Below are 62,467 nucleotides of genomic sequence, written 5' to 3' on the forward strand. Positions count from 1 at the left end.
CATTAGTCCAACGGCACTCATGATGGACGAATTATATTATGCAAGTCAATGGGCCTTTTGCAAATTTTGTATGATTCAATTTCCCATGATTTGTCAGTGGCTGGGCCCTTTAAGGTTTGCTTGATCATGGCCTGGTGAGACAGCTTTGAAGCTTGTATTTCACTGATTCAGACTTCCAATGCTTATCCAATCCATCCTCGGAGCTGTGGACATCGGGTACATCGCTGACTCAACCAGATTTTGAATCAGGTTTAGGCCTCAACTACAGGGGTGGCCGATTCACCTCGCACTCACAGAGATCACCCTCACCCCTCTTTCACTTTACTCTGTTCGGTGCGGTTTATTTCCAATTGGTCTAATGCCAGTAAATCTAATTACCAGCTTGTCTTCTATCATTTGGTCTATCATCAATTCTTTCACTATCTACATGGTCTAATTGCCATATCGTCCACTCACCATTTCGTCCAATAACCAGTTGGTCCTATAGCCATTTAGTCCTTAAACCATTTGGTCTAATTGGTGTTAATTGGGCGAAATAAATGAAAAGAAAATGGGTGTTACACCAACTGGTTATTACACGAAATGGTCTTAGATGAACTGTTTATTCAATGAAGTGATTATTGGACCAAATGGTTATTAGACCAAATGATTGTTAGATGAAATGTTGACGGGACGGGATGGCATTAAAAAATAAAATGAAGGTAGACCATGTGATGATTGGACGAGTTGGCAATAGACGAATCGGCAGTTTACCGTTCAGTGCATCCTCCCCCCTCAACCCAGCCCCCCTACTTTCCTCCGCTACTTACGTCTTTCATGCCTTCTCCAGTTGTCCCCCTCCTCTCTGACATGCCACCTCGAACCCAAGCGGCCTACTCAAAATGTGATCAATATCCCTGCTCAACATATGTCCATACCAAAATACTCGGTTCCACCTTCTCCTCCAACATCTGCATCATGGTGATTTCTTATGTTTTTCAGTGACTGACCTTGTGATATATGGTTCATAATACTTTACAGCAACTGCTGTGCAGCTGAACATTCGAGAAGGTATCCTAAGAAAGTTCTTATAGGAGACACTACATCTGTGAGTTATGCTAACTCACACCATTGAAAGTTTGAAAATAATTTGAAACCGACCAATGGAATGTCATTCTAAATAACATATAGAATTGGTTGGTATGGAGTAGGTTTCAATATGTGACCGTTTAATTCATTCTTTAGCAGACATATTGGCCCAAATTCACAATAGTCATTTTGAAAACAGTCAGTTGAACCCATGGTTTATGCAGATTTCATGTTAAAATTACGCTTAATTTACCGCATATAACAAAAATTCCAATACTGGTGTGTGCTATTGTCACAGAGTGCCAAATTGACACGTAAAGCCATGGTTAAGTACCCTGTTTTATTCATTGGTGCACTGTTTTGAACAGAGGACTCATTAATTGAAAACAGTGGAATTAAAAAATGAAATAGCATACACAAGCATGGCAACAGGCGTCAATTGGGCGCAAAGTGACAAAAGCGCCCATCAGTACTGGACATTTTTTATTAAAAAGTAAGGTAATTTTTCACATGAAATGCATAAACCATGGGTTCAAAACCACCTTGTGAATTCGGACCTTTGGATAATCTATGTATTAAATAGTTACATTTCTAATAGTTTAATGAAACGCACACCATAGGTATATACAACAAAATGTTATCAAGATTTTTTTAAATGTCTTTACTTCCCATTTGCAGTGTAGAAACTTGCTTTCTATCCCCTTTATTTTCTCACATTGTACAATACGATACATAAACATGACAATAAAAAAAAACACATGAAAAGGCATTTTACATGAATGTGCATAACCCTAATGATAATAGAGCGAACTGATTAACTTATTCATGATGATGTTAAAGATATACAGACAGCATTATAAAACACCTGTCTCATATATTTTGGTAGCCACATGGTCTAATATACATGTATATGCTTGTCAAATAAGGTCAGAATGATTGTACCATTTAGTATGTCGGCTAGGTTATATGATTGTAAGTCATATGGCACTATTGAATATGTCGAAGTCGACTCTCTTAAGAACTTCATAATTATACACTGCCACTCCAATTAAAAGCTTTTATTATTGTCAATGTGTTCAGAGAGTAAATTATTTATGTAATCTTATACCTTGCAAGACCATTCTTAATGACGGCTTCATAAGCCATTTGAATTGTGAATCTTTACCAGTACTATTTAAAAAAGAAGTAATTATATGCATATATTGTTTGAACAAAGATTTTACTGTATAATTGCAATTTATTGTGTATGTTTGTGTGTCACATTTGTATAATTCATCAGCTTACTGCGAGAAGGGACTTGGAGGTAATTTTTACAATTACTTCTTTATTATGTACTTTTTAATTTGCTGATATTTCGAGTTTTGATTAAAAATATTTTCATTTCATTGGATAGCTTATGATAGACTTTCAATTTTTGAAATATGAAGAATCATATAAACCACACTATGGGGGTGTTGCAAGAAAATATTTGCGATCGATTGCAAATAATCTCTCGCAATTTTACAACTGATAGATCGACGTTAGCTGTAGCAAATCAGATTGAACTTGTTTCAAGGAGCAGATTAGCAATCGATAACTAATTTGCAATTAACTGCAAGACATATGATTGATTTAGGGACCAAAAATTGACTTGCAACTGATCGCAAGTTTCTTGCAACACCCCATACATGTAGGTCCCTTGCGGAAAGCTGAAGAACTTGGAGGTGTAAAAAAATGGTACCTGGTAGGATGCAAAAGCCTGTGTGGTAGTATGACTAGCAATTAAATTTTGGAATCTATTATTGGAATGTTCCCCAGGGAATGGTGAGTGTGCAGGCAAGTCGGGATCCAATCTTGTGCTTGGTATCATTTTGATGTTACCATTATTACAATCCTCTGTATCGCAATAAGTTACAATGATAATACCCTTAAACATTGAATAGGAGGCAACAAGGTCTAATTTTTTTCAAACACTTGAAGTGTTTGAGATTTTATTAAACAAAATTTGAGAATTGAATAGGACAATGATCAAAGTGCCTAGTGCAACATGATAAATGTAAATCTGGCCCCACTTATATGCTTTTCACACTACTTTTTGTCCTAAATTGGTGGGGCTAAGGGGGGGTCTTAGCCCCACCAATTTCCCGGGGTTAAGCTTAGCCCACTTCGTTTTCACACTACGTTTTAGCAAAGTGGGCTAGCACGGTAAATAGTACGGTACTATCTGGCCCTGCAAAAAAGCAGGGTTAGCCGGCTTATTGTGGTGCTAGCACCACAATTGCGGTGCTAAGAGATGCAGTGTGAAAACAAAACAGGGCTAAGGAGAGTGGGGCTAAGCATTAACCAATCACAGAAGTCGAATTTGCACGTTAATCACGCTCTGTGTGGTAAAACCATCAGTATTCATGAGCTGAGGGATAGTCCGGGGTTAAGGCATTAACCACGGTTGAGCAGATAGTATGGGGTTAAGAAAGACAGTGTGAATCGAAAAAAAGATAGTATGGGGTTAAGGAAATGCAATGTGAAAAGCATATTAGTGATGAACGGTGATGACGATGACAATGAATGTGATAATGATAACAATGTTTAATGGTGATGATAGTGGTGGTGACGGTGAGATGATGGTGATGATGGTGATGGTGATGGTGGTGATGATGATGATGGTGGTGGTGGTGATGATGATGATGGTGGTGGTGATGATGATGATGATGGTGATGATGATGATGGTGGTGGTGATGATGATGGTGGTGGTGGTGATGATGATGGTGGTGATGACGATATTGGTGATGACGACGATATTGGTGATGATGATGATAGTGGTGATGATGATGGTGGTGATGATGATGGTGGTGATGATGATGATATTGGTGATGATGATGATAGTGGTGATGATGATGATGGTGATGATGATGGTGGTGATGATGATGATGATGGTGGTGGTGGTGATGATGATGATGGTGGTGGTGATGATGATGGTGGTGGTGGTGATGATGATGATGGTGGTGATGATGATGGTGGTGATGATGGTGGTGATGATGATGGTGATGATGGTGGTGGTGATGATGATGATGGTGGTGATGATGGTGGTGATGATGATGATGATGATGGTGAATAATGGTAAATGGTGATCGAGATGATGAAAATAAATTCATCATACATCAATGGCTCACTACTATGCATGATGTCCATGTTTATGCATATCACTCTTTTATTTCTTTTTAAATCAAAATCCTCACTTTTCTATTTTCCTCACTGATTTTAACAAAATTTTCACTACTATGTTAACTTAAATTATATCCTTCTGATTCACATATACTACTCATACATGCATATTTGACCTTTTAAAGGGCCACTTGACCTTGGGGATGTCAGCTATAATACAAAGAGTAGAATAAACATGGCAAGAATAGGGAAAGGATTAATACTGTTCCAGACAGATGGCCAATAAAGCTCCTCAGGTAAACCACAAACTGCTCTAACAAGTTGGGCTGATGGCTGCTTTTGCTCTTCGTGGTCTTTTTCTGGAAGAGAAAGAGAAAAAAAAATTAGCATGAAATGACGGTCTAAACCGATTCGCTACATAAACGTGGGAGATATTTTGCAGAACGTCAAAGACTTGAAAAAAAGCCAAACTGTTAGCATACATTTTGTCATGATGTGTAATGAAGCACGAATGATACCAATTGACCAAATTTTAGCAAAAGCTACACATTTTACACTTTACAGAGATTTTAAAATCCAGCTCATTCTGGCAGAATCTGGGAGATTCGAGAGGAAGAAGTTTATAGTTTGTTTCTTGTTCTAAGAATACTTACTAATTTGATGCCGTTTTTCTGAATGATGTCCATGAACTGCTGGTTTTTAAGGCTAACTGGCGGCAGATATTCATTGACCTCATCGCGTTTCCACCAATCAGATTCCTCCGTACTGAATGGAACGAAACAATATCAACATATTACGATTACCAAAAAAATGTAGAGTATATGAAAAATATTTATACTTAATATAATCAGTTGCATTTCTTAATGAGAAAAATCATTATAAAATGAGAAATTCTTGATATCAAAACAACAACAGTAGATTTTGATATAAAGTATGGTTTCTAAATTCAAGAAGATGAAAAGCAGGTCTAGATTTGTTAACTGCATTGATTCTACATTGACTCAACTGCACACATCCTATGTCTATTGCCTTCACCATTGCCAGATCTGGGCCCCGTCTTACAAAGAGTTACCATTGATCAGATCAACCACAACTATGGAAAGCAAGCAACATCAACATCTAAAACGTGTGTTTGTTCAAATTGTTTTTTTGATACGATGTATATTCATACATACATGTACATCATTCTCTTGAAGATTCAGTGTGATTCTCTTTGTTCACTAAGGAGATCGAGCCGATTTCCTGTAGAAAAAAATATAGTTTGGACGGATTTTCCATACAGTTGAGATTAATTGGACCAATCGTAACTCATTGTAAGATGGGGCCAGATTTCTTATAAAGAATGAAAAAAATACTTGATACTTGAACTAAATATGTAATATATTTTACTTACCCATATTGAGTAAAGTGATAGTGGAATAACGTTGCTCTGATGTACTTGGGAGGTCTATCAGGAAACGGACTGTCTTTGATCAGTGCAAGTACTATACAAAAAAAAGGGAAAACCACAAATGTTGAAAATAATGACAGAAATACATTACAGTACAGTACAGCAACAACTTAAAAAAAAGGATATGATTACTCTATCGCGCTATATAGAAACTCCCAAAACGATTGTTATTAATCAAATAAATGATATTTAATTATCACTTTAGTCTGTTGGGAAAAATCATCTTTGATCAAGTTTTGAGATACAAATAAAAAAATAAAAAATAAAGTAACATTGCAAGGAAAAATATGAAGACTATTGTGAGCAACAAAAAGTAAAAGGGAAGAAAGTGGAAGAAGGAAAAGGTCTGACGGAAAAGAAAGGTAAAGGGATGGGGCGGGCTGAAAATATTTATAGCTAGATAAAGAGTAAAATTCACAGAGCAAAATAGCAAAAATTTCATCAAAATCGGATAACAAATAACAAAGTTATTTAATTTTAAATTTTATCAATATTTTGCAGTTATATGCACATTGTCATGAATATTAATTAGGTGGGATGATGATGTCACATCCCCACTTTCTTTTTTCTTATGTTATTACATGAAATCATAAATGTTTTCTTTTTTTATACATGTAAAATGATGTGCCTCCATTATGATGAAATAAGTTGCGGCAATAAATAATGCACTTTATCAGTTGTTAATCCAATTGTTTTAGTTCTTGGTAAAAAAAAATAATTTTAAATAATAAAATACAAAAGAACGAGTGGGGATTTGACATCATCAGCCCACCTAATGAATATTCATGACGACATGCCTAGAACTGTTTCACCGGAATAATGCAAATCTTTAAAATTCAATAAAGTCCTTTGTTATTTTTTATGCGATTTTGATTGAATGTTCAGCATTTTGCACTGCTCTGTGAATTTTACTCTATTTATTGAGATGGAAATATCTCCAGCCTGGACCATCCCTTTAAGAAGAGCAAATACATGATGACAAAAAGAAGGAGAATATAATAAAGGGAAAGAAAATGAGGTAAAACATACCTTCTGGTTGATCTGTAAGTAATCTATAGACCATATTGAGGAACCATGGGTTGTGACGATATGAACCCAACGCTGCAAACCACATCTGCCAGTCTAATCTAGGCTGGTGAGGAGCTGAGAAACGAGATTGAGAAAGAAAAGGTGACTTTGACCTTTGAACTATCAAAAAAATGGTATGAACCAGGGATGGATCCAGGACTTTCTATAAGGTGGGGTACATTTTATGAAGGAAAAATGTAACATTAAAACAAAAATGACAAGCAAAAAAAGGGAAAAAAAGTCCTCACTTTCAAAAGGGGGCCCACTTTGCTTTAATGGCATTTTTACTATTACAAATTTCAATTTTGCTTCTCAAAATGTGCCCCCCCCCCTTGGAACCGCCCACCAGTGGTATGAACTATCAATTGTGCCAGATTTTTGAATCGTTGATAGGATTTTAATGTTGCAAACCACATCTGCCAGTCATAATCCTGTCTCATGAGGAGCTATTACGAAAAATTAAGAAAGAAATGTCATGACCCCCTCCCCACCTACCAAATAATGATATGAAATATCACTACAAACTACATGTATCTTCTGTCAGGATGGGGGGTGTTGATGAAAATTTTCTTATCAAGCAAAGATAAAAGTGATAGCATATCCACCCTTCCTCCAAGGCAGCATGAAACTGAAATCACTATCTCATGGGCATAAATTATGTTTCATGATATATCTAGCCATTAATTATCACTTGTAACTGTTATAATCTACTGAAATCCTTGATTTTCAACATCTGAGAACTAATTGAAAATGACAGATGAGAAACTTCATTGAATTTAACTAAACTTACCGACCCAAACTGGAGCTTCAGACACATTGCCAGGCTTGTAAAGAAACTCATAGGCCTAAAGTGAAAAAAAAGGAAAAGAAAAATATAGGAAATTGGGTAATAATGGTTGGACTGTTGGATGAGGTATAATGATGACTATACAAGGCAAGACAATTTTAAATTTTTTCCCCTCTTTCTTGAGCATTTGGCGGATCCAGGGAGAGGAGGGGCATTTCCGGCCAGCGCCCTCCCCCCCCCTTTGAGAGTCGTAATCAATATTTTTAATGTAAATTTGCCACACCAACAAATTTTATTTGGAATATACCATTATTTTATTGAAAATCTTTTTTTCATCTCCTTTGCTTGTCAAATTCAACGCGGGACAAAATAACATTCTTTTAGTGATAACCCTTTTTTGGGGGGGGAGCTTGTCAAATTGTCCTTGGGAAAATGTGCCCCACCCCCTCATCTTTGGGAAAATCCTGGACCCGCCCCTGTACATAGGAATAAGTTTTTTTTTTCAAAGAGCCAAATGATATAATACTTACAACATGAATTGCAACATATCAATAATTTTCTTGATTTCTCATACACAAAAATTGTTTATATCCATAATGATTCAAATACAGTATCACTTAAAAGATGACACAAATTCAGAGGAGTTTTTAGACGGGTTTTTTCCCTGACTGCTTGGAAGTTCCAAATGAGATTGCATAGTGACCCTGATCTGCAAACATTGTTTTCTCCTTATTTTTTGAGCTCTCAATTAGTTAATTGTGCATGCAAACGAGTATATGTGTGGGTTACTATTGATCCATTTTGTCAAGTTATAATATAATTTTGAAGCTCAGGATGTGTTTGCTCAAACTCGAAGTAAATCTCAAAATTCATTTTGGGCGACGTATTCTTGGTTTTCAGGGGTGCGAGTGGTCGCAAACAAAACAAATCTGAAAAAAAGCTGAAGAGTGTTGAAAAAGTCTGAAATAGAAAGAGCTCCCATACTTGTTGTACAGAGGAAAGCCAAAAATAAGCTGAAAATCAAAACAAAAAAATCTGAAATCAGCTAAAAATTTGATCTCTCACACCCCTGGGTTTTGGAGTGGCTGGTTACATATCATAAACGCAACTTGAGATGCATATTTCAACACAGTCATTAGAACAAAATTTTTACACTAAAATACTCAATTTTAAGTCAATCAAAGCAATGTAAGAACTCTCACCTTCCAGCCTCTCTCAATATTATTGCTGCCCTCTACGATGACCTCGGGTCGACCTCCGACCCCGGTCATTCTTCGGAAGAGACCATAAGAGTTCACAACCTGGAGGTGGTCTAAATTGGACTTCCATTTGTGGACGGTTGGAGAAAGACTGTCATAGGCCTGTCGATCCACTACAGAATGAGGTACCTGGAAGTGGGTAAGTCAATGAAAATAAATACACTATGATCCTCTTCAAAATGGGGTACACGAGATTGGGTAGGCAGGTGAAAATTAATATATAAATTAAATATGCGGTCAGACACATGCCTTTCAATCTGTTACATAATGTGGTACCTGGAAATGGGTGTCAATTAAAATAAATACACTATGATCCTCTTCAGAATGGGGTACACAAGACTGGGTAGGCCAGTGAAAAATTAATACAAATTAACCACATGTGGTCAGTAACGTGCCTTTCAATCTGCTACAGAATGTGGTACCTGGAAATGGGTAAGTCTATGAAAATGAATATGCTAATATATTCAGAGTCAGGGGCATAATTATCCCTACAGAATGGGGTACATTAGAGTGAGTAGGTCAGTGAAAATGAACATAAGTCTGCAGTCACATTCCTACTTCCGTGATCCCAGATGGAATGGAGGTATCTCGAAATGGGTAAGTCAGTGAAAATAAATACAACATGCCTTTGTAGTCAAGAGTCATAGGCATGATGATCAACCACAGAATTGAGTACTTGGAAGTGTGTGAGTCAGTGAAAAGAAAAATACTATATGCCAAGTATATGCTTCAAAACCAAGAAAAACTGTTGGCTCTAACAATTTGTTGGGACGATAAACGTGGAACACTCTCCTGGTGCCATTATAAAATCTTAATGTCAAATATGCCATGTGATCAATTTGATTTTTTTTTAATTGAACATTGTTTAGATTCAAGGCATGTACCATTCAATGTTGAATATCTATGCAATGTTTATTATGTTGTTGTTGTGTTGTTGTTATCTTGGGTTTCGAGGCGCGTTATCATTCAGATATGAATATTTACGCCTAAGAATCTTATGAGTAGTCTACTTACAAGGCTTATTGTGAACATGAATACAGCAATGATGGCAAAGATGCAGCACAGGGACACTGACCAACATTTATTAAACACGCCAGAGCTAAGAGTCACGGATCTATGGAATAATGAAAAAAATAAAAATATGACAAATCTTTGTACAATTCAGCAAACTTGGTAGTTTGAATAAATCTGGCAAAATACTATATTATAGTAAATCAATAGATGAATATGCTATAAAGCACCTGAAATTAATTTGTAAGTGTATGTGTATTAACTTTGCACTTTTGCCTGCCCATGCAAGGCCAACTTACCTTTGGCTCCTATTTTTCCCTCCTTTTTTCTCCTTTTTTCATAATAATCAAATCAAATATTTAAATCTAATTTTTTAAAAATCCTGCATTTTTCAGGAAAAAGAATTATTTCTCTTCACTTCACACACTCAGAGTAAACCGCTCCACACAATATAAAGTATGATCTGTTTGACTGGTATCATTTATTCACCCTTTCTTAGACTTATACATCCATGATGCTGTTTAATAGTATATACACCTCCTAGAGAAATGATACCAATCCACATTTATAAAGCATGATCTACTGGACTGGTATCAATATTGATAATCTTGTAACATAATGATATTAAAACAAGTTGACAATTACTTATAATTTTATTAATAGGGAAACTATGAATTACAAGCTCTGCTTTTTAAATAGTTTGCCCTTCATATTCTCATCTTATTGATATATCTGTCTCCAATCCAAACATTCAATTGTATAACATTTGTCTGTTTTTTATGAATTATGGTGATGTAGTGTATTGTATTATTTTATTTTCAATGATTTACTGTCTTTCCATGGACGTTACCTTGTACAATGTATTTGATATTTTATGAGATATGAAATAAACCAAAGTGAAACTGAAACTGATAATTTCTTAGATGTACCTCCACTGTGATGTAAGTGCACAGCTCTCAGAGAAATGATACCCATCCACATTTATGAAGCATGATCTTTTTGACTGGTATTAATATTGACCCTATCTTAGTCTTACCTCCACAATGCTGTCATTATCACAGCTCCCAGAGAAATGATACCCATCCACACAGTATAAGGCATGACATTTGTGAGTGCAGTGAAGAAATCATACTCACTGAAGGCTGAAAGATAGAGAGAGAAGAAAGGTGGATAATTTTTTTTTTCTCTTATCCTCTTAATCGAGGTATTTATTCACAATAACATGTACATTTATATACAAACAATAAAAAAACAATTCAATTCAATAATGCAATAATTTTTTGGATATCACATTTTTTCAAAATTCCGAACTTGTTTTTTTTTTACATAAATTTTCTAAATGAATAATCATAGTAAGTTTGAATTCAATCCATAAAGAATTCGCATTATATCTTTTTCCTTTGAATATGCTTTTTATGTAATTTCGATAAATAACAAATTGGGCAATAACACAAAATAGATTACACATAATATTGCTGGCATTTTGCAGATCATAACCTATAATTAATGTTTTTTCATCTATAGAAATAGTAATCTTGAAAATATAAAATACCAACCTTTCTATAACTTTCCAAAATAATCGAACATATTTACAATACAGTATGAAATGAAAAGTGGTATCAACTTCTCCACAAATGTTACATGTGTTGCTTTCTAATACATGCCACTTAAATAAATTGTCTCTTGATGGTAAAATCTTGTTTAAAAATTTAAAACTAAACTGTCTAACTCTGTTATCCACAATTAAATGGAACTTGAAATAAAATACATGGCTCCAATTAAAGGAAATTGGTAATGAGAACAGATTAGACCAAAAAGATACAATGCCTGGTTCTTCGGATACCTCTGAACACAATAAAGAATATATCTTTCTTGTTGGTAAAGAATCTAGAGTTATTTGTACTCCACTTTTTAATGAAATTAAAATTCGTTCACTTTTCTTTAATTCTAGTACACGATTTTCCTTAAACAACTTATTCAACCAATAAACAGGAAAAGACTTTTTTAACTTAACATATTCTAAATCAAATAAAAGCTGAGAAGAATAAACAAATTTATTCAAAATAATTGGTGATAACCACTGACGATTTCTAATAACATCTTTTACCCTAATTATACCTGCATGCTTCCATTTCTCAAATATCAACATACGTTTATTAAAAGTTATATTGCTGTTATTCCAAATAATTTCATTTTCAATGTCTTTTACTCCAAATATACCAATATATCTTAACTTAGACCAGCTACAAAAAAAATCATAATAAAAACTGGGCATATTTGCTTTTGTACAAAGAAAATGCATATCTTTTGTTGAAATATTGTATTCAAAACATAGAGGAATTTCACCAATCTTTGATAACCAATAATTAAAAAGAAATTTCCAACTACGTTCGCTTTGCTCTAACAGCTTGCTTATCCACGAAATCTTAAGTGATTCAATTTTCGATTCTAAGTGGACCATACCGAGACCACCTTCGTTTGTTTTATTTATACAAACATTTCTTTTAACCTTTTCTTTTGAAGAATTCCAAATAAAAGTATATAACATTTTATTTAGAGATTTGATTATTTGGGGGGGGAACTCTAATTACTTTTGCAGGATACACAATTTGCGAGACCAACAAAGTTTTGATGATAATAATTTTTCCGAAAAATGTTAGATTTCTTAGCTTCCATACGCTAATAATATTTTGTATCTTATCTAGTTCATTTTGCCAATTATAATCTTCAACAACTTTCTCATTTTTCCCAACATATATACCTAAATATTTTATCGGTTCTTCAGTGCATTCTATTTGTCCGGGGACAATATCAATATTAAACTTCAGCAGTTTTGTTTTTTGCAAATTAATCTTTGGCCCAGCATGTGAACCAAAAAGTCTTAGTTCTTCCATCAAAGTATAAAAAGAATTTTCATTTTTCATAAATATAGTTGTATCATCCGCAAATTGGGATATTTTTACATCTACTTGATCAACATACATCTGAGAAATCGGTAAACTGAGACCTTCAATTTTATGATTCTGTTTAATTTTAGTCGCCAAAACTTCTGCAACAATTATAAAAAGTAGTGATGAGAGGGGGCACCCCTGCCTTACACCCTTTTTAATTTGAAAAGGTTCAGAGATCCAGCCATGATTTAATACACGGCCTTTTGCGTTGTTATACATTGTTTGAATCCACTGAATGAATGAATTTCCAAAATTTAATCTTTTTAAAAGGTAAAATAGAAAATTATGACTTATATTGTCATATGCTTTTTCAAAATCCAAAAACATTATAATGCCCGGAGCTTTCATGCCCTGATAATAATCAATTATATCTTGCACCAGACGTATATTTTCGGCTGAAGACCTTTCCTTAATAAAACCATTTTGATCGGGTGATACTATGCTTGTTATTACATTTTGTAGTCGTCTGGCAAGAACTTGTGCAAGAATTTTGTAATCCACATTTAGGATTGATATCGGTCTCCAGTTATGAATAAGGTTTTTATTTCCTTTTTTAAACAATAACGCCAACATGGCCATGTTTTGACTTGGAGACAATTGCTGCTTTCTATGTCCTTCATTTAAACTGTTCATTAACATATCTTTTATCTTGCTCCAAAAGCATTTATAAAACTCGACTGTGAGGCCGTCGCTACCTGGTGATTTATTGTTCTGCATTCTAGACAGAGCCTCAGCACATTCCTTTTCGGTTATATCACCTTCACAACTCGATGCTTCATTTTCATTTAGGATTTGTATATTTGTATGTAATAAATATTTTTCGTAATCCAAATCACTTTTACAATTAAGGTTTTTATATAAATCATCATAATATTCACGTAATCTCTGTAATATTTTCACCTTATCATTGATGGTTTTACCCTTGTATTCTAGGCAATCAACTTCTTTCTTTTTTCCGTTTCTTTTTTCAAGGCCAAGAAAGTACTTTGTTGATTTTTCACCTTCCTCCATCCACTTCTCTCTCGATCTTATGTAAGCTCCTTTACATTTATAATTATACAAATCATCGATATCCTTCCTTATTTGATTGATTTCTTCGATATTTCTATCATTAGGACTACTGTCCATTTCTTTGTTTAATAAAAAATATTGTTTTTCCAATTGAACAAGTTTTTTTCTCTTTTTTCGTTGTACATCTATAGCATATTTAATTGTATATTCTTTTATTCCAACTTTACACATTTCCCACTTTGCTTGAGCATCAAGTTTTTCATATTTCAATTTACATTTAAATATTACATTTTCAATATTCAACCTATATCTATCATCTTTAAGTAGATCACTATTAAATTTCCAGTAACCCCTTCCTCGTACGTCGTTAAAAAGTTTTAATTTCAATGAAATAGCATTGTGGTCACAACTGAGACATGGTCTGATATCCGTAGAAAGAACATAGTGGCTAAGGTCTCTTGAAATTAGCCAATAATCCAAACGAGAAAATAAATTGAGGGAAATTTGTCTCCATGTAAACTGCTTACATGCTGGATATAACTTTCTCCAGATATCTAACAATAAGTATTGTTTTTTTAACTTTAGGATATAATCATCTGCACCATATGTATATAAAATTCCTTGTGTGTCTATTTTTTTGTTTTGAGCATAATTCCAATCTCCACCAAAAATCATTTTCTCATTTGGATTTACAAAGTTTTTAATCCAACTCATAAAATTTTTATAAAAGGAACCCTTTTCAGATCGTTTGGTGGGTGCATAAATGTTAATACAATTAAAAGATTCACCTTGACATGTGAAAGACAAATTTAGTATTCTACCATCTCCTTTAGCTTTACTACGTATGTTTTCAATATGAAGATTATTTTTAATCAGAACTGCAACCCCTTTTGAATGGTTCGTTCCATGATTAAAATAACATTGACCTTTCCATTCATTTCTAATTTTAGGTTCTAGATCACTTGTCCAGTACGTTTCTTGTAAAAACACGATATCACTTTTCTGTTGATTTAACCAAAGAAAAATCTTACTTCGCTTCAGATGATCCCGAAGCCCTCTCACATTCAAGGATATAAAGTGCACTAAAGCACCGGTCATTTAAAGTAGAGGATAAGATCAACTTTATCCAGGAACGTATTCAAAATTTATTTGATTTTATTTGATCCCTTTCGCCTTCTTTTTGCGGGTTTTTTACCTTTCGAAACAGCTTTTGGAACTTCAGATGAAGATGATGTTGAAGGTGAGTCAACTTCGCTTTCGCTGCTGCTTACTTGTGCTTCTAAGTCCTTATTCAACTGCCTTCTCTGTAGTCGCTGCTCTCGGTTGGTGGAGATCGCTCCGTCTGATGCGTACGATGTCTGACGATTTGCAGCATTACGAGGAAGTGAAGATGTACTCGCGCCACTACGATCGCTTTGCTGTGGTTTCGTCAGGAAATCTGCGAGGCTGGTTTGACGTTTCGCTTCTTGATGACTCGAAGAAGACTCTTTGTGTTGAGTTGCCGCTTCGGGGTCGGGAGCACACGCTGTATCCATGGTATCACTAGATGCCGCGATATTACGTAACTCATCTATACTTTCGTTGCCAGGGCAAGCACTTTTCATGTGCCCAAACTTGCTGCACCTTATGCACTTTACTTCACTAATACAGGTGGATGCATGGTGACCAACTTCTAAGCATCTTGAGCATTTCACTTGACCCCTGCTGAATTGCTGTGGTTGGCCATCATGGTAAACTCTACCGGTGAACAAGTTGCCGAAGCTCATCTTTCTTGGGAGTGGGTGGGTTGGTGGGGTGATGAAGATGATCCTATCCCCATTCAAACAATTGGTCAGCTGACCGTTGACCCGCAACCTCTGCCGATGAATATCTCCTTTTATTTCTTGCTTTCGTGCCAAGATCTCTCCTCTGATGACATCATCACTTAAAGAAAGGGGGATATCTTTCACTACAACCCTGGTAAGATGCTCATCCCTCGCCTTTGTAAAAGGATTGACGTCATGGATAGCAACAAAAGATCCACGTAGATCAAGGCCGTTTGAAATCAATGAAACCCTATCCTCGGATGAGATTAGGTAGATTCTCCATAGGTGACGAATTTCTTGAATACCTGAGATATTTTCAGGTTCAACGACCTTTAAGATACTCTTGTAAAGTTCCTCTCCCGAAAGTGGTTTCTTGTCTACGTTGCGGATGTCGGTTGAACGTAGAAATACGGATTTGGGATCTTGTGGAAGAAATGAAGGGAGTGGCGTAGCTTTCTCCGCAAACATCTCGGAAACGTAACAATAATCCAAATTATACTTACGATGTAAATGTCCTATGATATTCCTTTGTAAAAGTCCTTCAATACGACAGAAAAATGATAATAGCAAAAGTCGATTTCCAAAGATTTAAGTTCGAATTGAACGGAGGAGAGAAAAGAGGCGTCGTAACACCTCAAAGCGCCCTCTACTGCATTCTGGATAATTAATACATGGAATTGGAGATACAAGACATACATACGAGACCGAAAATGATGAGGGAGTGATGGAGAAGGGGAAAGAGAGAATAAATGGAGATAGATGGAAGAGAAATATAGGGATATACATGTACATGACAAAAAGAGGATAGAATGTAAGAATTTGAGAAATGGCTGAATTACCCACATATGTGTATATCACTTTAATAATATCACAAATTTATAATGAAATAATGATGCAATTATGACAGAAAACTGAAAAGGTTTCACAATGTTTTACTTGATGCCACAGATGATCTGTTAAAGGTTATGATGATTAGGAGCACCTTGAGCGCCTAACAAGGTGGATATGAGCGCAATATAAATACCCTATATTATTATTATGATTAGTGAAAATACATGATATTTGACATAAAACTGATTGTAAGCGCTCTCATGTTGAGTCAGAGTCTCAGTGAGACATTAGGGCCGACTTGTCATGTCACTCACATTTTAAAGAAGTAGAACGGTACAAATTAGCTTGTGTGAAAGCAAGCAGAAAAATCAAAGAATAAGATTAATGAAATTTGTGGACAATTGGGCGAACAATAAAAACCATTATGAGCATTTGAATGTTGAGATCACTAAATGCTATAGAGATCCTCACATTGGCAATGTGAATACATACTATACAAGTATTTTTGGTGATACATATGGACAATTCTCCACTTTGGACACTGAAATATATGTACATGTACAACCCCGTACCTTTTTACTTATTCTAATTTCTAATTACTCTTTTTACTCATTCTAATGAAAGGACAATTAATCCATGGTTTATTGTATTTTTGTGTACATGTCTCCTACTTAGAAAAGAACATCCTGGGGGGTGTTTCATCAATCTTTTCGTCCGACAAGTTGTCAGATCTGACAACTTTCCTGGATTCTGATTGGTTGAGAAGCACTGTTACTATAGTAACTGTCGGATAAAACAGGACTTGTAGGATAAACGTCCGACAAGTCCTTTCATGAAACGCTCCCCAGATCTTGCAATACAGTAGATAAAATAGAAAATTCAAGTGAAAATGTGAACCAGAGTAATGAAGAAGTCAGACATGTGTGAAATCACATTCAAAGATCTTGGCCACATTGCCGACAGGAAGATCTACATGGCATTAGTGATCCCAATATTCAAATGCTCACAAAATTTCTTAGCATTCATACCATTTTTCTCAAACTTTCATTGCAAAAATTTGTCAAAACAAAACAGTATTGTTTTTTTTTCATTTTTATTTTTCATATATCAACTGCTTTTGAGGGTCTTACCCTCTTTTGCATAAAAATAAATAAAATTTAAATAATAAACTCACTATAATGCCAACTCACCTATATTTGATGAAACACTCAAAGAATCAAAATCTATCTTCAGCTCAAAATAGTGGATAACACCATAGAAGAGGCCTGCGTAGACAGACACACAGATAGCACTCCGTAGAAATCGAGAGAAGGATGTGCCTATATGATAAAAAAACCAAAGAAAACACAGCCAAATGACAAAATAACGTCTAATGAGTTAAAGAATATTCTATTTGTTGCAATGATTTTATTATTTGTGATAAAGTGATATTGTCATAACTTCACATAAATATTAATTGAAAATTATTTCAAACTTCAAGACATAAGTAAAACTTGGCTGTATCAATCAAAACAAATACAGGAATTTGACTTTATATAAATGTACACATGCCATAATAAGTGCAATCGTTGGAGTAGATATATTTTAAGGTATTGATGTCGGCCGTTTTATTGCCAGAGAAATGAACGTAAAACGTACTCAAAAGTGTCAACTCTAACCAGAGTGCTTTAAAAGCCCTCTTTTACTACTATCATCATAAAGTTCATCATCATCATCATCACCACCATCATCATCCCTATCGCTTTCATCATCATCAACATCATCATCATAATCATCATCCTCCTCATCACCATCACCACCACCATCATGTTCATCATCATCCTCATTAAAAGCACATACCATGATACACATTTTTGTCTTTGCCCAGGTATCTGTCGTCTAGAAGCGAGATACAGAGTGCCATCGTCAGAAGATTAAAGAAGTTATAATTTCCTGTGAGGATAATCAGCTCTTGTAGCAGCATCTAGGCAGACAGGGAGTACAAAGAAAATAATATCATTTTATTTAATAGTGCACAAATAACATCATCCAGTGTCAACATTAACTAGAATATTCAATTTAATTCATTACTTTTTATTTTCATAGTTAAGATATCAATGAAAATTCCAAAACAGAATAAATATAATGATTACTTCAATAAGAACTAATAATGTGGGGTGATGGTCAGCGTATAATGCTTGGTTTGTTTAAAATCAAATAAATTACAGAATAAAAATTACTCTTACACATGGAAATGAAAATGAGGGGCTTATTATACCTAGCTATATAAAGCTAGCAGTTGTAAGCCCCGCTCAGACATAAATTTGAATACAGTCCGACCTCTGTTATCCGGCCTCCCTTTATCACGCACACTTGCGGAGATCTTTTTTTTAATTAAATTTAGTATGTGAGGAAATGAGATTTCAATCTAAACTCAATCCTATACCTAAACTCACTTTGATTACATATATTTTCCAATATAGTCAACCTACAACAATATTATTTTTCATAAAAATATCTCACCCAATCACCACAAGAGTTTAGGCAAGATAATTTCCAGTAAATCAGGGTGCAGCGCAAACATTTCATCACGTTTCTCTTTTTGCTTCGGGGGAAAAACAACATGTCTCACGAGCTAACATTAGGCCTCAATATGGACAGCGCCATCTATCATGTCTGAGCCTACAGTCACTGTAACACTCTGGTTGACATTGCGAAGCTGTGATATGCGCCGCGGTGAACTAAATTTAAAAATTTGTTTCAACGAGCCATTCTCTTTCATTCTAGGTAGCTCGATTTATACCTCGGTCATTTTAGCAGGTAAATTATCCAAAAGTTTTGGCCATCGATCGATTTCATTTCCGTAAAAACACTGCCTATAATTTGCACTGACAATGCAGGGAATACTGTCTGTACGCCCACTACAATAGTGTAGCTACTGCTGTTGGCCTGGGGAGGCAGCCGGCAGCACAGCTGCGTGTATTTAATATTGGGTAAGAGAGATCGGACTGTAATTCTTTTTAATTGCATTTTAAGATTTCTGGGGGGCACAGCCTGCCTGTGCCACCCCCCCCCCCCCTCCTGGATATGACATGACAACTTGTTTAATGTTGATGTAACACTAGATCAAGTTCCACAAAAATAAATCTTAGCACTAATATAGGCTGAGAATCAATTACAAAGAAAATTAACATTCCTTACCTGTCCATAAAAGGCAAATAATTTGAGTCTCCTGAAGGGCGCGAAGAATAGGAATGGGAGAGCTATCTCAATGAAGTAGGTCGCTACGACGCTCAGCTTCTGCAGCCATTCCGGGAGCTGATGGGCGTACCAAGCCAAAGGGGTAGCAATACACTAAAAATGAAGACAAGAAAAAAAATTAGTTTTTCAGTTCATTTTATTTTCACTTTCAAATTTAACATAACAAACATATCTAATATACAAAGCAGAATAAACGTCATAATAGATACTTCAGTTACAAATAATATACAAAAGTGATCGCTAAATAAATAAGACATACATGTAGTTTCATAACACATAATAATGAAATAATTGAAAACTACAGGTCATAATTAAAGTATGAAAATTAAAATGAGGGACTTATTAAAAAGCAGAGCGTGTATTGAAATTACTTTGATCTTAATAATGGGCCCGATTTTTACACATATAAATTAGCATTAATTCCTATCGTTCTTGTTATGCTTTATTTGGCAACAATGTAAACATTACAATCCTCCCAGTAGGTATTTTGGCTTACTCATAACTTAAATAAAGAGTTGTGAATCCAGAAAAAGCAAATTTCAAATCTTATCCGTATAAAATGCTTCCAATTTTTGAATGGAATACCAGCTCTCGAAATCAAGGGCCTACCTGAGATTCATAGTGGTAGTTGAGGGCCGTCAGTCCCCACCAGGTCGGGCAGCGACTGGTCAGCTTAACCACACCTGAGGCGAACATAAGGCGGAAGAGAAGCCAGCGGACCAACCAGAGGGTGATGGCATCGTGGTGGTGGGGGGTAGGGTCTCGCCCCTTGTAGAGGTGGAGGGGGGCGACAAGGATGGTGAGGAACCCAGTCTCGAGGAGAAGGATGTCCCACTGGAACCAGAGGAATGTCTGACCAACCTAAGAAAAGAGAAGAGCAAAGCTGAAATGCATCTGGGCGATTCCATACTAAAAAAAAATCAGCCATTTTGACAACATTTTTCATCCTGCTGTCTAAACAAATGAGAAACTCCAATATGTTTTGTGGTAATAATAAAGTACTATGGGGTATTTAACTATTAATGTAAAAATATGACAACCTACAAACATACGATGTCCATGGGTGAATTAGAGATGAAAATGTTACGTGTCTTACAGGAAATTTCTGAGTCCTGTACGACACACAACATTTTCACCTGTAATTCACCGATAATCAAACATTTTTTGTTGGTTATCAGTTTTTCACTACCCTCTATAACTTTATCACTGACAAAAAAAAATGATCACTAAAGCAATCAGCTAAGAGACTGGAAATTTTTGTTGAAATGTCCCGTACGACACGTATGGAATTCAAATTCAATTTATTCTTGATAATAATAAAAACATCATCAAACTGTACATTCGTATAAAGAAATATCATTGCAAGAATAGGAGAACAAAAAGTTTACACTTGAAAATAAGAAGCCTCCAAAGAATACAATAATCAATATAAATAAATAAATGAATAAAAAAATGTACACATCAGATGAAGAGGGGGGGGCGAAATATGCTCATTCACACACAGACACACACACCCACCGAGGAACATTGTCATCATAACACACAAAAGCACACCCGAAACATCCATTATCTTGGTTCATTAATTAACAAAAATAATACATTTATAAATGAAGTGAGCTTGAATTCAAATTAGGAATAGGTACTAATAATGATCTTTTTGAGCTTGCATTTAAACGAAGAAACACATATGGAATCGCCCATCTGGTGGCATAAAGTGTTGAGTACAAATGAGTCTTCTGGGACCTCAGAAATCGGTCTGACACAGACAAAATTGAAGATTGCATATTACTATCAGGAAAAAAAATGCATCAACTTGAGCAACTACTGGACTTGTGCAAGGTTGACTTTATAAGGAGAATCTACTGATGTAAATGTATACATGTACTGTACACGTATCATTTTAAAACTTCAATCAAGATAATAATTAAAATAATTATAATAGTCAGTTTTTATTTAGTGCATAATATATAATAAATATGTCTCTATGCAATTGGGAAAAGGAAAGAAAATGATGTTTGGTGACTTTACAATGTTAAGTTGAGGAACAATTTGAAGTAGCTTTAAAGGGCCATTTTGATTTTGTCAAATGAATCTATTGTTAAAGATATTAAAAATATTAAAGAAAATAAATCTCTCCCCCACAAAAACCCTTCCAAACTCATTCATTTGTATCAAAAAATGAGCGTAAAACATACCTGATACACAGAGAGATAGAGGAACCAGAGACACCCGTAAGAGATGCTGTCCCGCATCCTCCTCGAGACAAGGCAAACAATCGAGAGAAGACATCCTAGGATGCAGAGGAGTTCCATTGCATGTTCCGTGGAGAGACCAAGATCAGGAGCAAACCAAAGAAGGGTAGGCTTCTCCTGGAAGCAGGCCACGGGGTGTCGGCCGTTCCTTTTGAGTTGGGATTCGGCAGGTAGGATGCCGTTGGTGCCATAGAGACCTAGAACCAATGACAACAAAAGAGTAGGATTGAGGAAAACGTAGCCTTCATTCTTTTTTTGAAAACTTCTGGAAGCAAGTAATTAGGGTGTCAGGAATTTTTATGGAGTTGGGTTTTGGCCCATAATCCGTTACAAAAAAAGGGAAGGATTGGGAAAAGGTAGCCTAATTCTTTTGAAAACTTCTCCTGGAAACAAGAAATGGGATGCTGGCCTGTTGGCTTTCAATGGGCAGGATACCTTTGCTTAAATGGCGACATATAGGCCAGGTGCCGATTGCACGAAAGGGTCTTTTCAAGGACCATCTTTCGTGTCGCCCATCTTTTATGATGCGCTATATTAAAGAGGGATGTTTCTGAAATTTATGATAAAAAATAAAATTTGTTAGCTTGCTCTAAACTAAATCAAATTTTATACTAATGCTGTAACCGATTTTTATTCCAATTCCCGATCTGATCCTATTTTCCCCTTTTTCTACATTTTTCCGAACTCCAAAACCAAAACATAACAAGACAAAAAAAAAACATGTGGCGACATGTTTGCCGTCAAAATGCGCTGGTGATTTGTTTTGATCTCAGACAAAAGCGGTGGAAGGAAAAGAACATAAAGGGGAAGAAATTATGATTTGTTTTTATCTCCGATATTAGCGGAAAGGCAGGTGGAGAAGATTATGATTTGTTTTGATCTCCGACATAATCGGGGAAGAAAAAAACGATGATGATGATAATTGGTGATAATTTGTTTTGATCTCCGACAAAAATGGAGGAAGAAAAACAACGAAAAGACGATATGTTTTGATCTAAAGCGGAGGCAAATAAAATTTAGTTTAACACGCTGACATGCGCGGTAATATTTACGACTATCTGACTATACGTCCTCTAAGAGTTTACGATTACCTCTGCTATCACTACGATGTTGTAGAGAAGGTGATGGTAAACAACTCTTGATAATAATGCGTCTTTTTCGGGAGGTCAAGCGACCTTTATAAGATTACGATTACCTCCGCCATCACTACGATGTTGTAGAGAAGGTGATGGTAAACAACTCTTGATAATAATGCGTCTTTTTCGGGAGGTCAAGCGACCTTTAAGAGTTTACGATTACCTCCGCCATCACTACGATGTTGTAGAGAAGGTGAATATCAAGGTAAACAACTCTGGATAATAATGCGTCTTTTTCGGGAGGTCATGCGACCTTTATGAGATTACGATTACCTCCGCCATCACTACGATGTTGTAGAGAAGGTGAATATCATCGTAAACAACTTTGGATAATAGTGCGTCTTTTTCGGTAAGTAATGCGGCTATAACCCTAACCCTAATATTTACGACTATCTGACTATACGTCCTCTAAGAGTTTACGATTACCTCCGCTATCACTACGATGTTGTAGAGAAGGCGAATATCATGGTAAACAACTATAATGCGTCTTTTTCGGGAGGTCATGCGACCTTTATGAGTTTACGATTACCTCTGCTATCACTACGATGATGTAGAGAAGGTGAATATCATGGTAAACAACTCTGGATAATAATGCGTCCTTTTCGGGAGGTCAAGTGACCTTTAAGGGTTTACGATTACCTCCGCCATCACTACGATGATGTAGAGAAGGTGAATATCATGGTAAACAACTCTGGATAATAATGCGTCTTTTTCGGAAGGTCAAACGACCTTTAAGAGTTTACGATTACCTCCGCCATCACTACGATGTTGTAGAGAAGGTGAATATCATGGTAAACAACTATAATGCGTCCTTTTCGGGAGGTCATGCGACCTTTATGAGATTATGATTACCTCCGCCATCACTACGATGTTGTAGAGAAGGTGAATATCATGGTAAACAACTCTTGATAATAATGCGTCTTTTTCGGGAGGTCAAGCGACCTTTAAGGGTTTACGATTACCTCCGCCATCACTACGATGATGTAGAGAAGGTGAATATCATGGTAAACAACTCTGGATAATAATGCGTCTTTTTCGGAAGGTCAAACGACCTTTAAGAGTTTACGATTACCTCCGCCATCACTACGATGTTGTAGAGAAGGTGAATATCATGGTAAACAACTATAATGCGTCCTTTTCGGGAGGTCATGCGACCTTCATGAGATTATGATTACCTCCGCCATCACTACGATGTTGTAGAGAAGGTGAATATCATCGTAAACAACTTTGGATAATAATGCGTCTTTTTCGGGAGGTCATGCGACCTTTAAGAGTTTACGATTACCTCCGCCATCACTACGATGTTGTAGAGAAGGTGAATATCATCGTAAACAACTTTGGATAATAATGCGTCTTTTTCGGGAGGTCAAGCGACCTTTAAGAGTTTACGATTACCTCCGCCATCACTATAATGATGTAGAGAAGGTGAATATCATGGTAAACAACTCTGGACAATAATGCGTCTTTTTCGGGAGGTCATGCGACCTTTATGAGATTACGATTACCTCCGCCATCACTACGATGTTGTAGAGAAGGTGAATATCATCGTAAACAACTTTGGATAATAGTGCGTCTTTTTCGGTAAGTAATGCGGCCTCTAAAAGTTCACGACGGACTCCGCCATCACCACGATGTTGTAGAGAAGAGGCCTATCGTTGATCGGCGGTAGTGTCGCGCGCTGGAACGTCATTATCTTATCTTCCTTCCTCCGATTATGTCGGAGATCAAAACAACTCATCATCTTCTTCCTCCGCTTTTGGCGTAGATCAAAACAAATTCTGCCATCAGTGTAGCATGCCACATTTGTCCACGCGCCGGCCACATACAAATTTTAATGTATTTTTTTGTTTTTGAATATCTTCTGATCCGATTCCGATTTTAGGAGCAAAACTTCCGAACCGAACTCCGATCCCGTAATTGCTCTAACTCACAACATTATTTTATACACAGTGTATACAATTTCAAAACATGACATATCACATTATTTTATAAACAAATATTTTGTTTATTTTAATGTACGAATAAAATATGTTGGCAGATAATTTATTTGAAATGCGTTTCACATGGCGCATCATAAATAATGGGCAACATGAAAGACGGTCCTTGCAAAGACCCTTTCGTGCTATCAGCCCCATTCCTAGATATTGGCACTCATTCAATGAACAAGATTATAATATAACCTTGTTCTCAGTTATATCTCCATGTGTTACAAAATAAGGGTGGCAATGTTTGGCTTATTTTCTCTTTTTCTTTGGGGCAAATGCTTGATTTTTTTACACTGACAGTTTCCATTAGACCTGTTAATTCATACTGCTTGGCTCTTATTTAAATTTGATTCTTTATATCATTTTTTCTTAATTAAAAATAGAGATCAAAAAATGAAAATTTTCTTGCCATATTACTTTCCACCAATAGAGGGCGTACACAAAAATATGCCCAAAATTCAAGTTTTTGAGCGCTCTGGTGAATACAAAAATTATTCCCACATTACTAATGAGAAATAAATTAAAACTGTCAGTAGAGGCGCACGGCCAATATGGGAGACTCTCTCCAATAGGGGAGACAATCTCCCACATTGGAGACTTGCTTTGCAAAAGGACAAAAGAAACAACACCAACAAAAGCATGATTTTTTCCACCCAAAATTTTGTCTCACTGAGGTCAGAAGCCCATTTGTTTTGTGTGTGATTGACAACAAAAATCCTTATCAAAACAAAAGTAGACGGTGAATTTTTAAAGTAGACGGTGAAAAGGGGTAATTTGTCATGAGGAATCTGCTTATCACATTTTTATTTGCCGCCAAGGTAATCCTTTTGCCGCAAATGTAAACAAAGGAAATTAGTCTCCAAAACTGGAGACTGTCTCTGAAATTGGATACCCAAATTCTTTACAAAAGTCTCTGATATTGCGTCGGCCTTATGCCAAAAGGGCCTTAACCCGATTTTAGGGGTTCTGAATATTTTATAATAAATTTAACACATTTCATGTAAAACTTAATAACTAACACGTTTATCGAAATTGGCTTCAAAAGCAAAAAAACGACCACAAACTTTTGATTATTAGAGAGGCCAAAACCTTTAAACGCCATTATCTCGGAATGGCCAAAAGCAGTTAAGGCCCTTTTGGCATAAGGCCGACGATTGGAGATAATTTCCCACATTGGAGACAGTCTCCAATATTGGCCGTGCGCCTCTACTGACTGTATGAAAATTAGTAATTTTGGTCACAAAAGTGATATTTGAATGCTTTTTTAGAGTGTGTGCTCTATACAGCATTGGCATACCATAGTCCTACCTGTAGATTCTCCACAGGCCAGATGGTAGCAGTGAACAAGTGGATATTGGTGACTAGACGATATCTAGTTCCAGATTACTACTACTACTAGCATGACTAGAAAATAGATCGAGGGATCTGGATTAGGCAAAATAAAATTGTTTGGTTGTACAATTAATGCAATTTCCAAAAAAGAACCAGTCAGTTTAATTTGTTTTATTCTTGTCTCGTATGACTGCAAAAGATCAAATCGTTAGCTGGCTCGCAGAATTCGATCATAACCTCAGTTCTGACATAGAATGAGTAAAAGCAGCCCTGGCACGGAGCGGTAATTGATGGTCAAATCGCCCGGGCCTAGCCGACCAGCTATTTTGTCAAACGTGTAGCAGAGGTCGCGGTATTTAATTCCATGATAAAAATCAGCTAATAATGGCTAAATTCTTACCTGGAATTTGAATGTAAAGAGAAGCAAATGCAAATAAATATATTGCAGACATGCTCCACAAGAAAAAGTCCTTCGTAGCAACGATTTTGGCCATGACTAGACGCGTTTTCCGGACAACTACTCTCGGATTGATCCCTTGTCTTCTTCGAGAACGTACACGTGTACGTACGTGCAAGCACTGCGGCCGCGCCGGTCGGCCGGTCTTCCAGCCAGTTCTCGGCCTCGGTCAAAGGGGAATCCCGTAGAGTCAGCAGGGGGAATTCCCCAGACGGGAAGAGAAAGGGATACGGTACATGGCCCTGGGAAGTGGGGGTGCATGCTGTTTTGCCTACTACACCCCAGGTACCCTGGAAAATGTGGACAAATTGAAAAATGTAGCCCAAACGACCTTGAGTTTTTAGTGCACCCCCCTTTTTTCCCCATTTTTTGTTTTGCTTTTCATATTTCTGGGGACCAAAGTTATCTCCATTTTGTAGTGAAATAAAACCTATTTTTGTTTGTTTTCAAATTTCTGGGGGCCAATTTTGTCTCAATTTTGTAGTGAAACCATTTTTTCCCTTCTTCTTTTCAAATTTACATCAACCCCCCCCCCCCCCCGTAAGAAAAATTGTTCCCATACAGGGTCCCGTAGGGAGGGGTATCATTATTATTAGCAAACTTATACGTACGCGTACGAAACAAACATTTCTTTAAAATTTTCTAACAAAATAAAAAGAAAGGAATATACCGTTCTCAATTCATCACTATATGCTTGAAACCTCATCTGTACCCACGCTTTTTTTTTTACTTTTGACACTGAGATTACATCAAACGAGATCGAGGGCCACTATAGGGGGCCCCGGGGGGGGCCACTTACATTGACGAGTGGATACCATGCGCGACCAAAAAAACACGTAAAAAGGATGTCTTTTTCACGATAGGGCACGTTACGTACGTAACGTGATAAGGGTGTCAAAAACACAAAAATAATGAAAAAAGGGTATCTATTTCGCCAGGAAAATTACGTGTTTAGGGTCGAATTTGCGGGGATGATAAAACAAAATTAAAATGTTTTATAAAGGATGTCCTTTTTGCCTCAACACTTCGTGTTTAGAGTCCGATTTGCGCGAGGTGTAGACGGTTGGGTCGTACTAAACTAAATAGGATAAAGCCGACGACCAAAGGACCCGTATAAACAATAAAACATTCCTGTACTTGTTTAGGGGTTCATTTCAGGAATATTTGCCAAGAGTTTTGTTTCCAATACTTGTTAAGGGATGGGTTTCACACACCAATACTTGTTAAGGGGTGCATTTTAAGAATATGAAAATTACGTGTTTAGGGTGCTTTTCGAGACCCCATGGTCGCGCATGGTATCCACTCGTGAATGGAAGTGGCCCCCCCCCCCCGGGTATGGGGCTCAATGGGAGAGAGAGGGGGGGTACAGAACGGAAGGACTGAGATAAGTGATTGGGTCATTCATGCTCCCTCGACATGACTAAAATCAATTACTTTGAATACATTAGCGTACCTACGGGTCGCAGACTGCCCCTGACGTGTCACAACCCATGCAAGGACGTATCCCTGCCCCCCCCCCCCCGGCGACGAGTCACAACTGATCATGTGGAGCGTTGTGGCCCAGTGGATTAGTCTCCGGACTTTGAAACAGAGGGTCGTGGGTTCGAATCCCAGCCATGACGTAATTTCCTTCAGCAAGAAATTTATCCACATTGTGCTGCACTCCAGGTGAGGTCCCGGTAGGATTTTTCCTTGAACGCTTTAGCGCCTATATGGCAGCTCAGCTACAGCCGGGGTAATAATATGATACCAAGTATCAAAGCGCAGTTGAGTATATGCACATAGTAACTGCGCTATATAAATTGACATATTATTATGATCCCTGACCGGAGCTACAAGTAACCCGCTCCTTTGAACTTGAAGACCTTTTTTTTCTGCATGTCAATTTTTTCCTGGTACGAAATGCTTTATTTGTGGTTGAAGACCTTTTTTTTCCCTTTTTTTGCTTGTCAATTTTTTTGGCGGACGAATTTGCCCCCCCCCCCTGTGGAAAATCCTAGGTACGCCACTGTTCGAACACATTTTATATAGTTGTCTCAAGAGTAAAGTAATATTTTCATCGACAGTTGAAACTGAAGACTTTCGACACAGCCATCAGAAGCTAAATGAAATAGGCAGAAATAGGCATAAACAAATTTCAACGAATTCATTTTCATTTTATTACAGTTTTATTGCTTGACTGCTTCTCTCACTTTTCCTAGTTCATTTGTGTTCCATAAAATACCGTTCAAAATTAATTTGCGTTCTAATAACAAGTCCGTTGGAACGTACTTGCAAGTGCAAATTATATTAGTAGAATTGCTGGTAGTCAACGTTTAGCATAAAAAAACCTTGACCGATATGATATATGACACTAAAGATCACCAATTTCTAAACGTTTCTTTCCTTTCGAAAGAATATTCGAAACAATACCGAAATTTATTGCGATCATCATTCTCACTATAATTTGTTGGTTAAACTTGTGTAAACATTTTCTTTTTTACGTTGCTGTTGTTTATCAATATTAAAGGTCAAAAATTAAGTTATAACTTATACCTGTATTACAAGAAATAAAACTTCTTTGAAAGGTATTTTTCTTCTTTCTTCCTTTTTCTTTCTTTCTTTCTTTCTTTCTTTCTTTCTTTCTTCCTTCCTTCATTTCTTCTTTCTTTCTTTCTTTCTTTCTTTCTTTCTTCCTTCCTTCCTCCCTTCCTTCCTTACTTTCTTTTTTCTTTTCTTTTCTTTCTTTCTTTCTTTCTTCCTTCCGATTTCCTTACTTTAATATTCCACTCTTTATTCCTTCCTTTCTTCCACATTTTCATTATGATCTTTCTTTCTTCCTTCCTTCCTCCCTTCCTTCTTTACTTTCTTTTTTCTTTTCTTTCTTCTTTCTTTCTTTCTTCCTTCCGATTTCCTTACTTTAATATTCCACTCTTTATTCCTTCCTTTCTTCCACGTTTTCATTATGATCATTCATCTTTTCCTTTTTATCTCTTTCTTTAATTCAATTTATATTTCATTCATTCTGACTCTCTTTCCGACAGGAAAAACATTGTTATACGAGTCTTTTTCGTGTAAAATTATGCTGAAATGATTAAAGGATAAATCAAACTTTTAATATTTGTGATGAAACATCTCGTTCGAATAAATTTATGTTCTATATAATACAAAGCTTGATGTTACACTTAACACAAGTCAATAAAATATATAGATAAATTCATATAACCGTCTGTAGATGCAAAAATGTTCAAAATTCAAATATTTGATTTTTATTTTATCTTTTCTTTTCAATAAATCACTTTTAAAACACCATAGTGAAGTACTAAGATAATTACAATAAATGCAAATGTGAATACAAAAAGAACCAATCTAAAACTTAAATACATTTCTTTGACTCGTTTTAAAAAGAATATTTACAATTGATTAATTCATATACAAATCGAATTTTACGCGTATTTGTTTTGACAGGATGCCAATTATACGCATGGGGATTTTTCACATTATTTATAGATACCTCATTAACTCAGTCTTAATCTCAATATATACAACAGCGAAAATGACATTGTCATGGATGGGGGAGGCCGGCGGGAGACCGGGGGCTCCTAAATAACGGAAATGCGTTTTTTTTAGCAATAACGGCGGGGACGGCAAAGCATGTTGACGACCGTCTTCCGAAAGAGCGGCTGCGATACCAAATAGCAGATCGGATTCAGAAAACTATTTGCGAACCGAAGCCAGACGAAGAACTGTTTCGCATCCCTCGGCAGGTTCTTGTAGGCGATCAACTCGGGCTCGATGGAGTAGAGGAAGTAGATGATGGAGTTGGGAAACCAAGCGATGGCGAAGGAGAAAACGATGTAGGATAAGGTTCGGGTCGCCTTCTGCATCTCGTTGGCGGATTCCCGGTTAGCCGTCGTAGTCCGGTTACCATTGGCATCATCCTGTTCATACATTAAAACAAAAAAGAATCAAGATTTTTTTTAGGTATAGTGGGGGCGTCCAAAGATCATGAAGAAGGAAAAGAGCATGGTCGGTGCATTATGCAATGCACGTGCTTTAATTGCTTTCACTGGAAATACAATATGTTATAGGCAAGTTTTTTTTTTATTTATCACCATACTCTAGATTATTTTCTATCAAACTTTATGACCTTTAAAGATATGGAAAAATTGAACTATTGTGAGACTTCTTGATAGTTCCAAGGTTTTGCCCATATAAAAAACATCAAAATACCCCTTTCAGTTAAAGGTCTAAAGCATCAGCTTATATAGAAATCGGGAGAAATCATTCTTTGCATTCATATGAAGGAGATCAGTTAAAAGAAATGTATAAAAATCTTACACGCTATGTCTTCTTTCGCAAGTTTTAAGTGAAGACTTTCTCGTATGAGCACTTAACGCATTTGCTTCAATTCACTCTTTCAGGGTATGCAAAGATTCACTCACGACAACGCACAAAAGCACATTCAAGACGTTTTAAAATCCTTAGATTCAATTAATGGATTCTTGACGACAGTTTATTCAAACACTGGTGTATTAAAATTCATTTCAAACGCCCTACTTAGAAAATATTCCAATGACCTTAAGTGCCTATAGCGTGCGTGGGATGTAATATAGTAATTCTCGAAAGTCTCATCGTTGTTTTTTTTTTTTTACATATTATTATATGTGCCAATACATTGGTCTAATAAGGGCTATTCAGGTTTCTAAAAATATAAAACACAAAAGAAACCTATTTTCAATGTAAAATAAATGATTAAAATTCATCTCGCATTCCTTTATTAAAGGTCAAGTCCATCCCAGAAAAATGTTGATTTGAATAATTAGAGAAAAATCAAACTAGCATAATGCTGAAAACTTCCTCAAAATCCGATGTAAAATAGGTAAGTTATGACATTTTTAAGTTCCGCTTATTTTTCACAAAACAGTGATACGCACAATTAAGGGACATGCGAATAAGACAGTCGATGATGCCATTCACTTACTATTGTTTCTTCTACTTTTATTAATTGAAATAGTTTTCATTAACCAAATAAATTAAAAATGTCAAAAAGTCCTGGTCTTAGATATGATACCTGCAAAATTATTAAAAGTTGTGTCAAGAAATTTGAAAAAAAACCTTTAAATCGTATAATTAATTCATCTCTTATGTCTTCTACCTTTCCTGATGATATGAAATTTGCAAAATAATGTAGGGTATGTTCCCGGGGGGGGGGGGGCACTCAGTATATAATACATAGTGGGTATGTGCCGCGGAGGGGACCCCCATTTTTACACTCAAATTTCCGTTTCAAGGCATATCATTTTTGTTTTATTGAGAAAAAGAACAAATAAAATTAAGAAAGCCGCTCCAAAGCGTATCATTTTCTTCTTATCGAAAAAAAAGAAGAAAGAAATCCGCTCTAAAGCTTTGCAAATTTTTCGTTACGCTGTTCCGGTCGCATTGATCCGCGACAATGAGCTGCCATTTTTGTGAAAAGCGGCCGCAAAGCACTGTCCGACCATCGCCTCTGGGCTAGCTGCTTCATATATACCCGTTCCATCGGGATGCATACACACTCACACGCCGGCGATCCGTTCCAAGGACCCCCATTTTCACAAACATTTGTAGTTCCGAACCCGTTCCGGGACCCTCCTTTTTATGATAAGCCCGCTCCAAGGCCCTCGTTTTTTGTCTCGCCCGCGGCACACCCCCACCACTTTTTTGGTCGAGTGCCCCCCCCCCCCGGTATGTTAAAATATAATCTTGTTTCATACATATTATTGTTTGCTTCAGGTTTTTGCAAATTAATGATTGATGGATATGTCTATTTTTTTACCATGTTCCAGTACTTGTCGAAGATTATATATACATTTTGTTGTTACAATGTATTAATGTTTTATACTATCAATAAGACCACATTGGAAATATAAGCCTTTCGGATTTCATGGGTTATACTGTCAAGGTCAATGTATCTGATTATTCTTGACGAATAAAATCAATCAATCAGTCAATATACTGGAGATTCATTTTTTACATTTATTTCAGTTTATGATTAAATCATCATGACTGGACTCGTACTTTTTGCCCGAATCACATTCAAATTGGAGTGAAATAATTAAAGAAAACGCGGAGAAAAGTGAAGAATCTTTTAATAATCCCACCATCCACAGCTTCTGTTTTTTTTATTATCGCTACTTTTGATTGTACTAACAACATGGAGGGATGAAGTAGTTCTATGCAACCTTTATATTTATATTTTATAAATAAATAAATAAAACTTTATATTTATATTTTATACATATAATTTATTTCTCGCTTGTCATATTTTGAGGAGCCCACAATATACAAGCTTTGCTTTTTAGTGGGATCCTCCATTTTCACAATTTATAAATCACAAATCCTTTACACATGATTATTTTGTATGTAACTTTCTTATAACATGTCTTTTTCAAGTTGATTTTATGACATTGGTATATTTTCTTTATGATGTTGACTTGTTATGATTGTATTTATATGATTTTTATTTTGTTGAAAATGAAATAAATGAAATGAAAAATGAACCCTTTTTTTAATTTGTTTAAAAACAGGGAAGTCAATTTAACAATGAATGGGTCTTCCATGGAGCCCTGTGAATTTTGAATTCCTATTTCACGAAAAGCCAATCGAATGAAACAGGGCGACGATCCTGGGGGCGGGGCACAGTGCCCCCACTTTTTGAAGTACTGAAGAAAGTGCAAACTTTTTTTAAACCAAAAATGCCCTCTAATGGACGTGTTCTGTGCCCTTTTCACCTATAAGTCCCCGTTTTATGTGTGTCATATCTCGTATCAGTGCCAAATTTTACCAAAATATTCCCCATCACGAACGTACTGTTCTGTGCCCCTTTCATCTGAAAAGGATTCGTGTTAGCAAGTGCCCTTTTGCCATCTTAGAGGTGCCCTTTATCGTATCATTGCCCCTTTACCCCCGCCCTCACCAAAAAAAAAGAGTCCTTCACGAACGTGTTCTGTGTCCCTTTCACATGAGAAGGACCCGTTCTATGTATGAGCAAGTGTTCCCTTGCCTTCTTGTATAAGTGCCTTTCTCGAATCAGTGCCCCTTTTCACCCAAGAAAAGTGCCCCTTATAATGTCCTGTGCCCCTTTCGCTATTTATGCTGTTAGCAAGTGCCCTTTTGCCTTTTTATAGGTGCCCTTTCTCAAATCAGTGCCGTGTCCCTTTTTTACCTAGGAAAGGTGCCCCCCAAAAGTGTTCTGTGTCCCTTTCACCTGATAAGGACCTGTTATGTGTTAACGAGTGCCCCTTTGCCTAATTCTCATAGGTGCCTGTTCTAAGTTGTCCTGAAAAACTACTCTTTTCATGCCGGACGAGCGCCCGGTTTCTTTATTTAGCGTCGTTCTGCTTCCTTCTGCAAGTGCATAATGAATTTTCAAAAAATTGTAAAAGTAATCCTACATGCCTTAAGTTTCATGAGTCATGTAAGTGGGGTAGATAAGTCATGTTTTCTTTGTTTTAAGATCATGGCCGTACGCAGCGGGGGGGGGGGGGCAGTTGCAGTTTCCCCCTCCCCCGAAATTTTGAAAACTCACAATATTTTACGGCAGATTTTCACAAAATTCATAAAAAGTATGCACAAAATCCATCAATTTAACTTAACAAAATACGAAAAGCGCATGATTTTTTCAAAAAAAAATTACGGGTGCTGCCCCCAGAGAAAAAATGTCTGCATACGTCCCGGTTTTAGATAGTGCCATTTTCGAAGAACTTGTGCCCCTTTTCCCTGTGCTCCCCCCCCCCCCCCCACTTAACACTTAAGTTGGAAAGTTTATCATTTCGTTAATTTGTACTGAATGTTATAGTTACGAATGAGATGAACATTTTAACCATTGGCATAAGGCACCACCAACGCCATCGCCTTCATCACCATCTCATATCGTCAACGTCATCATAATCAACATCATTATAAGCCTAATCTACCTCCTTCTCCTCTTCTCCCTCCTCCTCATCATCATCACATCCATAGCTACAATAATATTGATAATAATTATAACTTCCTCCTTCAACATTTTTATCACCATCATCATCATCAAATTCGTCATCATCATCATCACCATCATCACCATCCTCATCATCCTAATCATCATCATCACCATCATCATCATCATAGTCACCATAGTCATATCCACCACTACACCATGCCGTCAGTAATAACTTTGACCCCTCACCATCCTCATCATCAGCAGCAGCAGCATTGAGATCATCATCATCACCACCACCACGGCAATCACTACGCCCAACACCACTACCACCATCACCATCGTCCTCATCCTCACCTTTCCAGCTTTGCCACCATTCCCCTCATTGACCTTCACATCAGCACTCGATCCCTTCATCTCCATCGTCCCACCCGACGGCAGGTCACTGCAAACCGTCGTCTGGCTCGTCGACTTCGACAACCCGTCGCCACCGACCTCCTTGAAATGCTTATTGACACTCTTACCCCCAACGGTCTCCTTGATCTTGACGTAGATGCGGAGATAGAGGACGGAGATGACGACCAGCGGTAGGAAAAAGGTCAGACACGTCTGGAACATGTTGGCAGCGGGGTACCTCGAGAACGACGCCAGGCAACTCTTCCCGGAGTTGGCATCGACGACGAAGTCCCAGACCGTCGCGAACGACATCCAGAATCCGAACGAAATCACCCAGGTGAGGACGTTGAGGATAACAGCCTTGCGCTTGCTTCGAGTCATGTAGTGGTTGATCGGGTCGTAGGTCGCTTTGTGGCGATCGATGCAGATGACGACGACGCCGACCACGGATACGGAGAACATCGCGTTCCGCAGGCCGAGGTAGACCTTGCAGAAGTCCCCGCCTCCCGGGAAGTAACCCAAGAACGTGTGGATGACGCCGACGATTTGGATGATCCCGACGATGAGGTCGGCGATGGCGAGGTTGATGATGAAGTAGTTGTTGTAGGTGCGAAGTCGCTTCTCGACGGCGAAGGCCCCGAGGCTGAGGAGATTGGTGAAGATGATAAGGATGACGAGGCTCGTTCCGAGGATCAGTCCCTGGAGATTGTTAATCGACTTGTAACGCGTCGTCCCGCCGTCACCGACATCAACGAGGTCGGTCGTGGTCGCGTAAACGTCATCGCTAACATTATCAAAGAAAGGGGTATACGTATTTGGGCTTTCTGAAAAGTTTGCCATCTTAAACTTATAAAGAATTGTGAAATAGTGAGAGAAGATTAGAATTTTCTTTAAAATTAAATAACTTATGCCGAGAGATATATTACCACCATTTGAAAGCAGTACTCAGAATCAGACTAACGATCTCGCCGTCTTATCGGGTTTTGCTTTTAGCACAGAATAAAAAGAATAATGCGTCCAGCGTCATATTTAATAGATATCGTTGAAAGGAATACGTCTGCCCACTGACTATTAAGAAGCATTACACACCCGCGCATTATTTTTGTATTTTTTTTATAAGATTCAGAGAGAGCCAAAAGGTCGCCTTAACCATTTTGTACCACATTGTCCTTCTTGAATTAAGAACAATAATTATATCGCGCACCAGAATATCGAATCCTTTATGTTCCCTTTTCACAAGATAATTATCAATACTGTGTATTCAAAATATTACGATGATTCATAATTAGTTTTGAGGGAGCTAGGGGAATAAGGAAAAAAAGGGAAATAGTGAAATTACAGGCGAGTTAGATGGAAATGAGAAACGAGTTACAACTGTGGAATTGTTTTTATTTATGTAATTTACTTTATGTATCTAATTAATATCAAGTTATTAGGATGAAAAAGGTAGAGATGTAATATTGTAGTGCATACGGGGAGAATAGAGCAACCCTCGAGAATTTCATACCGCCTTTTCTTCTCTTGTGGTTAACTATCATATTTTCAACGATGCATATTAAAACATCGGTATGTGGAATGAAAACAATAAAATATATACAGTTACATGTAATTACTTTGGATAGACACGTATACGAATAATGCAAATTCAAATTGATTATAAAGAAGTGTTTTGTGGAATGCAACTTCAACATTTACCGTGATAATATAATAAAGAAATTTAATGGATTGTTATTTCTTGGACATTGGCGTTGAATGTGTTCTATTTGTAATTAATTTCCACTTTTACTATTCTGAAAATGCTTGAAATGATAAGAGACAGTGTTTATGAATATGTAAGAGAGAAAGAGAGAGTGGGGGAGGGGGAGAAAGAGTGGGGAGGGAGTGAGGGGGAGTGGATAGCAGTAAGAAGTGGGCAAAGAGAGTGGAAATGGAGTGAGAGAGTGGCAAATATAAAGAGAGAGGGGGAGAGAAAAAAAAAGAGGGGGGGGAGAGAGGAATAGAGAAAAGGGAATAATAAAATAAAAATGATGTATTGATATCAATTTGATATTGCTCTCTTATTATCCTCATTCTGTTCTTTTGAATTAAATTATCAAGTAACCTTGAAAGTGAAATTATTAAATAGTATCACAATTCATTTTGTCCGTTTAACGATGTCATGATAATTTTGGTCAATGATTAAAATTCCAAGTTTGGCATTTTCAGTGGTAAAAAATCGCAATTGACTTACTCGAATTGTAAGAAAAGTCAGAAAATAGTTTTATATTGTCTAAATATTAATTCTTTCTGATCTATCTATCCATCCATCCATCTATCTATAGATCGATCTATATCAATTTCTGTCTTTTTCCGTTTCTTTCTCTCTCTATTACAATAACTCACTCTGCACCGGCTACTCCCTTATCAATTCACCCCGACCCCATCTTTCATCTCACTCCCTGCATTCCATTTTCAGGAACTCGCCCTTCTTCCCAACATGTCTTTGTTCCCCCTTTCTTTCTCTCTCTCTCTCTCTTCTCATTACATCACTTCCACCATCTCCCTTCTCTATATTTCTTTCCATCTCTCCCCTCCTTTTCCCCCGTCTTTGTGATTAATTTCTCCGTCTCTCCCTCTCTCTCTTTATATATATGTCATCCGTCCTTTACTCCCCTCTTATTTTCCTCTAACATCTTCTATCCTTATGGCCACGACGGTTATCATAATTAACATCATCTTCCAGATAACCATTCTCCTTTTCTTCTCATTTCTCGCCCGGCCAGGCCAATAAAAAAAAATATTAGATAAGAATTTTTTTTCGACAATTGCAAAAAAAAGTTATTTTTATTACCAGTTGTGGGTATGATCTCAAAATGAGTTCGAATAGAATCCAATGCCACCGAAGTGTCTGTATGTTTAAATAAAAAAAAATATGTGCCAAATAGTTCTGGAAGAAAATGCGTTATTGCTGAGAAATGAGAAAAAATATGCACCAATGTCGGGTGTTTATTACAAAATTACTACTTGGTGTTTTGATCGATGGTATTTTTTAAATTGAATTAGATTCTTTGTCATCCTCTTCAGCGAAGCTTCAATAATCACGTTCCAAGAAAGGCCCATGCGTCATTATCAAGAGTAACGTACGGTGCACTTCTGCTTCAATCAACAGCGTTCTTCATTAATTGTTTCTTAAAACTTCTTTAAAAAAAAAAATCATATAGGGCCTACATTATCTTGAATAAAAATGTACCAATATGCACGCTGCAGGGAGCTCGCTATCGTCGTGCATGAAAGTTGACACAATGTGAATGTTATTTAATGAAAGTCGTTGAAGATAACAAGAACATTGAAGAAGTACATCATTTAATTGATTGTTTCGAGCTCGAGCATTACATTATTTCTAAGAGACATAACATTTTTTTTCGTCACGCTGATTCAATTAGTAAATAATAGTTACATGGCAGATAACTCAGTGGGTTGAAGTCTTTTCAAATAATAAAAAAAATGAGCAGTGGCGCGGAATGAGGCTTTGTGAGTGTGTTTGTGCGGGGGGTGGTGGTTTTCAGCTAGATGCGTTATATTATTTGGGAGAGAGTTAAGCATTTGTCTAAACAAATCAACACTGTTAACAATAATTTAAGCATTTGTCTAAACAAATCAACACTGTTAACAATAATGAGTTAAGCATTTGTCTAAACAAATCAACACTGTTAACAATAATTTAAACGCTGTTTTCTCTGTGAATCGAACAGTAGTTGTTTAAACAGTTTAAACAAAAGTTTAAAATCTGAAACATCAATGCTTGAATTATTGGTAATTAAATATTTGAATTTAAACTTAAGATTTTAAACACTTGCTTAAACTGTTTAAACAACTACGATGCGATTCACATAGGCCTAGTAAACATGGTAAACAGCGATGTTTAAATTATTTTTAACAGTGCATTCAAATTGGTTTATTCATTCTCTTATACATGTAGGTGGAGTATGGCAAAAGCATAAAAGAGTCAAGGGAAATCGACTAAAGTTGCAATACATCGAACAATTAAAAAATCTCTTTTATTAAATAAAAAACAAGAAAACGATAAAGGTGGATTACGCTCCAGGGGGCTCCAGTCCTATAAGTGCACACTGGCGTTTACTATGGAAGCTTAAAAGTGCCACCGAGATGTTGAGATAATTATCTCGGGAAGTCGACATCTTGATAGCAAAAGATAAGATGACGAGATCCTGGATCTCATCATGTCGACATCTTTTAGAAGAGATGATGAGATGACAAGATCCCGGATCTCATCATGTCAACATCTTTTAGAAGAGATGTTGAGATGACAAGATCCCGGATCTCATCATGTTGACATCTTGTAGAAGAGATGATGAGATGACAAGATCCTGGATCTCATCATGTTGACATCTTTTGGAAGAGATGATGAGATGACATCTTTTGCTATCAAGATGTCGACTTCCCGAGATAATTATCTCAACATCTCGGTGGCACTTTTAAGCTTCCATAGTTTACGCCACTGAACTCGAGATCGGCCGTTCGAGTTTGCATGGAACCATGACATTGTGAACATGGAGGGTGCTCATGCAAAAATTCTGAAAAACGCCGACTATTTTGAAAGGATTCACCGATGTGTGTCTCGAAAAGATAAAAGTGACCGTGTGTCCGTTTTCGCCGCTCATCTCGCATTACACCAATCATTCAAAGGTCGAATTTACTTTCGAACCTTTATCCATATAAAATACTACATTTCGAGACATCTTTTTTATCATTATCATTATCACATCAAATTAATCTGAAACGAAACAAGAAAATATATCATGGGTAGCTTTACCGTCATGTAACATTACTTGACCAGAACATGTTTTATCTAAAATAAATTTGAGATGGATTTTTAAAGTCTTTGGAATCATTATCTTAAACGATGTTCATCTATGATGAAAATAATAAGGATTGTATAGATGTGGATAAGTCATGTATTGCAGGCCAACAGCAGTTTCGTACTCTTTCGCTTTCAATCGAAGATCCGAAGCTCTTCGGCAATCATCGGGAGTATTCGTTTGACTCTTGAGCTCAGGCCGATGTATAACGAAGTCGTTCGGAAAGAGTTTTGAAACAGATGGTTGAGTGAATTCTTGGGGAGCTAGGTGTGCTTGCCGCAGTGCCAGGATGTTGGGATCCGGATGGTACGCGTGTGGAGGAGGCATCAAAGGATAGTACCGTGCAGGAGAGTGAAAATATGACGGTGATGTAACGCTGAGAGGCGTAGGGAATGATGGGACGGCGTAGTGGTGGAACAATGGTGACGTAACAGGAGGACGATCGGATGACGAGAGTGGATTCGACGACCCGATACTCGGATCCCGTTTCTTTAAGTAAAAATAAAATCAAATGAAATCATTTACATTCAATCACTAAGCAGTAATCTTTTGGATCTTTTGTCAAAGGACAAGTCCCCCCTCCCCTAACCAAATAATTGATTTGAATAAAAACAGAGAAAAAATCAACAATCATAACACTGAAAATTTCATCAAAATCGGATGTAAAATAAGAAAGTTATGACATTTTAAAGTTTTGCTTAATTTCACTAACAGTTATATTCACATCCTGGGCGGTATGCAAATGAGGAAACTGATTACGTCATCCACTCATTATTTCTTTTGTATTTGATTGTATGAAATATTAGAATTTTCTCCTCATTGTCAAGTGAAACAACAATTAATGCCGTGTCACCGGTGTGACGGCATGCATCGGCGGATCCAGGGGGGGTGCGCAGGGTGCGCACGCCCCCCCTAATATTTGAGCGGCGCCGACGGCGCCGCTCAAAATAAAGAAAATAAAAAAAAGTAAAAGAAAGAAAAGGCGCCGCTTGAAAAATTAAAAATAAAGGAAAGAAAGGGAAAAGGCGCTGCTTAAAAAAATTATACACTGATATAACATTAGCAACAGTAAAGAAAAGACTATCCCCAGCAAAGCGTAATCATATCACCTTCCTTATTTTTTCTTTTAACTACCCTTTTCCCAACAACTTCGCCGGTAGCAGTGCGCTGCCTGCATATAACTGGCGCCAATCAAGAATAATCAGCGCCACCTTAATCTAAATCGGCGCCGGACAAGAATAATCAGCGCTATTTAGTTATAAATCGGCGCCAGTTAAGAAAATTCGGCACTGCCAGAGTCTTAACCGGCGCCGATCAAGGATAATTAGCGCCACCTAAATCTAAATCGACGCTGGACAAGAACAATCGGCGTCATCTGGTTATAAATCGGCGCCGGTAAAGAAAATCGGCGCTGCCTGAGTTCTTAACCGGCGCCGATCAAGGATAATCAGCGCCACCTATATCTAAATCGGGGCTGGTCAAGAATAATCAGCACCACCTGGTTAAAAATCGGCGCCAGTCAAGAATAATCGGCGCCTCCTGGTTCTAGATCGGCGCCAGTCGATTATGGATTGCCGCTGCCTGAATCTTACGTAACGTCGGTAAAAATAATCAGTACTACTTGTTTAAATCGGCGCCGGTCAAGACAAATCGGCGCTGCCTTTGTCTTAACCGGCGCCACCTAAATTTAAATCGGCGCCGGTCAAGAATGATCAGCGTCCCCTGATTTCAATAAATAAGCGCCGGTAGAATAATGAAGAAGGACCTATTGCTAACCTAGATCGGCGCCGCGGTCAAGAATGATCGTTTTGCCCTCCCCCAATAATTCCGCATGTACAAAAACAATAAGATGGTAATGTTACACAGAAATCAGCAAACGAGATTGAGCTACACAACTCGATCTTTATTAATTAAAAAATCGTGCTCAAATTATCAGATTGGAACATAAAATTTTTCAGCTCGCGCTTCGCGCTCGCATCATTTCTGTAGCAAACCCCCATACTTTTCATGATTAAATAGGTGAATAGAATGTCCCGTTTTTAGTTCTGAACCTCAAAAGAACTCCCGCTTCGATTTGCAATAATCTTTTGTTGGATATAATCTTGTTCTTTATTAAAACGTACATTAAACTGTAATGTTTTCAGATCGAAATATCAAAATTTTAAGCTCGCGCTTCGCGCTCGCATTTTTTTTTAGATACCCATCTTAATCATTGGTACCAAGAATGCTTAGAATATCAAGCTTTCTGGTCAGAATATAAGTAAATTTCAGCTCGCCCTCGGCACTCGCATTATCTGTGTAGTGAGATATGTATCCTCCTCATGAGTTACTACAAACAATCCTAAACAGGCACCTTTTTCCTGTTTTCAGGTCAGTATACTTTAAAAATTTCAGCTCGCGCTTCGCGCTCGCATTAATTTGTCGGTGAATATGTATGTCTATCTCATGAGTCATGTATATCTATATGATATGAGTCATATATATATATATATATATATATATATATATATATATATGTATGCATGTGTGTGTGTGTGTGCGTGTTTTGACAGGGTCAGGCAATACCCCTTTTTCTTTTTCAACATTTTCTTTTATGGCGCCGGTGAAGTGCAAAAATATGTGCGCCGCTCGGCAGTGCGCCCCCCCTTTCGCCAAAAGCTGGATCCGCCTATGGCATGTCAACTTACCGGGTGATCATCTGATCGTACGGCTAGGTCCATCCTCGGCACGGAGCGTGGAGCAGGAACGATCTCGGTATTCTTCAGTTCTTCGAGCCCGCCAAAATTGCCCAGCCGCTCAAACTTGCGCCACTTGGCCCTCCGGTTCTGAAACCAGATCTGGTGAAGATTAGAAGATTTAGAGATTGAAAGAGAGAGTGAAGAGTGAAGGGTAGTCTGCAGGCACAGACCCTGATTGAAACTTTGATAAACAAGTGTGTCTCCACGCAAAGACTAGAACATACAAAACTTGCTGTTTCAATTCTCTATATTAGCACATGCAAGGCATGAGTAGGCTGCACATTCAGACCCTTAACTCGAGTGAAGGGTTTACACATGAAGCAGACTAAGAGAAGGGGCGGGAGAGAAAGAGAGGAAAGAAAAAAGACATGCTAGAAAGATTTTTTTTTTTAATTGCATTTTACTATATTTCTTATCACACCATAATGCTGAGAGGGTGAAATAAATATTTACCCTTTCTAAATGACTTTTCTAAAGGACCTGTTTTCACAATCATTTCGATATTAATAAGTCTCCTTCGGCGAGTATTCGGAACTCGGGTCGAATTTAATTCTGGTGTAATGTCGGTCTGTGGATAGCCCCTGTGACCACTGGCGTAAATACGGTTCGAGCAGCGGGGGGGATGGTTGCAATATATTGACCTGAAAAATTAAAATGTTTGGGACACCCCCACACCAAGGCCATGTATACGGGGGTATATAACCATGCATATACATAATACTACTATCGTTTAAAAGGCCTATAACAGGATATAACGATTTTTTTCCCCGATGGCTATAACGTATTGAATTGCAGTTAATATCAACATGCAAGTGAGCGAAGCGAGCCAGCAAATTTCGGTAGTTAGGAGACAAAATGGTGTTCAAAACGTCTATCATGTGGAAATGAATGAATTGATTCAATACCTGTATTCGTTGCTCCGGAAGTGATGTCTTGCTGGACAACTCATCTCGCGTTTTCACATCCGGGTAGTGGGTCACCTGAAAGATGCTTTCTAATTCTCGAAGTTGATCCGGGTTAAAGGTCGTTCGAATTCGACGGTTTCTTTTCTCTTCATGAGATTCTAGGATAAAAAAATACATACTCGAGGATCATCTTTAGAATATCCAATGTTCCGAAATAGTACGAGTGAGCGTAGATTTTTGTTTGGTCATCCATCGATTCTTCGTAAAAATTTTAATTATGACTTACCAAATTTGAATATATCGTGCCCTCTTTCCATAAGGAATTAAATGAATCTTATTGATAATTACACAGTATTACAGGAAAAAATATTTAATTGGCCCCGCATTTAAAAAAAGTAACGGTCATAAAGTAACCGATAGTAGTGTATGTCATAAGAGAGTATGTATAGAAACAAATAATCTTGATTGCTCGGCAATTTAAATAGCAAATATACCCCCCCCCCCAAAAAAAAAAAAAAACTCTATTAAACATGTTAAACCATTGTTTTGAAGATATCCAATGATGCTACGATTCGCATTATTTTTGGCAATTTATTATCATTAGTTGGGGGTATAACCTCCAAAGTTTTAACAGTTTAGCGCAATGAGCCAACCATTTTGCGGGGCTAGTCATGGTGTATGGGGCAAATTTCTTCAAAGCTGCAAGCGAGCAAAGTGAACGAGAAAAAATGGACCTTTATGATACTAAAATCTGATTTGGGGATATATTTTGATATAATGTCTAGAAAAGATAAGTTTTGGCGTTTTTCCTTTCACTTTCTCTCTCATTTCTACTTTGTTTTCTTAGTCTACAACCATGGGGGAGGGGCATGATCCCGGGGGCATGATCTCCAAGTCCCCATCTCTGAGCAAAAGAACTTACCAAAGTCAGTGTTGTCGACATCATCTGCCTTCTCCTCGATGACGGTTCGGCCTTCATCAGAGGAATATTCCCTGGAATAGTGAGGCGAGAATGATTTTCGCTTCTTATCAACACAACTTTCATCTACCATCTCAGAGAAGGTGCGTTTCCTTACCACGGAGACGTGATTACCACTCTCTGGTTCCATCGTGGTGAAATTTCTTCTCGATTCCAACAGTTGTATTCCTATAGTAAAAAAAAATCGATACAAATTATAAATGTTGATATTGTTCAAAGGATAAGCCGAAATGAGTCTCTCTCGGTGTAACCAGTTATCAGAAACCGTCTTCATAGTCAAAGTGAGTCTTCCTTTAAATGACTAAATAAATAATTATTCAAAATATGAATAAATATGAATCAATCAATCAATAATTAAATAAGTAAGTAAATAAATAAAGAAATGAATGAATGAATAAATAATTAAATAAATAAAGAGTCAACGAAGTATCATAAAGTTGTTCAAAGCATGCAGTTATCGTAGAGAATATATCCAGAAAATATATAGGTAAGTTAGATCATGTGTCGGAATATGTCTCTAAACTGAATAAGTATTTGCTTTTCACATTATGACAATTAATATATGAATTGAGCAAGTGCCTTTAAATATTGGCCGACAGAAAGAAAATAACGAAAAAAAGGAATATCAAAATTTTCCTTTTAAAAATGAATATAATCAATTACTTAGTGAGAAGAAGAATACAGATGACAAGAATATTCCTCTTACGGAATCAGAACATCGCTTCGGTCAAGCCCAGAGTATGGTGAAAATAATATATCAAGACAACGGTATCAATTTCGAAACCATCAAATTACAAGTTACTCGGTCATGCGCGAGGAAATGTGTACTTTATACTACATTTTACGGGAGAACAAAATGCAATAAAACGATTTGCTGAGAGAATGGCGCCTGACGAAGTTTGCATTCAAAAAGAAACTTTTGGTTTCCATCCCCCTGCCATGGTCACATGTAATCATTAATCTTGCATTCTCGTATTTTTTAAATCCAGAGGCAGCAAAGCTGGGCGGGGTCGCCTTATCAGGTTTTTCACGTGGTGAAAATTAATAATTAATAATTATGACAAATTATGACAATAATTAATAATTATGACAAAGGAGAGAAAATGGAAGAAAGGAGATAGAAGCTTATGAAGCTGAATGGTTTTGCTCATGTAACCCGAACTTTATCTATATATCAATGGATGTTGTAATGAAGATGAAGTTATATATTGTATGATTTTGTGAATTTATATTGGTTATAAGTGGTTAATTTTTGTTACTGAATTTATCCATTGTATATGATTATGTTAATACCATGAGTATTTGTACGATGATTTGTATTGAACTGGATGATTAATAAATATTATTACAAAACAGAAAACACACATTACAAAAGAGAATATTGATTTCAAACTAATCAAATGGAGTGGCAACATGATATTGTTTGCATGGAATATGAAAATGCATGTGAAAGATTGTCTGACAGTGTCATTTTCATATCTTCTTTTTTTCATTCATGAGCTCTTGAAAATTGAGGATAAGACCTTGTTTCAGAAACCATGACTTGTTCTCACTCATGAATTTGCTTTCCGCCAATCACCTTCAATAATCAGTATTGTTTATAACATCTGGGAGAATACAGCTGAGTTTATTAGCTACACTATAGTGTGTGTAAAGGAAAGGAAGCATATTATTTTATGCCCCCCCCCAAAAAAAAAGAGAGAAGAATAAATGATAATAAAAGAAATAAAATGAAATAAAGAATAAAAAGTAAAAAATGAAAAAAATCAAATAAAAAAAATATTAAATTATTACAAAATCAAATATAAAATCAACAAAACAGGAAACAGAAACAGATTTTCGAGGTGCCCTATATTATTGACGACCAACGCGAGTTTATTCTTCAATTTCAGCTAGTTGTAAAACAATTTACTCTCAATATTATTAAAGCGATATTTACCGGTGAATCATAAATGGGGTTTAATGAGACACTTAACAGAATGTACAACGTGATTTTTAAATAAATTACGATGGCGATTTATGGCATCGGCAAATTAGAGCAAATTCTAGTTTTATTGTTACTAATATCCCCAGATAACTGAGACATTAGATACCTAGTGAACTATCAAAAATAGACAACCGATGTTTTGTTAATCGAGCCTGTAACTCGTACATGCGTATATATGTTTTTTCAAAAAGGATATTTAGTTTAGTAGTCACGATTTGATACATAGTTCAAAGATAGTGTATATTGCTACATGGGTTCCGTTTCATAAAGACTCGTTTGATTAAAAAAATGCAAGATTTCTATAACAAATTTCCTATTAGCCAATCAGATTAAAGGATTTCAGTCGCTTATAACCGATTTTGTAATTTGTTATTTTACCAAGTTTTATGAAACGGACCCCTGGGGCCCGTTGCATAAAACTTTTTACCTGAGAAAACTCAAATTGTTTATACCGGAGTTTTTGCCCTTTGTTAAAGTCAATGGGAGAAATCAGACTAACCTAAGTTTTCAGTTTTTACCAGAGTTTTCCTCAGGTAAAAAGTTTTATGCAACAGGCCCCTGGTCTGTCCTATTTGTCTACTTTTTTGGTCTCATTCAACATGGTCTCAATATATAGATTATGTAATCATCAGATACAGGCCTATATCATCATTGAGATCATACCTCCATGATTTGAAAACTACATATAACGATTTTTTAGATGTTTTAGTTGTAGGTGAGTTACATTGGCAATTTCTAATATTCATGAAGTAGTGAGAAAAAGTATTGTAAATTATTTTTTTTCTCATCTTTGAATATCATGCTTGAAAAAAAAAACTAAGCCGAACTCTTTTGATCTTGTATAAAAGACTTGATTTTTTGTTTGTTTATGAAATAGTGACTACAATGAATAATGATGATAAAAGTGTAAAAGTGATTGAGATGTCGTGTTTTTTTTTTTTTTTTGCTGTTGTTTGCAAGGGCGGAAATCTCTCCCCCAATTAAAGGGGGGAGCAGGGGCTGGAAAAAATGACAAGCAAAAAAAAGTTATCACCCCAAAGGTAAGGTCATATCGACCAATATAAATGTTACAAGAAAAAAAGGCTAACACCCAAATCACCCCAAATGTAATGGTCATTTCGACATAAAAAAAATGACAAGCCAAAAAAAGAACGGTTATTGGGTAGGGGGAGGGGGACGCGTCCCCCCTGTCCCCCTGGGATTTCCGCCCAACATGTTTGATGTTAGCAGTTATAGACTATTCACATTTGTGACCGCGCTAAAATTGTCTTCTGATGACGATTGTGATGATGATTGTGATAATGATGATGATGATGATGATGATGGTGATGATGATGATGATGATGATGGTGATGATGATGCTGATGCTGATGATGATAACAGTGGCGAAATGAGCCAAAAGAATTGAGGGGGCGAGATATGGCCCATCAAGAAATAAAAAAAGTTGTGCCTGCAAGAAGCGTGCGAGCATAAAATAAACATTTTTAATACAACAATCCAAGTTTGTGATAGATTTTGACAAATTCAGGAAATAATATCATATTCCACCCTCCCCACTTTCCTTCTTTTTCCCTCTCACGTTTTTCTTGGTCTTTATTTTATTTATTTATTTATTTTATTTTTTGCATGGGGGGGTAAGCGCCCAAAAGCCCCCTCATTTGTGCACCGCTGAATTATAAAGATGATGGTGATGACGATGACGACGATGACGACGACAATGATGATGATTGTAAAGATGGCAAATGATGTCGAATAATGAGGGGGACTATTAGAAACATAGATGCATTTATCGGGATGAATTTTAGGCCTAATATGACACATAGCAATTTGACCAACGTCAGATAGAAACAAACCGAACAAGAAATTGATTCCACAGGGAAAACAAAAATGGAAGAATTAAAAAAAAATAAAAATGTCTTACCGAAAGAGAACTTGTTCGTCTTGTAAACCCAAGAGGTAGACACATTCTCAGTTCTGACCTCTTTCAATCTCAAATACATAACAAGGGGATTCGGAGATTATGTTCGCATTTTATACCACTTCAACTCGACTTGAATCACTCTAATGCATTTATTGCCCCGTCGTTTTCAGCTTAATTATACCAATAAACCTTAGAGTATAGCAACTCCGTATCATTTACCTGAAGCGGTAATTTGCCTCTTTATAGTATTGTCGTAAAATAATTAGTAGGGTTAAATCACATCTTGAGTTTGACTAATTGGAATAGCGAAGTGTTCATTTTATATTTCAAAGGTATTAAATGTTTTACGGTCACAATAACAAAACGAGTCAAGACTGATATATTCTATCTATTATATACCATTCGCAATAACGTTAAAGTTTTAATAGGTTTAGAAAAGGTTAAGAGTAGGTTTGGAGTAGGTTTCGTTGGTGTCGTTATATCATAAACCTGCACACTTACCTGGTATTACTTTTGGGCTAAAATAATAAATTGTAAAATGATTGATTACTTATAGTTCTACGCAGGGAAGAATAAGAAATTTATAACAAATCTGAAATATGTAGGCCTATACCATAGAACTGTAGATATCTTCAGTTGGTTTCCTGCATTGTGTTTTTTGTTTTTTTTTTAAGTAGGACACTGTAATTACCCAAGGATTAACAAATTTAAATTATCATTAACTGTTTTTCACTGCAAGTGAAATTTCACAAATTTCACAAGTTTTTGGTTAATTTTGCACCTTTCGTTTACTGATTCAATATGAAACTATTAACTTTAGCTTACTTGATACACAAACCATCTTGTTAAACATAATGGCCATTCGAAACACCTATTAGGCTACCTTGATTAAAAGCTATATATTTTCTCCCGAAATTTCCGCATAAATGCTCTTGTTGATTAAAATGTAGTACTTTATATTCATATTTCATTGTATGCATTTATTCTTATTTGTCTTCCTTGTTCTTGCCTTTCTTCTATACGTCCTCGTTGTTGTCGTCAAAGTAAGTATTTGTTGTGTACTCTTTCTTCTTCTTTTCCAATTCTTTCTTTCTTTCATACTCTCTTACTTTAATTCCCCCTATTTATTCCTACCTTTCTTCCACATTTTCATTATCTTCTTTCCTTCTTCCCGTGCCTTTTTTCGTTACTTTCTCCATTTCTTATTTTCGGTTCATAATTATGAAGGCCTATACGTAGAAGTCTTTAACAAGTATGAGGCTGTAATACGTTCCTTCTAACTACAACATGGCATCCTTCGTTTATGATGTTTAGGCCATCAGAGGTACTCGAGATGCCCATAAAACCCTGATTTTGTTCATTAATTTAGATCTCAATCGATTCTGAGATACAGGAAGATCATAAAGTTCCCCCATTATAATGAAATGTAATGGCAGAAACGAACACACTTATATACGGGGAGACACTTAATTGGGTGAATTGTGTTAATTAAATGAATCCCGATTTTATGACTTTTATTCTTCCATTTGTAATTAGCAATTAAACACCGTTTATTGTTATCTGTTGTCTTGATTTTCTCATTCATTACACATTTCTATTTTGGGGGCCTTGGATTTTTTAAAGGACTATATGAAGAAGGAAGTATATATGTAAAAGGAAAAAAATGAAGACATGTTTTATACTTGTTTGTGTGCAAGTGAAAACGCTAGATATTTTTTTTTCTAAAGAAAATCTTGTTTGCATCAATCAAAGACAGATGGAGGCAGGGAAGGGGGGGGGGGTGGAGTGGAGTGGAAAGGAAAGGAGGGGGGGGGGCATTGTTATAAGCGTTTTTTGTCCTCCATATTAAAAAAAATATATTTTGATCTGTTACAAAATCACTTCATGAATGAAGATCAAAATAAAAAAATATTCATACTCTATATAGATATGAGCAATATTTTACGAATGTCTTATTTTGTGAGTGAGATTATTTCCTACTTAGTGCGACAGGAGTAGGTTAGAATCGGATGTTCAAAGTGTCATTACAAGCTAACCGCAACTCATTATTTTTTTATATATTTCGGTTGTGATCAAAGCAATGACGTTATAGTTCTAAGTTTATTGTGTATAATCAAAGTCTTAGTCGAATCCAGTAACGCGCTGCTCTTTTATGGCGGGCCGCTAATTAGTATTTCATCTTCAATCTAATTATCATTAACGGTTGTTGTGTAATTATCGCCCATTGTCGCTGGGTAAATACGGAGATTGGTGCTTGTTTAGTGGTCGAGTTTATGACACTATCTTGGGAAGGGGATGACAAAAATGTTTCAATGGAAATACAGTTGTTTTTGGATGGGGTATTGAAAAACTGCTTCATTCTCGTAAATAGAAACGTGATCTTTGATAATCTTGATTCCATCTTTATTTTAAAGTTCTATTAAGTTCTATTCTGATACATTGCATTCTTTCCTAGTGGGAATGCTATAGTTAATATTTCTTTGTAATCCATTTCTGTAAAACGAATCATGCTTTGGTCTGTATGAAATCCAAATCGATTATAGGCCTGGTATAATGAGAAATAATGAAATAGGATTAAACAGAACAAATACGGATGGAAAGAGCTAGAAAGAAGAGAAACGGACAGAGGGAGAAGGGGGATAACCACTCCCCAACCTTGTTGTCCTCGGGTAAATGTCTTTTCAGTAATGACATCATCCACCCCCTGTCTCTTATATTTTTCTTCCACTTTTTCTCCATCGGAGAACCGATTCCCCAAAAAACAAACTAAACAAAACAAACAAAAAACAAGCAATGTTGAAAACAAACACAACTCAAAAATCATTTGCAATGAGACTACCAACCATTTAGACGTGTAATTTGGGGATTTATATGTATATTTTTAAAGTTGTTTTCGAATCTCAATTATTCTTTCCTTCCATCTCTCTCTTCCCCATCTCTGTTCATTCTTTCCTTTTTCTCTCTCCCTTTGAGAGTTTATTTGATATCGAGGAATTCACAATCACTCTTTCCATTAATCACTTCAACCCTCTCTTCCATATTTCTCGTTTTCCCTCTCGATCCCTTTGAGTTTTGTCTAGGGTTTTTCAGTTGTGATCAAATCTCAATTCTTCCATCTCTCTCTCCCTCTCTACCCACCCCTCTCCCCCATCTTTTCCTCCTTTATCTCAATCTGTCTTCCTCTCTCTCTCTCTTTCCCCCTCCTTCTTCAACACTCTCACTTACCCCTCGACCCCCCCCCCCTCCTTCAGACACCACGCTCTTCAATGCCCCCATCCTCATCCCATCTTCAACAAAATTTACTACATTCATACAAGTTTAATGGAAAGCTTTCATTTTCTCCACTCATGAATCAAATATCAATAGGGCCCTGTTACACAAATAGATACAATCCAATTTCAAAATCAAAAAATTGTTTTTGTATGTGGGTACCATTCACTTACAGTTGCAATTCATTGTATAACTGATTGAATCTTTGTACGTTAGAAGGCCCTGGGTTGCATTTCATGAACCTTTTTGTCCGACAAGATTTGTTACACAAATAGATCCAACCAAATTTCAAAATCAATACATTGCTTTTGTATATGGTTACCATTGACTATACAGTTGCAATTCATTGTATAATTGATTGAATCTTTTTATGTTAGAAGGCCCTACGTTGCGTTTCATCAACCTTTTTTCTGACAAGATATCAGTTCTGACAACTTTCCTTGATTTTGATTGGCTGAGAGGCACCGTTTCTATGGCAACTGTCGGATAAATCACGACTTGTCGGATAAAAAATCTGACAATTTTTTTCATGAATTGCTTCCCTGATTTGGCAAAACGAGAAGTGCATTTTAAGAAAATACAGTAAGGATTTTTATTCTGAATTGTTTATTATGGAAGACATATTTTAAAGACATTTTACCTCATGTATGTATACAAATAACTTAATGTAAAATGAAATAAAACTGAAATTGAAACACATATGGACCACCAAAGGCCACCATAAGAAATTTCACCTAAATCAAAATGGTACAACTTTTCAACAACAAGTGGAATGCCTCTGGCCGTCTCACCTGCATCACGCGGTTCAATATAGCAGCAGTGCTGACTTTGCATACTACTCTAACTCGCACAAGATGTTCAGTGATACATGGTTACTCTTATGTCCTCTTTTTATGAACTAGACCAATAAACTTACAGAGATATGATGGTTATTCAACAAAAAACCCCAACATGGCCAAAGTTCATTGACCTTACATGACCTTTGACCTTGATCATGTGACCTGAAACTGGAACAGGATGTTCAGTGATACTTGATTACTCTTATGTACAAGTTTCATGAATCAGATCCATAAACTTTCAAAGTTATGATGGTAATTCAACAGATACACCCAATTCGGCTAAAGTTCATTGACCTTTGACCTTGGACATGTGACCTGAAACACGCACAGGATGTTCAGTGATACTTGGTTACTCTAATGTCCAAGTTTAACGAACTAGACCAATAAACTTTCAAAGTTATGATGGTAATTCAACAGATACCCCCGATTCGGCCAAAGTTCATTGACCCTAAATGACCTTTGACCTTAATCATGAGACCTGAAACTTGCACAAAATGTTCAGTGATGCTTGATTACTATTATGTCCAAGTTTCATGAATCAGATCCATAAACTTTCAGAGTTATGATGGGAATTCAACAGATATCCCCAATTCGGCCAATGTTCATTGACCCTAAATGACCTTTGACCTTGATCATGTGACCTGAAACTTGCACAAAATGTTCAGTGATGCTTGATTACTATTATGTCCAAGTTTCATGAATCAGATCCATAAACTTTCAAAGTTATGATGGGAATTCAACAGATATCCCCAATTCGTCCAAAGTTCATTGACCCTAAATGACCTTTGACCTTGGTCATGTGACGTGAAACTCATGCAGGATGTTCATTGATACTTGATTAACCTTATGTCCAAGTTTCATGAACTAGGTCCATATATTTTCTAAGTTATGATGACATTTCAAAAACTTAACCTCAGGTTAAGATTTCGATGTTGATTCCTCCAACATGGTCTAAGTTCATTGACCCTAAATGACCTTTGACCTTGGTCATGTGACATGAAACTCTAATAGGATGTTCAGTAATACTTGATTAACCTTATGGCCAAGTTTTATTAACTAGGTCCATATACTTTCTAAGTTATGATGTCATTTCAAAAACTTAACCTCAGGTTAAGATTTGATGTTGACGCCGCCGCCGCCGCCGCCGCCGTCGCCGTCGGAAAAGCGGCGCCTATAGTCTCACTTTGCTTCGCAGGTGAGACAAAAATGTTTGAGCAGAAAAGATGACCTGGTTGAAGTATTTCTTCGCTTCTAGACTATCAGTTTCTGTGTAAAATCACTGATCGGTCATGCCATGCCTGAGTTGACACAAACCAAGGAGCTTCAAACTGTTTGAAGCTCCTTGCACAAACCAAATGCAAAATTGCTACTTTTCAAGTTTCACAAGACATTTTTCTTTTCAAGAATGCTTTTGATATTACAGTAAAATCGATTAATTCTAAAATAGTGAATGAATTTATCAATTAATGACACACTACTGTTTTAATAAAATGTATTATGCACAAATATCAGCATAAAGTTTTGACTGAAAATTACAATCTTTTGCAAACTTTGACAATAAATTGGTTCGTCAATATATACTTCATTTTAAAATTATACATGTATGTTTCAAGCTAACCAAATAGTAATCTACACATTTAAAATGAGACAAATTCTAAAATTGTTTTAAAAACTTGCTTCTACATACACTTTTCCATTTCATGGAATGACAAGAAACAAAGCTTAATGAGGAGTACATGTACAAAAGAAGATTCATTAGTTCAATAATAGTGAAATTAAGTCACTCATTTAGTTTTCTACACAGAGGTTATACAGGCCTAACATACATACACTAGTATAAACTGTGACTAATCACCATACCATAAAAAACATCAACAAGTGGAATGCCTCTGGCCGTCTCACCTGCATCACGCGGTTCAATATAGCAGCAGTGCTCACTTTGAATACTACTTTAACTCGCACAAGATGTTCAGTGATACATGGTTACTCTTATTTCCCTTTTTAATGAACTAGACCAATAAACTTACAGAGATATGGTTATTCAACAAAAAACCCCAACATGGCCATGGTCAAGTTCTTGACCTTACATGACCTTTGACCTTGATCATGTGACCTGAAACTCGAACGGGATGTTCAGTGATACTTGATTACTCTTATGTACAAGTTTCATGAATCAGATCCATAAACTTTCAAAGTTATGATGGTAATTCAACAGATACACCCAATTCGGCCAAAGTTCATTGACCTTTGACCTTGGTCATGTGACCTGAAACGCGCACAGGATGTTCAGTGATACTTGATTACTCTAATGTCCAAGTTTAATGAACTAGACCAATAAACTTTCAAAGTTATGATGGTAATTCAACAGATACCCCCGATTCGGCCAAAGTTCATTGACCTTTGACCTTGGTCATGTGACCTGAAACGCGCACAGGATGTTCAGTGATACTTGATTACTCTAATGTCCAAGTTTAATGAACTAGACCAATAAACTTTCAAAGTTATGATGGTAATTCAACAGATACCCCCGATTCGGCCAAAGTTCAATTGACCCTAAATGACCTTTGACCTTAATCATGAGACCTGAAACTTGCACAAAATTTTCAGTGATGCTTGATTACTATTATGTCCAAGTTTCATGAATCAGATCCATAAACTTTTAAAGTTATGATGGGAATTCAACAGATATCCCCAATTCGGCCAAAGTTCATTGACCCTAAATGACCTTTGACCTTGGTCATGTGACGTGAAACTCATGCAGGATGTTCAGTGATACTTGATTAACCTTATGTCCAAGTTTCATGAACTAGGTCCATATATTTTCTAAGTTATGATGACATTTCAAAAACTTAACCTCAGGTTAAGATTTCGATGTTGATTCCTCCAACATGGTCTAAGTTCATTGACCCTAAATGACCTTTGACCTTGGTCATGTGACATGAAACTCTAATAGGATGTTCAGTAATACTTGATTAACCTTATGGCCAAGTTTTATTAACTAGGTCCATATACTTTCTAAGTTATGACGTCATTTCAAAAACTTAACCTCAGGTTAAGATTTGATGTTGACGCCGCCGCCGCCGCCGCCGTCGGAAAAGCGGCGCCTATAGTCTCACTTTGCTTCGCAGGTGAGACAAAAATAGTATTTTGAAAAAAAAAAATGCATTCAATATACTCTGTGTTGAATCTTTCATAGTTTGATGTGTCTACCAAAGGTTTTATCACAAAATATGCATTTGCTGATAAAATAATTTGTATTTGAAAATACTGAGGTCTTTTATCAAATATAGTATTTGATATTCATGTTAAAAATATAGATCACACATCAACTTCCTCATATTTACACATGGTTTCATCTGCGGAAGTTTGCTAAAAATATTTTTACTTAAAAGATGCATTTTCTGACAATTTGCATTTGAAAATACAAGAGCCCTTTCAAATATAATTGGTATATACATGTTTGAAAGTACAGATAGCATAATTTTTAATAGTGTGATATCAACATGAATTTAAGTTTCATTTGTATAAATTTCCACATATTTTCTTCCGAATTCTTTTATAAAAATGTAATCATGTTCTTAAATATAATTCAGATCACATATGAACTTCCTCAATCCGCATACTATACATGAAGTTTCATTTGCTTTGGTTTGCTACATGTATATATTTCTTTCTCATTCTTTCATCAAGTGAAAAAAAATACTTTCATAAAACTATTTCTTCATTTTCCCTTCCTTCTTCCTCCTCTGTACCTTGAACATATTCTTGAAAATATGGAATTGGTACTATACAAAAATATTATTTTAAGGTATTAAAATGATGTTTTTATAATCTAGAAATGTGATGTCACTTGCTTCTTCTTTGGTAATGTAGGTAGTTCAGTACATACAAACCTTGAATGCACCAAAATATGACTTGCTTCTTGTATTGCACACATGTAAAGTGGACATAAATGTTGAATAACACTGTACTATCATACTGTACATGAAATCTCAGTTTGAGTAATTACTAAAATAGATCAATTGTTCCTTGCACAAGTACCATTGAACAAATTATCTATACATTTTATTGACATTCAGTGTACATGCATATTTTAGCAAAACAGAGACTTTCAGAGTTCTGTTTCAAAATTGGGAGCTGCCATTGTGACTATGCTCAACAGCTAATCAAAGTCAAGGAATCAAGATATTGCAAATTCATATATCCAATATCCAATAAACAGCCGCATATCATCTGATCCAATGCAGACAGTGGAAGGCCACTGAGAATTATTTCAGTCTTTTTAGGCATAACCCCCTCTCAAAAAAAACTCAATAAGCTGACTTTCTGTTCACTAAAGAAAAAGATTGCTCTTGATTAATACTAGATATGAACAACAATACTACTTACATTACATACAAAGAAAGCATTGTCATCAAATACATGTACATGTAAGTACATTAGAAGGCCTGGTAATAGTGAACTTCTAATCAGGGAAGCCTTTGGAGAGGATCTTACTCAGTTTGTCTTCTGAGCAAGAGTCACCCTCAGATTTTTTTTTCTTTGAGTGATCAGAACATACTCCTGATCCTGACTTCTTCCGTTGCTTGTGATCTGAAGGGATAAATGTTACCTGTTCTTGATCATAATTTGCTACAGCATTCGTGAAATATTTTAACATTCACACACAGACCCTCTGATCCTGTGTAGATTGGCATGAAGTCTTTGGGGTCCATACTGATTGGGGTGGCCTTCATGAAGCATCATGCACATGTTGCCTTGTTGATCAAAGTGGACCCCGATGCAAAAATAGGATTCCCTGAGAGCTGTTCTGGATCCTTTTCTGCTCCAGGATTAGTGAAAGAATCAACGTTCACACACAGACCCTCTGGTCCTGCGTAGATCGGTATGAAGTCTTTGGGACCATACTGATCGGGGTGGCCGTCGGGAAGCATCATGCACATGTTGCCTTGCTGATCTGGTTGGACCCTCATGGGTAGGTAGGACTGGCCGTCATAGAAATAAGCAATGTCACTGGGGTAACATCCTGGGGGATATTGGTTTGGAGGGGGCCATAGGGGAGCTTGGGTTGGGTAGGGGTAGTCCCCGTAGGCATCTGGAAAGTACCCTTCTGATTGGTTCTTTATTATCTCATAGCTGTGAGTATAAACACAATGGTATAGTGGAGAGCAGAGGGGAGGGAGGAAACAAAGCATACAATTTAGATTTAGCTATAAACTAGAATTTTCAGTAGAACAACAATGGAATTTATACACCTTTGAAAGAGAAAATGACAGATCGTGTAAAATCATAGCTTCATGTATATGTACATAGATCACTCATGCATCTTACATAAAACATCACTCTACAATGCCCTTGCTGTATAATGATAAACCAAAATGATCTGTTGATATACACAAATTATGAAGCATGATGACTACAATATTTTAGAAAATGTCAAATCACTGCAGCTATACAGGATTATCATCAGTCTGTCTGGAATTTACATGTTCCATGAACAAGCTGTACATCATGAAGATTAAATTCAAATAACATTTTTCCGTAACAGTATTCCCAGAATGAAACATTTTCAGCATAAAAATGCTTGTGAGTAAATAATTTTTCATGTGCTCACCTCAACAGTTCCTCACAGAAGTGAATAAAATCCATCCGCAATTCGTCGTCCTTCAAAAGCTCTGCCCCATACGTTGCTAAAAGATCTCCAGGATCTGCGACAGACGGGTCAAAGGCATCACGCAGGAGTATCTTCAAGGCATCCAGTATGTCCTCCGTCTCTTCAATAGTAGTCTGTTGATTGCTGTCAATGGACCTTCTGTCTCCATCTGCACTAGCCTTTAAAGTAGGCCGGGAATTCTCAACCATAAACTGGTAGTTGCCATTCCTTTGTTTCTCATCACACATAAAAGAGTTTTCTGTTTTGATGTTCCTTTGACTCTCTCTATATTGGTTAGGGTCAGGGGAGTACTGCTGGCCTAAAGGACCAATAAATCTATCTTGGAACCCAGAAGGCGGGATCAAAGGACCATAAGAATTTACAGGAACATAACAACCTCTGCTATCAATCATACAAAGTCCATCAAACTGGCCCTGGATGAATGGGTCATTGTATCCTCTCTGCTTCTGACTCAGGATATTTGCAGAATTTCTGTGATCCTCATAGTCCTTGGGATCAATTCTAGAAGGATCAAACTCCACCTTTCTGGAAGCTCCCTGAAGACCCATCCCGCTGTCAGATAAAGCTGCCCTGGCTAGATCAAGGTCACTTCTCCTCCGTAATAGTTTCACCGAAGCCATATCTTCACAGTAGCTTCCTGCATCGCTTAACCCCTGGGATTGACTATGAAACATTGGACCTACCACTGTAAAGGTGCCATCCCTTTGTAAGCAGTATGACCCTGGTGCTGCAATATTAAGGTCAAAGTCATTTCCGGGCAAGTTGTAAGCATTCAAATTCCCATCTGGATAAGATCTTGCTCTTTGCCACAGTTCAGTCTTCCTTTTTCTGCCTCTTCGACCCCGTGTGGAGGTACAGCTCCTATTTCCTTCAGTAATGGGCCATCTACCATTGAAATCACCATACGAGTTTGGGGCTGCAAACATTTCATATGTATCCCGTGGGGTAATGGTGGGCGAAAGATCACATCTAACTGGGTTATTGTGTGGAACACACGGTAAACAGGCCGTTCTGTAATCAAATCCAACACCTCCAATCGCATGGGTCTCAAACTTGGTCGATTTGGAGGCTTCCGTCATCCTGCTGATACTTGTTTCCCCACCTTTGATTGCTCCTTTGGAAAACAGTCCATGACGACTTGCTTCTTGGGGAACATTTACCATGGTTTGTTGAGCTTCTATATAAACTCCTTCAGATCTATCCATACCCTTTGGTGAAACAGTGGCCTTTGATTTCCTATGGCTGACTGGTTGAAATAATTCTCCTCTACTACTATCTTCATCAAACTCCATTTTCTCAAAGGCCTCTCTTCTTAACCCCAAAGATTTCTTCAATTCATCTAATGTAGTATCAGCCTCAGTTTCTTGAGGTGGTTCAAGACTATTCTGGCTATTTGACTCCTTGATGCTATTAATGGCAGTACTCATTTCATCTAATCTATCCTCAGTCTTGATCAACTGTGGTGCTTCTGGACTCTTCTGGCTATTTACCACCATGGTGTCACTTCTAGCAGTACTCACTTCATGTAACATTGTATCTCCATTGGTTACTTTGGGTGGCTCTTGAGTCTTCTGGCTACTTTGCTTTTTGGTGTCATAATCAACAGTACTCAATGCTTCCAAGCAATCATCAGCCTCAATCACTTGAGAGGATGTTGGACCATTCTTGCCAGTCAACTCCTTGGTGTCATTATCAGAATTGATTACTTGAGGCAGCCTTAGTCTCTTCTGGCTATATGGCTCTGTGATGTTGCTTCTAACAGTATTCATGTCATCTAATCTGCCATCAGTCACAGTCTCTTGATTGAGTTCTGGACACTTTTGGCTGTTTGACGTATTGTTTTCATTATCAGCTTCGATAACCTGAGGGGGTCTTGGGCTATCCTGCTTGATCGGGTCCTTAATGTCACCCAAACTAGTATCTTTTACATCGCACTCTACTGGGTCAACATCTATTTCTCGTACAACAGTTGTCTCATCAGAGATCTCATTATTTTCCTCAGAACTGTTGTCAACAGTATGCACTTCAGCAAGATCTGCAATTACCTGGCTACTTTGATACCCGCTGCACTCTCTGCTCAGAGATCCATTCTTGCTTTCAATGCCATTAATTTTGTCAACTCCTTGCAATACTTCTCTCTCTTCTTGATGGTCATCTCCTTCTACCAATAATTTTGTCTTTGGATGATGATTTCCTGCTCTTTGCAAAGATGTTGTTTCTGATTGAGGCTCCTCACAGATTTTATCATGGCAAACTTCTGGAAATGCAGTAGGTTCTGAGGATTCCTCTGTTCCATGAAGGCCTTTGGCTAATACGGTAGACTCCATTGATTCCCTTTTATCTGATTCTTGACTAGCATTTCTTTCTTTCAACTGCATCTCATCTTTGCCTTGTACTGGATCATCCTGTAAACAATTTGTTTTTATATCATTAGACATAGTCAGATTTTCAGTTGAGGCAGAGAACATCAACCTTTGGTACTTACATGTAAGTTCTTTGGAATTTTCCTGATTTTTATCAACTGACTTCAGAGGATTTTCAGAAATAATTGATTCTCTAAGTTCACTCTTTCCTACAGTTTCTCTGTTTTCCTTGTCATTTTCTCTTTCAAGCTTAATACCTTGTTTGTCAGTGCTATTTCTCACAATGTTCCCATTCAAGTCTTCAGCTTCAGCTTCTCGGTCAAGTAAGTTTAGGGATTCTGGAGCAATAGCATTTAGATCATTGCAGTTGTTCTTCTCACCACATGCCATTTGTTTTCTCTTTCTAGAAGATCTAGTCATGATACTTGCACTCATTATGCTTGATTCTGCAAGTGGTGTGTTGAGATCATTCTTTTCGATCTGACTGGTGCTCTTCTTGAGCGACTTTTGCCTCGGCTCGCTTACTTTCAGAGGTGCAACATGAAAAGGGAACCCAGGCCTTCTTTTATCCTTGGATAGAGAAAATAAAGGCAGCGGCTTTTCCGAGGTAGTGTCATCATCAGAACACAGGAGTTTAAGAAGCTGTAGATCCTCTTTCCTCGACTGCGATCTGGTAACTGGAGATTTCACCGATAGGTTCACATCTACCTTAGATGACCACTGCGGTCTGGGACCGGTATCCATTCGATGAAGGATGGGTGGCTCGGGTGTGGCTTCGTTACTTCTCTGAGCCATCTTCTTGGCCGACTGATCACTACCATTGCCGAATGATAGATCAGGCATTAACACTTCAAAAGACTCATTCAAATCATCAGCTCCTTCAGTAGACAAGTTCAATGCTCGACCCGCGACAGCATGATCACTCATCTCTCTGCCAATTTCATTTCCTGTGATGCTGTCTTTGAGTAATCCTGCATCCTCAGGTTCAATATGCTTGGTACCCTTGTGGTCTGCAGGTGGGTTTCTTTCCTGACAGGACTTGGAACAGTTTACAGGGGGTTCGCTGTCATGTCTTGAAGGGAAGCAGAGCCTCTTTCGAGCACCTTTTCGGTATCTTGGACGCTGATGGTGGAAATCTCCTCTGGCAAGATGAAGGTTCTCTTCATGATGACGTTCTGTCAAAAAAAAGCAGATAAAAATCAATCACAATTATCTTGCACAAAGTTGAAAGTAATATGGATTATATCCACCAAAAAATCAACCCAGGTTAGATGAATAGCTACCCGTGATTAATTCATACAGTGAAGAGCTCTGAGCTTTTAAAAGGATGGTTGATACAATGTAACATAAGTGGATCCAGCTGGATAAGACACAGTAGTTTTGAGAGACAGATTACTGTGCAAAAATACATGTAATATATGGCCCCTAAAATACTATGGTGTCTAATATGGATCCGCGCCTGTTGTGCACCTACATGTATAACTTATTGTATAAAAGTAGATTATGTCTAAATACATGTAGATGAATGAACAAGTCACATTAAGAATAATGATATGAATGTAATAAGAAGACTCTTGGCTAAATTTCTAATCTTTCACAAAATTGTTTATTTTCAGAAAGGGTTGGTTAACAAATCGCAAGAATCTTGCCTAATTCCCACTCCCATATATTCAATTTGTTCAAAGCACAATGAACAACTATTTTTTTAGGGGGGGGCAAAAATTACTTCCTGAATTTATATATTTTTTCTTATAATTTCAAGAAAGAGTTTAAAGAAGTGGAAGAGAGAGAGAGCAAATAAATGGAAAAGAAAAGG

At 36.9% G+C, this 62,467-nt stretch overlaps 3 protein-coding genes and 1 long non-coding RNA gene across 5 annotated transcripts; all 4 read right to left on the reverse strand.

The window, feature by feature from the left end:
• Positions 1–4,152: 4,152 nt before the first annotated feature.
• Positions 4,153–26,882, reverse strand: LOC121422097 (lipase maturation factor 2-like). The gene is made up of 14 exons (XM_041616913.1): positions 26,728–26,882; positions 21,818–22,071; positions 20,232–20,483; positions 19,563–19,715; positions 18,222–18,345; positions 17,573–17,701; positions 10,821–10,926; positions 9,788–9,887; positions 8,717–8,902; positions 7,518–7,572; positions 6,689–6,802; positions 5,603–5,693; positions 4,863–4,974; positions 4,153–4,568 (listed from the first exon to the last, which is right to left on the reverse strand). Exons 1-14 carry the CDS (start codon positions 26,819–26,821, stop codon positions 4,416–4,418), a joined length of 1,923 nt encoding a protein of 640 aa, XP_041472847.1. The 5' UTR covers positions 26,822–26,882; the 3' UTR covers positions 4,153–4,415.
• LOC121422098 lies at positions 22,826–24,133 on the reverse strand. Of its 2 annotated transcripts, none has more exons than XR_005971114.1 (2): positions 24,083–24,133; positions 22,826–22,965 (listed from the first exon to the last, which is right to left on the reverse strand). It is a non-coding gene; the product is annotated as an uncharacterized LOC121422098 (long non-coding RNA). The 2 variants fall into 2 exon arrangements; XR_005971113.1 differs by lacking the exon at positions 24,083–24,133 and adding an exon at positions 23,284–23,327.
• Positions 26,883–29,945: 3,063 nt separating the features above from the next.
• Positions 29,946–36,116, reverse strand: LOC121422055 (muscarinic acetylcholine receptor M2-like). Its single transcript, XM_041616858.1, has 2 exons — positions 35,078–36,116; positions 29,946–30,704 (listed from the first exon to the last, which is right to left on the reverse strand). Exons 1-2 carry the CDS (start codon positions 35,954–35,956, stop codon positions 30,390–30,392), a joined length of 1,194 nt encoding a protein of 397 aa, XP_041472792.1. The 5' UTR covers positions 35,957–36,116; the 3' UTR covers positions 29,946–30,389.
• A 3,508-nt stretch (positions 36,117–39,624) lies between these two features.
• On the reverse strand, positions 39,625–44,760 carry LOC121421494 (retinal homeobox protein Rx-B-like). Its single transcript, XM_041616224.1, has 4 exons — positions 44,541–44,760; positions 43,619–43,776; positions 42,663–42,812; positions 39,625–40,464 (listed from the first exon to the last, which is right to left on the reverse strand). Exons 1-4 carry the CDS (start codon positions 44,725–44,727, stop codon positions 40,024–40,026), a joined length of 936 nt encoding a protein of 311 aa, XP_041472158.1. The 5' UTR covers positions 44,728–44,760; the 3' UTR covers positions 39,625–40,023.
• Between the last annotated feature and the right edge of the window lie 17,707 nt (positions 44,761–62,467).

The sequence above is a fragment of the Lytechinus variegatus genome, chromosome 9, assembly GCF_018143015.1.
Source record: "Lytechinus variegatus isolate NC3 chromosome 9, Lvar_3.0, whole genome shotgun sequence".
Classification (NCBI taxonomy): Eukaryota; Metazoa; Echinodermata; class Echinoidea; order Temnopleuroida; family Toxopneustidae; genus Lytechinus; species Lytechinus variegatus.

Bases quoted from the DNA above. Each gene is read 5' to 3' on its own strand.
- LOC121422097 (XM_041616913.1), bottom strand. From the start codon at position 26,821: ATGGCCAAAATCGTTGCTACGAAGGACTTTTTCTTGTGGAGCATGTCT. The intron at 22,072-26,727 runs GTAAGAATTTAG...CATTGGTTCTAG, and splicing joins TCTTTACATTCAAATTCCAG to GTCTCTATGGCACCAACGGC. The intron at 6,803-7,517 runs GTAAGTTTAGTT...CTCGTTTCTCAG, and splicing joins TGAAGCTCCAGTTTGGGTCG to CTCCTCACCAGCCTAGATTA.
- LOC121422055 (XM_041616858.1), bottom strand. From the start codon at position 35,956: ATGGCAAACTTTTCAGAAAGCCCAAATACGTATACCCCTTTCTTTGAT. The intron at 30,705-35,077 runs GTGAGGATGAGG...ATGTATGAACAG, and splicing joins ATGGTGGCAAAGCTGGAAAG to GATGATGCCAATGGTAACCG.
- LOC121421494 (XM_041616224.1), bottom strand. From the start codon at position 44,727: ATGGAACCAGAGAGTGGTAATCACGTCTCCGTGGTAAGGAAACGCACC. The intron at 43,777-44,540 runs GTAAGTTCTTTT...TTTTTATCCTAG, and splicing joins TGTCGACAACACTGACTTTG to AATCTCATGAAGAGAAAAGA. The intron at 40,465-42,662 runs GTAAGTTGACAT...TTTTACTTAAAG, and splicing joins TACGATCAGATGATCACCCG to AAACGGGATCCGAGTATCGG.